Source organism: Podarcis filfolensis (assembly GCF_964270895.1).
Source record: "Podarcis filfolensis genome assembly, chromosome: 17".
Taxonomy (NCBI): domain Eukaryota; kingdom Metazoa; phylum Chordata; class Lepidosauria; order Squamata; family Lacertidae; genus Podarcis; species Podarcis filfolensis.
In genome coordinates, this window is record NC_139621.1 from 37,190,770 (window position 1) to 37,255,293 (window position 64,524).

Sequence of the window (64,524 nt, forward strand, 5' to 3'; positions counted from 1 at the left end):
CACTCACTGACACATATTGAGAAATCTGTCATAGGCAATAGCTGCTCTCTGTGTCATTTGCCAAAGGACCATTTGTGAGCCATTTGGTGGAAATCTGTGCTTCTTCTTTTTAATGTTTGTGTACGCTTCTCAAATGGTTAGGATCACGAGAAAGAGAGCTGAGAGGCTTGTGTGCGGCTGGTGAGTTCCCATGCCCTAGATCTCTGAAACCCTAAATGGGAACTCTGCAAACAGTAACTGCTGAAAGAAGCTTCTCACTTCCTGTCCTTCAATCTGGTTTCCAAGCAACCAGGTGGGTTAGCTCTATTGCCAGGCAAAAGATGAGGCTGAAATTCCCAGCTCCTCACTTCTTCTTCCAGTGAGAGTTCAAAAGCAAGTTGAACGAGCAGCTTCAATAAGAAGCTGGAGTGAACACGCAACCCAAAATAAATTAGAAGAGACATATAGAGAATGGAGTATTACTGATGGAACAAAAAAGGGCTTTTAGAAATTAATAAAATAAATCTACAGACTGAGCAATGTCCTCAAATTTATTATTGCTAACAAACTGGGGAGGTCAAAACTACAGGGAAGGGATGAAGTTTGGTAGGCCATTCTGTTGATTGAATTAAGTGAAATCAGACTGACAGATGGGAGAAAGCAGGAAATGGAATTTATGATGGATTGGCAACCTTTTATGGAACTTTGGGAGACTAGATATTAACATTATAGCTACATTATTGCTTTGCCAGAATGTAATGTTAATTGCTTGTCACCATAAGCTAAAATATTGAAGATTTGATTAAATGGATTAGATATTTATATTATCCATATGATTTAATCTAATCGTTTTCTCATGTGATTGCCATTAACAGTACATTGTGTTTTTGATATGTCTGTGTTGGTATTTTTTTTTCTTTTAAAAAACAAATAAACCAAGATTAAGCAATGCCTGTGTCACCTTCTTTCCAAGAACACCGTTGGGAAAATACAATGTGAGTTTTGTGTTTTAAGAGCTTGAACACGAGCCCATATTCTTGCAAAATCCTGTGCACAACTTCTGAGCGATGATTCTTGGCTCTGGCTTCTCTCTTGAAAAACCACGAGCTCAGTGGTCCAGGGTCCCCTGCCTACATCCAAAGTAGGTGGCGTCTCAGCACAGACCGGGCCTCTTGGCATCTACAAAGGCCTGCCTAGGAATGCTGCAACTGTGAAGTGTGTGGTCATGCCGTTGCCTTTTCAAGTAGGAAAGTATGAACTCTTGTCTCACAAAATGCAGAGGTTAATGTGTTTCTCAGCAGGCTGTCTCTCCCCAGCCCCCTGCACAAATTGATACTGTTATTTCAGGTGGTACAACATCTTACAGAAGTATACTTTGTAAAAAGTTATTAGGTATTACGTTTCTATGCCACTCTTCCTCCCAAAGGACATTACGTTATTCTGCCCCATTCATTTCAGTGCAAGGAAACTTGATACAAAAGCCACCTCTGCAACATGTCTCTGTTGCAATAATAGTACATTAGTGGTGGATTTATACTGAACAGTCCACAAATTGTCCCACTTTATTAGTTGTTATGCAATGCTCCTCCATTAGAATTAGTCTCACTGTTGCCATTTGGAGGGGCATTCTTACACTGTAGTGCAGCCATACAGGGCAATTGGGAATGAGCAAAGGTGCCAGGTTGTCCTCAAGATTGTGATGGCCCAGCGAAAGTGTGTGTGTGACGTCACTCAAGCATTGCATGTCACGGTGTGTGACATCATGTGACGTTGCGTCACCTGGAGAAGGCTCTGTGGGAGCCAGCACTGAAGCTGCGATGCACCAGGCCGCCCCAACACTGAGGGGGCCTGGCCTGTTTCCAACAAAGATTGAGGGGGCTGGAGACACATCAGCCCCCTATAGTTGGTGCACCTGGGAATGAGGCGTTATGTCTGCCCCAAAACTTTTGCTGTTTCAAACTGTATTGAAAATAGGATTGCATCAAGAGCACAAGTTGTTGCCTCTCTGAATACATCCACACTTCCTCTTGTTCTTGTTCCCCTGGGGGAAAACTGCTCTTTTGTGCTCCATGAGAGCAAATGGCAATTCAGGTTTTCTCCACTTTGATGTTTTCTTCAATTTAGCAAACTAAAGAGCAGGCTTTTCCTGCGAAAGGAGTGGGGCAAACAGAAAACCACTCAGAGCCATGTTTAACGAGCGCAGGTCAAGCGGAGAACCACTCAGACCAGTGCTTCCTAGGCACGGAATATGCAGAAGTGTGGACAAGGCCCTATAATGTATCAACAATGAAAAGGATGTCTGGAGGGGCCTTTACTGAGAACAGCAGGCCAGGAACTGTTGCAGCTTCTAATGGACCCTGTCCGTGCCACCAACATAAGAGAAAACGATAACCATGTGATGTTGGATAGCAGCAGGTGTTTTACACAGCAGATTCTGAACAGGAGCAAAATTCCTAGAGAAGTTAACGCACCGAATTTCAGGAACAGAACTCTGAAAGGCCCATGAGGTTCCTCAGCTTGCTACAGTGCCAGTTCTCAGGGACAGGCCCAGAACTGGTATCCTGTCCCAGGCATATAAATGAGCAGTTGCCACAGAAAGCAACTAAAGCACTGGATCTGCTCCCCATGGACCTTCTTTGTGATGTTGCTGCTGCTCAAATATTGGGTCAGTCAAGGGCAATCAGAAAGCCCTGTTGTCCTTTTGTTTGCCAAGAAAACTGATTCCACCAGGGCAGGACTTTCTCATGGAGCACCGAGCTGGCAATTTCTGCCTACTGGAAGCTGCTTCCTGGTCCCTGACTGTGTGACTGGGGCAGAATAATTCATCAATCACAGACCCACACCCATAGATTGTGGCCAGCAAAACCAGGCCCAGAGTGATTTAGGGGCCCAACAAGCCAACAGCATATTCACCATCCCCTGCAAGAACCAGCCTCTACAGAAGAGGACATGGTGATATGGCTGTAAGCAGCGGCCTTTTCTGCCAGTTTCAACCTTGGCTTGCATTGATGCCTCTTGTTGCAGTATATGCTCCAGACTTATCATCGTGCATCAACAGCTGTCATGGTCTGGTTGGACGCAGAGGAATGGTGGGAGGATCCAGCTGGGAAACCCCTAGTGGACAAAGGCTCAGTGCCCAAGGACAGGTGGTGGGACAATGATGAGTGGTCAGAGGGAAAAGACTGGGAAGAGGCAACAGGGCTTAGTGAGCTGTGAGAGTTGGTGGCAGAGACAAGGCCAGAATCAGAGGCAGAAGCTGAAGCAGGAGATGAGGGAGGCCAAGAGGCAGAGATGAATCAGCACTGCTGTGACAAGCTCCCCTCCCACTTGGTATCCCAGAACCAGGAGGAGCATGAAACACGAGCAGCAAAGTCAGGCATGCAGGCACAGTCTCCGATTGCCTGGGAAGGAAGAGACATAGATGGTTGTGGGACCTTTTAGTCATGGCAACTGATCCATGGGGGCAAGACATATCGGGGATGAGTTGCTCTGCTCATTAGACCTGCCACTCACGAGACCTGCCACTCCACCAAGTCGGTGCAGATCCTGTTCTTTCTAATAAAGAGTTAACTCTGACATGAACAGTGTGATTTACTGCTGGCTTGCTCCTTTCAATAGCCAAGTAGTACAGTTAGGTAATTTTTGGGAGCGTCCGACAGGGAAGAGTAGCAGTGCTTATCAGCTTCCTAGCACTGGTTTCACTGTGGCTTACCAGGAAGAAGAGGAGGAAGGAGAAGGCAGGAGTTTGTCATAGTGCAGGTGTCCAGGCAGAGACAATTCAGCACTTCCGTCAACGCATTCACACCGTGTCAACCTCCCCACCGCCTTGCACACCCCCATCTCCCTCCCTATAAGTCAGAGTGACGCGGGTGCCAGGAGACCTAGTAAATGTCATTCTCCATTCTTGACCCACACCTTTAAAAGAAGCTTTGCAGCAGTTTCAGATTTCCTCATCTTCACAGTGCTTTAGAAAAAGGCACTTCTCAGCAAGTTGACAACTCATGGATGTTGCGGGGCAAGTTCCCACCCCCCTCCCCCAGTGGAAATTATGACACATGACACAATTATTAAGGTTAATGGGCTAAAAAAGGCCACAACTTTATTGGTTACAGGTGATGAGCAGTATTGGCTTAGGCATTGGTCCTAACCAACTATATCTGATTTCAGCCCGTCCGCTTGAAGTCCAGGAAGGGTTAACCACCAGTAGGGGGAGTCCTGCTGATGCACATCAACTAGGAACTCCCCCGGGGTCACCGATTAGGGGCGTGCCTTAGGCCCTCACCTCCCCAGGCTTCGGACACGGACACGCCCCCCGGAATCCTTTATCGGACTACCCTTCAATATGCAGGGCAGGTGATGGCACTTCCTCCCCTCTTCCATCTACAGAACAATACCAATGCCTAAATGCCAATACCAAGAAAGTTGAAAACCAAGTGTCTGGTGCCAATTTGCCAAGTGGAAAAATTCCTACCAGGCCCCTCAATGGAGACCAACCAAGGTCCATAGCAAGGTCAAGGAACGAAAACCTTATAGGGCGGGAGGGTGGGAAAAACCAGAACAGCTGGCAGGCAGCAAAGAGGGAGATCCCCGGCCACGCCCTGCCTTAAATAGGGCAGGCCACGCCCCCAAAGCCAGCCGATTTGGCCAGGGGGTGACACGACCAGGGAATCCCCCCAATCACCAGGGGGGTGACACGACCAGGAATCCCCCCAATTGTGCGGGGGCTGGGCTCCATGGTGGGGCCATGAAGCCCGAAGTTACACACAGATCATCAAGACAAGTCCCCTTCTCCACACTGTTTGCTAGCTTCCAGTCAATTTCCGGCAGTACATTTAGACAAGTGCCCCATCTCCTCTCCTCCAAGGGGCAGTGCCAGGCTCCTTGCCCATCCCACCCAGCTTGACCTACTTGTTGCGTGCTGCTTACACCTGCCTGCTAAACAAACTTGTTCATCAGAGGTTCAGGCAGAACAGAGGTATTTGCAAAAGTGCTCCTGCAAATATTTGCAGAACTTAGAAAAGGAGTAGATGGGAACAGTAGCCCTTGGAGCTTAAGGTCATTTCCTGGAGCAAGGGCCACAGATCTTGGCCCAGATGGTGCCACCTGTTCCATTCGAAGTCTCATCTGGACGGAGGGGGGGATATTTCTGGGGACAGGTAGCTGTTTGCCAAAGTCAAGGCAACCCAGCGAATTCCATGTTGAAACAATAATCAGAATCAGAATCATATTACTAATACCCCACACATATGGCTGGGTTTCCCAGACTGAATGTTTCAGGAGTAGTTTCATCAGTGTGGCCACTTAGGCAATGCCAAGGAAGAGGAAATGCATCACATCCCCTCCCCAAAAAAGAGGGCACCAATCTGCATGAAAAATGTGTGTCCACTTTATCAAAACGCTGTCTATTCAAGCTTCAAACAGTGACCATACAGCCTTTAAGTCTGCAGTCCGCTTAAGCCATGGGTAGGCAAACTAAGGCCTGATGGCCAGATCCGGCCCAATCACCTTCTAAATCTGGCCCATGGATGGTCCGGGAAACAGTGTGTTTTTACATGAGTAGAATGTGTCCTTTTATTTAAAATGCATCTCTGGGTTATTTGTGGGGCATAGGAATTCGTTCATTTTTTTCTCTCCAAAATATAGTCCGGCCCCCCACAAGGTCTGAGGGACAGTGGACCGGCCCCCTGCTGAAAAAGTTTGCTGACCCCTGGGCACGTAAGTAGAGGTACCACTGTAGTTCAGTTCAACAATTACTTTGAAAAAATACATATTTTGTTACGTGCAAATGGGTTTAGATACCTATTAGGTCCATAAATTACCATATAGCATATACAGTGGTACCTCTGGTTGCGAACAGGATCCGTTCCAGAGCCCCGTTCGCAACCTGAAAGGAACGCAACCCACGTCTGCGTATCTGCACACACGTGGGTCATGATTAGTCACTTCTGCGCATGCGCGTGATGTCATTTTGCATGCCTGCGCATGTGTGAGTGGCAAAACCCGGAAGTAACCCTTTCTGGTACTTCCGGGTCGCCACAGGACGGAACCTGAAAAAATGTACCATGAAGCAAATGTAACAAGAGGTATGACTGTACTCAACATAAAAACAGCGACAATTTGTTGTTGACAAAGGACAGCTGGACATATAAAGGACCCCATTACCTTCAGTAGCTTAGGGCCTCATCAAACCTAAATCCGGCCCTGACAGCCTAAACGGCCTCAGCCCAGTATACCTGAAGGAGTGTCTCCACCCCCATCGTTCTGCCCGGATGCTGAGGTCCAGCGCCGAGGGCCTTCTGGCGGTTCCCTCATTGCGAGAAGCAAAGCTCAGGGAACCAGGCAGAGGGCCTTCTCGGTAGTGGCGCCCGTCCTGTGGAACGCCCTCCCATCAGATCTCAAAGCGATAAACAACTACTTGACATTCAGAAGACATCTTAAGGCAGCCCTGTTCAGGGAAGTTTTTAATGTGTGACATTTTAGTGTATTTTTGGTCTCTGTGGAAGCCGCCCAGAGTGGCTGGGGAAACCCAGCCAGATGGGTGGGGTACAAATAATTTTTTATTATTATTATTATTATTATTATTATTATTATTATTATTATTTAGGTAGTATATACATTAGCAGCTTAAAACAAAGTGAATTCTCCAGCCCCCCTGCCCACACACCCCTGCATTTCCAAAAGCATTTGCATTCTGCTGTACACTCCAGAGACCAGGTGGGGATGTTTTCACCGAATGTGCATTCCTTGCTTGCTTTCCCCATGCCTGCACAGAAGCACACCCAGACTCCTATTCACGAAGCTGTCAGCAGCGCATTCGCAGTGGCTGTCTCGAATTTACACGCACCTTGGCTTAACCGCAAAGTGAATGTGGCTGGTTTGAAGGGAAACCCATCAAACTGCAGCATTTCTCAAGAGAGTACAGGATAGATACGGGATGTGGTGCAATGCCATGTGCACATGGCATCAAAAACCAATGGTGAGAGCACACTGGAACTGGAGCAAATTGCAATGCGTACAGTTATCAGTTAAGATCATAAGGCCTGCTAAGCTAGATCAGCCTAATTGTCCACTTCAAACAAAAGACTGTCCACTGTAAACTACAGCAACAGATTGTTATGAATTTGCACTGTATAGTGGTACCTCGGGTTAAGAACTTACCGTATTTTTGGCTCTATAAGACTCACTTATTCCCTCCTAAAAAGTAAGGGGAAATGTGTGTGCGTCTTATGGAGCGAATGCAGGCTGCGCAGCTATCCCAGAAGCCAGAACAGCAAGAGGGATTGCTGCTTTCACTGTGCAGCGATCCCTCTTGCTGTTCTGGCTTCTGAGATTCAGAATATTTTTTTTTCTTGTTTTCCTCCTCCAAAAACTAGGTGCGTCTTGTGGCCTGGTGCATCTTATAGAGTGAAAAATACGGTAATTCATTCTGGAGGTCCGTTCTTAACCTGAAACTGTTCTTAACCTGAGGTACGACTTTAGCTAATGAGGTCTCCCGCCGCTGCCACGCGATTTCTGTTCTCATCCTGGAGCAAAGTTCTTAACCCAAGGTACTATTTCTGGGTTAGCAGAGTCTGTAACCTGAAGTGTCTGTAACCCAAGGCACCACTGTAGTTGAACAAATTATTATTCACATATTTTCCTATCTGTATCTCACTTTTTTTTTATGTATTCACCTTGGGAGCAATTCAACGTGCTAAGGGGATTCTTCCCCTTGCCTGGCAGCCTGGCAAAATGGTTTTCTCTCTCCTCCCCCTGCACATTTTTGTTCCTGAAGTCTCCAGTACCAATTTTAGGGGGGCAGGCAGGCACATGGGGGGGGAGAAGGGGGGAAAGCCCCAATGCACAAGCAAATGCCTTTCTGCAGGGCAGGGCCGTCTTTACCCAGGGGTGCAAGGGGTGCTGAATTCTGGGGGACACCAAATGCATTCCAGTCCCTCTCAATTGGCAGCAGTGAAAAGCAATGGAGTGAAAGTCCCCCACCCACCCCCCGTCGCTCTGTTACTCCGTAGTGTCAAACAAAAGCATTTTTTTCCACTGTGTCGCTGTTATGGGTGAGCGATTTCCCTCCCCTCCAAAAAGGTCAACAACTTTGAATTCGCTCCCCTAAAAAAAGGGGTGCTGGGCAGATCTTTGCACCCCAGTGGTGCATATGCTAAAGACGGTCATGAGGAGAATCCTGCCCTGTGTCCTTATTCCTTTTACCAATCATCATCATCTAATAAAACAACAACAACAACAATAATAATAAGAATTTGTTTATATGCCGCCCTTCTGACTGAGTTTCCCCAGCCACTCTGGGGGGGCTTCCAGAATATTAACACATCAAACATCTGATTTACAAGGTGCAAAACAGTTTACATTTCGGAATAAACTACAATGCATGCAAAGCAAGAGAACCGATGAAACCGAAAGCCATTCAGGAAGCAACAAATCCACAGCTGAGGGATCACTCCTCAATATTTATCAGTAAACAAGAGGCCTTGCAGAACAAAAAATGTTTTTAGCTACCTGTGGCAGGAGGGAAGTGTCAAGGCCAACCATCAAAGTATGTATGTGACAACTCCCTGCAATGGGGAAAGGCATTGCGCAGTACGGAGGCAGCAACAGCATTTTCAGCCTGGAGTTCACACACATCTAGGCTAATTTTCAAGTGAAAACTTGTGTTTTCTCCCTATTTGGTTCCATGAACAGTGCCGTGGGATGTGTCCATATACTGTACATGTAAAATCCATGGGTTCTGTCTCATAATTCATAGGTACAACCAGGGCTATTTTTCTTGGGAAAAAGAGGTGGTGGAACTCACCACAAACACCTCCCTCGTTCTCTTAGATTGGCTCTGGTGCCCACCTGAGAGGTGCCGGAACTGAGTTCTGGTGAGTTCCAGCTGAAAAGGCCCCAGGTGAGGATAAAATTGATACTATCACACTGGCTGTAGCAAAATTCCTCCCGTAAGCAGTAGAAATCAGGATGTACAGGCTAAAGCTCCTTTATTGGCTAGCATGGGCAATCTTACACCTTAATCACTGTTAATATATAGAAGGTGTGACCAGAAAGTTCAGTGAATAGTCACAGAAACTGGACAGCGAGAAATATTCGAACATACAATCGGCATTGGAAACCCACAAAATGCTCACAATTGTGCACAGAGATGAAGCTGTAACTTGAAAGACAGTGTGTGAGTGGTTTAAGCGTTTCCATGAAGGGTGGAAAACCATCGAATATGACCCTTGGTCTGACAGCCCATCGACGAGCAGAACGGCGGCAATTGTCGACAGAGTTTGCGAGTTATTGATGCGGGATTGGCATTTGTCCGTCCAAATGATGGCGGAAGTACTGCATATTTCATGTGAAATTGTTACTGAGGTCACTGAGTTGTCCCATCCTCCATATTCTCCCGATTTGCCCCACCGGAGTTTCTTTGTCCAAAACTGAAATCTGCACTGAAAGGGCACAGATTTTCCAACATTTCACACATCCAAGCTGCTGTGACAAGGGAACTGAAAGCGGTATGAAAAGAGGACTCTCCAGAAATTTCCAACAGTTCTATGAACGTTGTCAGTGGTGCATTGTATCAGAGAGGGCCTACTCTGAAGGCCTGTAAGGTACATATGTTCAAATATTTCTCGCTGTCCGATTTCTGTGACCATTCACCAAACTTTCCAGTCACACCTTGTACTATGTTGTATTGTGTATTTGGGGTCGTAGTGATGTATGGAAGTGAGAGCTGGACCATAAAGAAGGCTGAATTATGGTGCTGGAGGAGACTCTTGAGAGTCCCATGGACTGCAAGAAGATCAAACCTATCCATTCTGAAGGAAATCAACCCTGAGTGCTCACTGGAAGGACAGATCCTGAAGCTGAGGCTCCAATACTTTAGCCACCTCATGAGAAGAGAAGACTCCCTGGAAAAGACCCTGATGTTGGGAAAGATGGAGGGCACAAGGAGAAGGGGACGACATAGGACGAGATGGCTGGACAGTGTTCTCAAAGCTACCAGCATGAGTTTGACCAAACTGTGGGAGGCAGTTGAGGACAGGAGTGCCTGGCGTGCTCTGGTCCATGGGGTCATGAAGAGTTGGACACGACTACACGACTAAACAACAACAACATCTCCTATTTTATTTATACCATCGGCAGCTCAGATGCCTGGCAAATGGGCAAACCCTCTTTGGCAGTGCCAGTAACCCTGTCATAGCCCTGAGGTGTGTGAATACCATGAGAAACAAAAAGTGGAACAGACAAGGTACAGCTAGCCAAAGGCAAATGTACTGTGAAGCCATGACAATCCACGCCATCCCAGAAGGACAAGATGTAAGCTGGCACATGGGCATTGCTAATGGATACTGATTTATTTTAAACTGTTTTTACTATTCTACTTTTTATTTGCTGTGGCCTGCCCTGGAAGCTTATGGTGAAGGCCGAGCAATAAATCAAATGCATTAACAATAGATCTTGAGCCTGGAAAATGGGAACCACTAATCCTGGACGCTTCCTGGTGATCATCATCTGAAGTCTCTGAGAAGCTGCTGCCAACTCATTTTTTTTTCCTTCCTTGCTACCTTAGCTAATTGTTTACCTGCTGATCCCGCCACCATTCCAGGAACACAATGTTCTTTAAGCAGTGTGCAGTTATAGCCTGGAGCAGAAAGTGTAATTCCTCCCCCTCACCTGTTTCAGGTGACAGGGAGATCGTAATCACATCAAGTAAGACACGAGGCGGAATGCTAGGTCCGCCAAGATATTTTTTTTACTGGCCTGAGGAAATTGAGCGTGTGAAGCTTTTGATAGAATGGAACTAAGTGGCGGGGAAAGCCTACAGTCCGCTGTGATTCTATGTGTGTCAGCAGCTGTTTAAAAAGCGCAGGAGCAGAGACACCCAAGAAAGGTGGCAACTCTGCCGTTGTCACCAGCAACCCCCCTCATCCTGGTTGTCTCCACCCTGTCCAGTATGATTGATGGCTCATCTAATAAGGGACTCCTCAGCAGAAAGCAAAGTCTGATGTTCTGTAGGCCACCCACGTTCCACAGAGTCATGTGCTTTACTCGCTGGAGTGCCCTTTTATGAGCCACAAGGAGCTATGGAGTCAGTTTCATTTTCATTTAAATGCATGTTTTCTAAAGGTCCGCTTTTTGAACTGAACGGTAGCGGCAGGGGCGCCAACTCCTACAACAGGGGTCAGCAACCTAAGACCCATGGGCCACAAGCGGCCCACAGGGGTTGTTTAACCGGCCTACGAGCCGCCCCCAAACTGAGCCACCTGCTCGGCGAGTCCCCACCCGCTGTGCTAAACCTGCACAACTTGTGTGGAGACTCGCTTCCGTAGCACCGAAAACTGTGTCTGCACAGACGCTGGAAATCACAGGCAGGCAGGGTGCGCACACACTCGTGCACGATCAGGCCCACAGAGGGATCTCTGCTGGAGTGAACCAGCCCAGGCAAGGTAAACGTTGCCGACCCCTGTCCTAGGGACTGAGGCGACTTCAGGGCCGCCCCCCCCCCAAAATGTAGTTGATGGAGCTGAGTCCCCACCCCCAAAGCTGAGCGCTGCCACTGTCGTGAAGTGTGCCAAGCCACTAGCACGAGACCTCCAGGCCACTGGCATGAGGTGTGCCACACTACTGCCACCAGTGTGAGGCCTCCAGGCCACTGGCATGAGGTGTGCCACACTACTGCCACCAGTGTGAGGCCTCCAGGCCACTGGCATGAGGTGTGCCACACTACTGCCACCAATGTGAGGCCTCCAGGCCACTGGCATGAGGTGTGCCACACTACTGCCACCAGTGTGAGGCCTCCAGGCCACTGGCATGAGGTGTGCCACACTACTGCCACCAGTGTGAGGCCTCCAGGCCACTGGCATGAGGTGTGCCACACTACTGCCACCAGTGTGAGGCCTCCAGGCCACTGGCATGAGGTGTGCCACACTACTGCCACCAGTGTGAGGCCTCCAGGCCACTGGCATGAGGTGTGCCACACTACTGCCACCAGTGTGAGGCCTCCAGGCCACTGGCATGAGGTGTGCCACACTACTGCCACCAGTGTGAGGCCTCCAGGCCACTGGCATGAGGTGTGCCACACTACTGCCACCAGTATGAGGCTTCCAGGGCACTGGCATGAGGCTTGCCAGGCTGCCACCATTGTAGGGATTGCTAGGCTGCCGGAAGGCTGCCTAGGCCACCAATGGCTATGTACCTCCGGAAGCTGGCGCCAGTAGTGTGCTTCTGGAAGTACATTGGCGGCTTCTGGAAGTGCGGCTGCAGCGGCTCACAGTGGCTACTCCACCTGCTGCCACAGCCCCTGACCCATGGCAGCTACAGGAGGAGGAGGAGCTGCCTCCGTGGCCACTGGCCATGGAAACCAAGCTGCCACAAGATGCCTGAGGGGCATTCCAGCCCCATCTCCTACCTAAGTCAGCGTACTGTGCCTGGGTAGCGGAAGAGCCAGTCAATAATGGCTATGCCCACAGGCTCACTGAGATGCAGAGAGAAATTTGAAAGGGCCTGATGGAAAGTTGCTGGGAGCGGGGTCAGTTTGAGCCCCTGGGCCAGAAGTTGCCTAATGTATGGTTTTCCTGGGTATTGTGTGGGTTAACTGTTCCACTTCGCCAGACTTCAGTTTATATGACGTTCTCAAGACAACTGCTTTGGATCAGATTGTTCCACCTAACATCGTTAGGAGCAAAATCCCTGGGCTTGGAACGTTCCTTCGAGCAGTTCCCAGAACGGAATCGGCTTACGGCTTAGGAGACAGAATTCGGGTCACGACCGGTTCTGTGCCTCATCTTAGTGTCATGAGCTGGCAGGACACCGATGGGGAGGAGGGGTGTGGCCACGATTGGTTCATACCAGGGCAAGATGAAGATGGCAAAGGGGAGGTTGGGAACTTAGGACATACTCATGGGACATCAGGGGATGTCGAGGAGGTAGCGAACAGTTCGCAGAAGCCAGAGGAAAGAGACCCATCACCAGAACCAGAGGTACCCTGATCTCCGCAGACACATTCGGCTCTGAGGCATTGAGAACAGCAGGAAGTGCACTCCAGGGGACTGAGGCAGGCAAGGGCACACATCCCAGTACACTAGTGGACCAGGTGGAGATCATGGGGTTCCTTCCTTAGGTCTGGGAGGTGGTTTCTGGTTGCTGAGCTGGATTAGGCTCAGAGCAGGTGAGGATCACATGTTTCGTCAAGTGGAGGAGGGCAGCTGCTCAGCTGGAGCAAACTCAGGTGCATCAATCTGTGGCAGTCAGGTACAACATTTCCTGTTTGCCCAGAGTGGACACACAGAGGGATGTTACTCCAGCCAGGAGGACTTCCTGTCACACCTGTTTGGAGCATCCTCCCCCTGCATGTGACCAGGTAGATGGGCATGACCCTGGAAGACCCCATGAAGGAGCTAATCACACAGCCATCTTCCCTTCCCCTTCTTGATTCTCCACCTTCCTGATGTTATTTTGCTGTGTGCTAGTGCTGTGGGTTAAACCACAGAGCCTAGGACTCGCTGATCAGAAGGTCAGTGGTTCAAATCCCCGTGACAGGGTGAGCTCCCATTGTTCGGTCCCTGCTCCTGCCAACCTAGCAGTTCGAAAGCACAAAGTGCAAGTAGATAAATAGGTATCACTCTGGCGGGAAGGTAAACGACGTTTCCGTGTGCAGCTCTGGTTCGCCAGAAGCGGCTTAGTCATGCTGGCCACATGACCCGGAAGCTGTCTGCGGACAAATGCCGGCTCCCTCGGCCAATAAACTGAGATGAGCGCTGCAACCCCAGAGTCGGTCATGACTGAACCTAATGGTCAGGGGTCCCTTTACCTTTAGCTCTCAGCCAGCAGCACATGGGCTCAATCCCCAAATGGGAAGAATCCACACCTTTCTCTGTAACTGTAACTACAAGCTAAAGCCTGCCTTCAGGCTCATACTGTGAACTGAATGTAAGTAAACTTCTTATTACCTTTAAAAGAAGACTGTTGTGTCATTATTGTTTTTAAGAGGGAATTAAAGGGGAATTTACCAGGAACAAATCCAATCTGGACAAGCCGGACTGGACTGCTTAACTCAAGAGATTCTAACGAATCTACCAACTAGCTTCCTGCAATGTACAGAGAATGTGCTCTGCTGCTAACTCACTAGTGTGAGTGAGGAAGGATAATATTTAATCAATATATGCCCTCCTACTATCCACAACATTCTGACACAATCAAGATTGGGAAGGATAAAAGGGAAACAAGGCTGAGATTCTGCGTCTGCTCAAGTTTCTCCATTGACAGAATATGACTTGGCTGGTTCAGGAATACCACTAGACTGTGACTTCTGGACTGATCCCAACCCTGGCTCTTTGGCAGAGGTGGGAACCTGACCTCACAGATTGACCTCGGACCTTGCTCATTGTATTGGACCTGGACCAATATTTGACTATTTGGACTGACTTGCCGCCATGCGGGTGGTGCTGTGGGTTAAACCACAGAGCCTAGGACTTGCCGATCAGAAGGTTGGCGGTTCGAATCCCCGCGACAGGGTGAGCTCCCGTTGTTCGGCCCCAGCTCCTGCCAACCTAGCAGTTCGAAAGCACATCAAAAGTGCAAGTAGCTAAATAGGTACCGCTCTGATGGGAAGGTAAACAGTGTTTCCGTGTGCTGCTCTGGTTCGCCAGAAGCAGCTTAGTCCTGCTGGCCACATGACCCGGAAGCTGTACACCGGCTCCCTCGGCCAATAAAGCAAGATGAGCGCCGCAACCCCAGAGTCGGCCACGACTGGATCTAATGGTCAGGGGTCCCTTTACCTTTACTTTTTACCGCCAGGTACACTGGGGGTCGGGACATCTAGGTGGCCCTTTCCTGTGGGACTCTGCATCCCTACCTCCAATCCATACAGATCCCAAACACAAGTCTAGGACCTCCTTGGGCTGAACCTGGTTTGAAAACAGGAGCTATGGTTAAGCTGAGGTGTGTACATTTGAGAATGCTGTTGTGCTTGCACAGATGACAACTTTATTGAATTGTTCTTTGAGGCAGGGGGGTTGTAGGAGCAGTGAAACTAACCAGGCAATGCTTATCTAGTGAACACATCCCCTCCCCCTCTCTGGTGTGTCCAGCAACAGAAACTTGAAACACGGTCTGTGGGACCAGCAATGACCTCACTGCATTTTAAGCTGCTAATTATTTGTGGCTAATGCACACATGGTCATCACCTCTATAGCCCTGGGGGATATTGCTTCCTTGTAAGGCAAGCTCTTCCTGCTTCTTCTCTAGTTTCCCTAAAAACTGTGGTACAAACAGGAAACATGAGGGGATCTGAGATTGCAGCCTGCAGGGGGACAAGATATTACCTGGCGGCCATTTTAAATTTGAGAAAGATATTGGCAGGCAGTAACTGTTATGTACTGAGTTGAATAGGATCCAAAAGGCAGCAGTCTGATTGGTCCTAGAACAATAGGATTCAGAATGCAGCAGTCTGATTGGTCCACAGGAGCCACCCAATCCAGCTCCAGGTGGAAGTGAATCCACAACCTGATTGGCCTACAGGAGAATCCCGGAATTAGCCAATCACGTGGGGCCCATTGTGTAAATAATGTATGTAAAGCAGACATTCTTGGGGAACTTCCATTCCTCCTCACCACTATGAGCTGAATAAAGAGCATGAAATCCACTCTCCACTCCAAGTATATTTCACTAACAAAGCTTAGTGAATTGGGTGCGGGGGTGGATTTTGGGCTGCCAAAATTATAAGGACTGGATGAAGTGAATTGTAAAGCACTACATTTCTGAAGGTGGGCCAATCAGAGGCCGCACTTTGGTTTCTGAACGTTTTGTAAGTCAAACGGACTTCCAGAGCGGATTCCGTTCGACTTCCAAGGTACGACTGTACTAAAGACCTTCTTCCATGAATGGTACACTCCCTGAAACCCACTCCCCAGCAATATTCTGTGGCACCCAGTTAATAAATCAGATTGGGGGACATTTACTGTGCAACAAATTTGTGTGTGAATTTGAGTATACTATTGTGACCGTTAAACATGAGCAGGGTCCTTGTATACCATCCCCAACAACTTATTTCTTCCCCCTTTTCCCCATAGTTTTGCATGCTTGTGATGAACATTACACAACAGCCAACTTTTAATAGACTTCTTCAAAAAGCTGATTCTGGAGGGATAACAGAGACACTTCCAGGCTGTTGCCATTTTCAGGTGGGATTCAACCACATACAGGCAAAATTCAAGTTGTGCAGCAAATCCGCTTCTCCAAAAGACTGGGCTTTTTGCCATAAGGAAAGTGATGGGGAAATGAACTGGTGGAAAGCACAGGGTAAGACTTGCTTTGACGCAAAAGTTTTCTTCAGGGTTGCTGGGATCATAACTCTATGAATGGTAACCTACAGTGCCCAGAATTCTTTGAGGGGTAAATGTGCTTCGAATGTGCTTTGAAGGTATAGTGTGTATGCATCTCATCCAACCTCCCCGCAAATAAAATGAATGCTCATGAAACAACCAATGCTGTCTAACCTCCCTGCAAACAAATCGGGATGAATGAACAATAAACCAGTCATCTGGAAGTGCGCCAAATCTCTTCCACTCACCTCAAAGGCCAGTTACACCAGGGGTCAGCAACCTTTTTCAGCCCTGGGCTGGTCCACCGTCCCTCAGACCATGTGGTGGGCCAGACTATATTTTTTGGGGAGGGGGCAATGAACGAATTCCTATGCCCCACAAATAACCCAGAGATGCATTTTAAATAAAAGGACACGTTCTACTCATGTAAAAACACGCTGATTCCCAGACCATCTGTGGGCCGGATTTAGAAGGAGATTGGACCAGATCCGGCTCCTGGGCCTTAGGTTGCCTACCCCTGAGTTACACAGTCACAAGCTGGTACAGCCCAAACACAGGGAAAACTGAGGTATGTTAGACCAGGGAGACCATGAGATGGAAGAAGTGATGCGACAAACGGGCTGCACACGGAGAAATCAAATTATAAAGCTAGCCGCTGTAATTCAGTATAACATAGAATAAATAGCATCCCTCTCTGAATGTAAAGTAAGATGTCCTGCAGTGGAGACATAGCCTCATCTTTTCCTTCTACTGCTATCACCTCCTCCTTTCCATCTTTCTCAACCTCTCTGCTATTATGCAGTAAATTGAGACTCCTGCTGCTGCTGCTGCTGCTGCTGCCTCCGCTGTCTAAACTTTTCTTTCATCCCAGCCCCTTCACATGGGCGGGGAGAGGCAGGGAGGGCCAAAGGAGCAGGACAAGTCGCCAGATTGATCTGGAAAGGAACCAGTTTAATCCCAACCATCAGGAACAAGGAGCTGCCAGCAAAGCAGGGGCCAGCCTCCTGAGATCAGGCAAGAAGAGAGATCTCTCTCTCTCTCTCTCTCCCTCTTCTGCAGCAGAGACAGCAGCTGCTGGGTGGAGCACCTCTCCAGGGAAAATGCAGCAGGACAGAAGCATCATCACCAAAGGCAACATGCAAGAGGCTGGTTTCCCTGGCACCTCTGATTCTGATTCTAATCAACAGGTAAAGCCTGGGGACTGCGCAGTTGTGGGCGGAGGAGACAAGAGATACAAGTAGATAAGAAGCGGGGAAAGGACAAAGTCAGCTGTCTCCCACGGGAATTAACCAATTCTACCGTTATTCCAAATCTGTAATGTTGTAAGAAAAAACTGCTCCTTTTCCCTTCTGGGGTACCCAAGAGCCCATATAGAGTCCTTTACTTTAGCAACAGTCAGAGTTGCATACGTTTAGCAGGTGGAGTTTAATTTTTCCCATCACTTCTATCCCCACGTGGGTAAAAAACCTTGAGTTTTGGCATGTCAGGCAGCTCTTTAAAGGCACAGCAGGGCCCACAGCTGGGGGGGAGAGATAACTGTACATGGATCTCTTTGGGGGGACAGCAGGACAGCCCTGTACTTTTAACACAGGGTGAGAAAACAGGCACCTCCACAAGCCACTTTATGGCTCTGTGTTGTTCACTCAGGGAAGCTTTTCACAGCACCCACATAATATCGCCCACATTAAATTGCCGTCCCATATCTAACCCCACCCTCAGTTTAATCCAGATTTGCCATTTCCATGGTCTGGGGGTTTCTGTTTGTTTACTGACGGGTCTTCTGTCTAAATGATGAATCGAAATGAAATGGAGAAATAATATGGGATGGCATTTTGATGGGGGAGGCATTGTGTGGGCATAGCATAAAAATTGAATGCGTGAGGAGCATCGAGGCCACAATAACCTGCTTGGAGGAGGAGTTCTCCCGAGCCCACTTCGGAGTTTGGTTTCCTTCGTCTTGTTTCCACTGCGATGCTGAAGCAGCAGACTGACAGCCGCCAAAGACTCTCCTTCCCTTGTCTTGCCTCTCTGCCATGAAATGATGGAATGTAGCACACTAAAGTATATAATGTTTCTCTCAATCTCTCACACACAACTCAGGTCACCTTTGTTTGCCCAGGCACTCCTGTTGGTCTTTACTCTTTGCCTTGGGTCTTCTCAGATTTTTTACCTCTAACATGAGTTGCCGGAATAATGATGGTGGTGGTGGTGTTTTGCAGTGCTCACCTCTCTGTGGTGAGGGTGCCATTTGTTGCAGCCATTTTGCATGAGTGGCCTCGATTTGTTTTTTGGAGTCTGACTGCACGGTTACGTGCTTATTAAAACTCTAGCAGCAGGTTCTTCAAGAGAAAAGCAGAATTGGGAGAGGGAGATTTGCAGCAGAGACGCTGTCAGAGAATTCTCCTCACCTCCAAGCCCTTGCGCACCTGCAGGTAATGGTCTCTTTGCAAAGACCCAACAAAATGTAATGGTGCAGCCCCAGCATTACACAGCCACAGCTCTGGCTTGTTCATTTCCGTATTTTTCGCTCTATTAGACGCACCGGACGATTGGACGCACCTAGTCTTTAAGGGAGGCTCCCCTGCGGAGACTTCATCCCGTGGCTAAGCCAGAAGCTAGAACAGCCAGAGGGATCCCGCTCACTGTTCTGGCTTCTTTAGCCGTGCACAGCCTCTCCGGGTCAGGAGAGGCTGCGCGCAGCTATGGCTCAAGCCAAGACAGCCAGGGGGATGGATCCTGCTCGCTGTCCTGGCTGCTTTAGCCACGTGCAGCCTCTCCTGGGCAAGGGGAGCCTTCATCCCCTGCCCGGGAGAGGCTGCGCGTGGCTATGGCTCCCGCAAGAGCCGTGCTCCCTTTCAAGAGCGTGCAGAGTGTGTGTGCGGCTCTTGGGGGCCCCCAAGAGCCGCACACACGCTCCATACGGCTCTTTAAAGGGAGCGCTGACAGAGCCTCCCGCCTGCATTCGCTGCATAAGACACACACACATTTCCCCTTACTTTTTAGGAGGGGAAAAGTGTGTCTTATAGAGCGAAAAATATGGTACCTACCCCTCCCCACACATCATTGTTACAAGCAGTCTTCTCCTAGACATTCTCTTTTGAACCAAAAAGGTCCGAGTGGCTGAGGGGAGCTGAGCCCTCCCCCCATCTCTCTGCACTCCATCGTTGCAGACATTTTTATTACAGTCCATCTCATTTAATACCAAATGGGGTGAGCGGCCATTGTTGCAGCCTGTCTCTTTTACAGGAAGTGAGCTCCGCTGGCAGGAAGGGTGTGTGAAATGCAGAGCACTGCAAGGTAAGGAAGAACTGGGAGGTCAGGACCCTCCAGGTGTCCCTATTTTCCAGGGACAGTCCAGGATTTACAGAAGCCATCCTGGTTTCTGATTTGATCCTGGAAAGCCCCACTTTTCCTTATGACGTCCCCATTTTCATGGGAGAAATGTTGGAGGGTATGGAGTTATGTGACCCCCACCAAGCCAAGGAGATAAGTAACTATACAACCTTTAGAAGACATCTGAAGGCACCCCTGTAAGGGATTTATTTATTTTTTAGCGTTTAATGTTTTGTTATGTTTTTATATATGTTGGAAGCTGCCCAGAGTGGCTGGGGAAACCCAGTCAGATAGGCGGGGTATAAATAATTAGTAGTTGTAGTAGTATTGAATAGGGACTCAACTACATTAGTCAAGAAGCAGAGTTTTGAATGTGCTATAAACATGCAACACCAGAAGGCGCCAGAGAGCACAGAAAAAATTCTAAGCGATTCTCCATAGCGGTTTTTTTCTTTTGTTATAATGATTTAATTTCTGGCGTATTTATAGCAGGGGGGGTGTTCCTGTGTGTAGATCCACCCAAGAATATCCCTATTTTCATCGGCTCTATGTTACTTAGCCCTTTAGAGATGCCTTTGACAACCTGCTGCTCTGAAGATGTCCTGGACTAAAACCCCTATCAGAGTCAGCCAGCCAGAAGGACACCAGTTTAGTGAAGGCTATTTTAGAGCATCATATTTTATTAGAGGGACGTGGGTGGCGCTGTGGGTTAAACCACAGAGCCTAGGACTTGCCGATCAGAAGGTCGGCGGTTCGAATCCCTGCGATGGGGTGAGCTCCCATTGCTCAGTCCCTGCTCCTGCCAACCTAGCAGTTCGAAAGCACGTCAAAGTGCAAGTAGATAAATAGGTATCACTCCGGCGGGAAGGTAAATGGCATTTCTGTGCACTGCTCTGGCTCGCCAGAAGCGGCTTAGTCATGCTGGCCACATGACCCGGAAGCTGTACGCTGGCTCCCCCAGCCAGTAAAGCGAGAGTCGGCCACGACTGGACCTAATGGTCAGGGGTCCCTTTACCTTTACCTATTTTATTAAAAGTCGCATACGCTTCAGGTTAAAGACTCTGCTAACCCAGAAATAGTGCTTCAGGTTAAGAACTTTGCTTCAGGATGAGAACAGAAATCGTGCTGCGGCGACGTGGCAGCAGCAGGAGGCCCCATTAGCTAAAGTGGTGCTTCAGGTTAAGAACAGTTTCAGGTTAAGAACGGACCTCTGGAACGAATTAAGTACTTAACGCGAGGTTCTTCAAAAATTTGCTGGCTTTTGCATCTTTATCATTCTGTAGTTTTGATGACCTTTTGATTCCCCCTCCACCCCTGTAAGGATGATGGAATTACTAACTTTAGGAGCAACCACCTTTCAAAATCACTTCCATTTTTAGTTGGGTTCCATTCCCCCGCGCCCAGAGTGTTGTCAGCTGTGCAGATGCCATGCATTTCAAGCATGTCTCCCTCTCCAAAGAATTCTGGGAACTCTAGTTTACTGCTCAAAGAACTGCAGTTGCTAGCACCCTCAACAAAAGAGTCCTTTGGGGAGGGGAATGTGCTTTAAATGTATGGTGTGCATAGACCTGTGCCTTTGAAGAGCTGCTGTGCTGGGCAGGAATCTGTGAGGAAGAAGCAGAGGGATGGTAAATACAGAAATAAAGAACTAGCTTGGGCCTTTATAGGTCCCATGGGAGTGCCGCTTAGATTTCTCCCCTTAAATTCTGGCTGGATCATGCTCTCTGTGTTCTACCTACATAAGCTACGCAACCGTTAAGAACAAATTTTGACTGTTAATTATATTTCAGAGTTCTATATTCCAGCTTTTCAGATAGAAGCAGTTTACAGGAATGCACTGGCCAAACATCAGTTTTCAAACAATTTTGCCAAGCAGAAGCTAAACCATGAGGTTAGACTAAAGAATTACAAATAAATGAAGAAATACATGTCATCAATGTGAAGAAAGCGATCAAGCCAACTCAGTTTCTGCTTCTGACCTTTATGCTTCATTAGGCAACCACAAGCACTTCCTTGAGTAATCTGAAGTGGCACTCATTTTATCATGGCACAGAAAAAGATTGTCAAATATAATATAATAGAACTTCATTTTTCACTTTGTTATGTATGGGTGCTGTGTTTTTTCTTGTGGTAGACGTTTTTTAAAAAATAAAAATAAACAAATCCTTACTGAAATATTAGCCAGTATGGACATTTCCTGTTTAGTCTGCTGTTGCAAGGATCTGTCAATGAGTCGATTGATTACTCATTACTTTATGAGGGCAGAAGAAGCCAAACTAGATGTTACTTGGCAATATGAAGTTCTCATTGTCGTCATCGCCCCCCCCCCCCGCCCTGCCATGCCAGCTACTTGTGAAATCAAAAACAGCTATGACACATGAAACTATTATTTATTGCATTTATATCCCACCTTCCCCCCCCCCCGGGAGCTCAAGGTGGCGCACATGATTTTCTCCCCCTCCTCATTTAATCCCCACAACAACCCTGTGAGGTAGGCTAGGTTGAGAGGCAGTGACTAGCCCAAGGTCACCCCCAAGGAGCTTTGTGGCTGAGCAAGGATGTGGGTGGCACTTGTGGGTTAAACCACAAAGCCTAGGACTTGCCGATCAGAAGGTCAATGGTTCGAATCCCCGCGACGGGGTGAGCTCCCATTGCTCGGTCCCTGCTCCTGGCCAACCTAGCAGTTCGAAAGCACTTCAAAGTGCAAGTAGATAAATAGGTACCACTCTGGCGGGAAAGTAAACGGCATTTCTGTGCGCTGCTCTGGTTCGCCAGAAGCGGCTTAGTCATGCTGGCCACATGACCCGGAAGGTGTATGCCGGCTCCCTCGGCCAATAAAGCGAGATGAGCGCCGCAACCCCAGAGTCGGCCACGACTGGACCTAATTGTCAGGGGTCCCTTTACCTTTACCTTTTAAGGATTCGAAGCCAGGTCTCCCAGGTCCTGGCCTGACTGTCTAACCCAGGGGTCAGCAAACTTTTTCAGCAGGGGGCCGGTCCACTGTCCCTCAGACCTTGCAGGGGGCCGGACTATATTTTTTGGGGGGAATGAACGTATTCCTATGCCCCACAAATAACCCAGAGATGCATTTTAAATAAAAGCACACATTCTACTCATGTAAAAACACGCTGATTCCCGGACCGTCCGCGGGCCGAATTCAGAAGGCGATTGGGCCAGATCCGGCCCCTGGGCCTTAGTTTGCCTACCCATGTTCTAACCACTACACAACACTGCGATAGGAGTGATGTCCAGTTCAGCTCAGACAGGAATGTACTCTAAAAAGACAGGTCTGTGTCCCTAAGCAGCTGACAGTCTAAATTTCTGCAGTGGGTGAGACAAAGGAAGGGAAGTGAGGGAATGGGAGAGGGTCAGCTAGTCAAGGGATGCATATGAGCGGATACAGCTACATTTACTTACGTTTTGTTTCAGATGGATATGAGGACCAAGGGCCTGAGTCAAAGACTTCGTGGAAAAGGTAGGCTTCTTGTCACCAAACATAAGGCACAAGGTACACTTCTGTGTGATTTTAAGAATGTAAGCAGATCCCTGTCGGATCAGACCAAAGGGCCATCTTTTTTTTTTAATCATTTTTATTGATTTTCCAATAAAAAACATCCAGTTAATATATCCAATCATAATATTCCAATTAAAATAAAGAAGTCCAAATTATAATTATTAATTTTTCAGAGCTCCCCACGGTCTGGATCTCTCAAGCATATCTCCACATCTCAGTCCTGACAGACCAAAGGGCGATCTAATCTCACAGTGACCAGTCAGATGCCTCTGGCAAGCTGGACGTGAGTGCAATAGCGGTCTCCCCAATTGTGTTTCCCAGAATCTGGCATACTACTGCTTCTAACACTGGAGATACTTGTTGGTGCAAAAGGCACATCACACCCAAACCAAACAGTTTTACATTCCTGAGACTAATCTGTAAAGAGGCTCCGGGAATTGATATACAGGGCTATGACTGAGCATAGCTGTCAACCGTCCCTTATTTGGCGGGAAACTCCCTTATCCCAGCACTGTGTCCCGCTGCTGTCCCTTATGGATGATGTCCCTTAAATTTCCCGGGTTTCATGCTCACCCAGCTCAGGAGGGAAGCAGCGGCTCGAGGTCCTCCGCCGAGAGAGAGAGAGCGCACTGGTGCTGTCGTCCTGGTGCGAGGAGTTCCATCGGCCCTTCCCCACCCGAGAGAGGGGGGAGAGAGACTCTCGTCCACACTGACCACAAGCCCGGAGGCAGCAGTGGTGGTGGCAGCTGAGGAGGCGGCCTGAGGGAGGAGGAAGAGGAGGCGATGGGGAGGGACGCAGAAGGGTGGCGCTTCAGCGGCCGTGGCCGCGCCACAACTACCTCATGCCGGATTGACAGCATCTGTCAATCCTGCCAATGTATGTAACTCTTTACAATAGCAAAATCCCTTATTTTGGCTGCTGATCCCTTATTTTCAAATCTGTAAGTTGACAGCTATGTGACTGAGACAAGGGAGATGGAAAGGAATATGCTTTGAGGACCAAGATCCTTTCTCAACCTAACAGGGAGCATTCAAGAAGTCACAACGTACATTTGAAGCACCTCCAGAGCACCTTTGGAGCCCATGACTTCAACCCCGGAATTCTGGGAACTGCAGCATTTCCCTCACATAACTACAATTCCCAGTTTCCTTAACAAGCTACAGTTCCCACGATTCTTTGCGGGAAAGCCATGTATGTTGGATGTGCTTTAAATCTGTGGTGTGGATCTGTATTAGTAAGGAGGCTAGATTACAATGCTATGAACCTGGGAATAAACCCAGTGAGCACAGACAGAAATAACGTGTGTAGGGTATCACTGACTATCACCAAAGCAAGCCTGACTGCTTGAGTAAGACCCTGAGGCAGTTTAGTGAACTAGCCGTCAACTCCAGGGCTGTACTGTATATGAATGAAATGTCATATTTCATATTTGCCAACATCAAAGCTACCAAGAGATATGGGTGCATTTCTACGTACATTTTCTTCGAAGCCTCTCCCGTTGGTTTATGTTACCTCTGGGTAAGCAAGGATTAAACCAGCTGCATGGCGGTCCAATTTCAAACATTTAAGTTAAACTTTCACATTCAACGTGTGAATTTACATTTTGATTTCGAAATTTCCCTTTGAGAAGTTGAATGGAGAAGTTGGAAGTGGTTGGTTTTATATATATACCGTATTTTTTGCTCTATAAGACTCACTTTTTCCCTCCTAAAAAGTAAAGGGAAATGTGTGTGCATCTTATGGAGCGAATGCAGGCTGCACAGCTATCCCAGAAGCTAGAACAGCAAGAGGGATTGCTGCTTTCACTGCGCAGCGATCCCTCTTGCTGTTTTGGCTTCTGAGATTCAGAATATTTTTTTCTTGTTTTCCTCCTCCAAAAACTAGGTGTGTCTTGTGGTCTGGTGCGTCTTATAGAGCGAAAAATACGGTGTGTGTGTGTGTGTGTATATATATATATATATATATATATATATATATATATATTTGTTACTGTTCTTTACAGCCCGAATTGTAACCGTGAAGGCTGAAAACCAGCCTAGACGCAAGAGGGCCGAACAGCTCAAAATGGAAACAAAGCAAGAGAAAAAGAAGGAGGAGAAAAAAGAAGAGAGTTCTGGTCTCATTGAATTCTTTAGTTCCTATCAGGAGCTTTTCCAGTTCTTTTGTAACAACACAACCATCCATGGGGCCATCCGACTGGTCTGTTCTAAGAAGAACAAGATGAAGACGGCCTTCTGGTCAGTTCTCTTCTTCCTCACCTTTGGCCTCATGTACTGGCAGTTTGGAATCATCTACAGAGAGTACTTCAGCTTTCCTGTCAACCTGAACTTGAACCTCAATTCTGATAGGCTGACCTTCCCTGCTGTCACGCTGTGTACTCTCAATCCCTACAGGTAAGCCTGATGATGTGCAATATTGCCAGTTGGGGCTGACTTGAGCCTTGCGTGGTCTACTTCCCCTGCCCAGTGTTTTAGGTTGATAAAGGGTGAGTTAGCACTCAGTATCCACAAACAGTTAAGGCACGACTAACCTGTGTAATTGGGACGTGGGTGGCGCTGTGGGTTAAACCACAGAGCCTAGGACTTGCCAATCAGAAGGTCGGCAGTTCAAATCCCCGCGACGGGGTGAGCTCCCGTTGCTCGGTCCCAACTCCTGCCAACCTAGCAGTTCGAAAGCACGTCAAAGTGCAAGTAGATAAATAGGGACCGCTCCGGCGGGAAGGTAAACGCCGTTTCCATGCGCTGCTCTGGTTCGCCAGAAGCAGCTTAGTCATGCTGGCCGCATGACCCAGAAGCTGCACGCCGGCTCCCTTGGCCAATAAAGCGAGATGAGTGCCGCAACCCTAGAGTCAGTCACAACTGGACCTAATGGTCAGGGGTCTCTTTACCTTTACCTTTAACCTGTGTAATGAGATCCTGAGTATCTGATCTTGCGTTGAAATATGTTCCATGCCCGATCAGATCAAGGGGGTGGTTCCAGGCATCCATTTGTCTCAAGAGGCAACAAAGTGCACCACCGAGAGCGAAGGCACACTGCTGGGGAATCACGGCGCCTGCTGTGGCTGCAGAAACTGGCAGTTCATAACTGCTGCCTCCTGTGCTGTTTTTGCTGCATTAGCAGCACCACAGTGACCTCCCTGGAGCACAAGCTTGGGTAGTGTGTATGGAGGTCCTGGGCTGCCCAGACAACAAGACCCTTCTCTCAGCCTTGCTGATGTGGGCCAAATGAAAGCAGAACAATATGTTTGGCACCAGCTTGGCTGCAGGAGTTGCCAGGAAGCGGCCCAGTAGGCACCATCCAACTATCTTGTGTATTGTTTACTCCTTGGCCCATTTCTCCTCCTGAAGAGGTCCTGGCAAGGCAGCAGGTATGGATTTTTCCTCAGGGTTTACTCCCAAAGCCTTTCTCACAAATAGCCACAACACAGCGGAGGTTTAGGACCATGCAGAAACCGCCTTCTTGACCACTGGACCCACTATTGACCTAGTCCACTCATTCCACCAGAGCTTGTCTTTGCACATAGAGGAAGTCTCCAACTCACCGAGGGTTTGAGACCCATTGGTTGCCCTCGCCTGGTTTAGTTGATCCGTCAAGGCCATTCCCAGGGTGTGGCCGCTGTCACATGTTGACAGCTTCTAGGAATCATAGAATCATAGAATCATAGAGTTGGAAGAGACCACAAGGGCCATCGAGTCCAACCCCCTGCCAAGCAGGAAACACCATGTGGCAGGAGCCACAGGTGAGAGCTGAGTACAGGGTGAGGCCCAAAGGTGGACGAAACAACCCCAGAAGGAGCATGGCGTGTCCCTCCCCTAACACCCCATGCACCCCTAACCGACCATCAAGTAGACTATATTACCTTCTGCCCACCTTTCACGTACTGGATCCCTTGAGGTAAGACCCCTTTAAGCCCCTTCTTCCATCTTTTAGGTACAGTGCGATTCAGGAGCAGCTGCAAGAGCTGGATCAAATCACACAGCGGACCCTGATGGAGCTCTACAAATACAACATGTCCATGGAGCAGAAGAACTGGCAGGCCCAATCGCTGAGGAAACGCAGCTCCAGGAGCCTGTACCGCCACATCCAACGCCACCCGCTCTATAGACACAAGCGTGAGACCAGCATGGAAGAGAACAATCCCCAAGTGGACAAGAGTGACTGGAAGATTGGTTTCATTCTGGTAAGGATGACTTCCTATTCCTTTGGTGGCACCTCTCTGCTTCTTCCTTTTTTTTTATAAATTTTTTATTGGTTTTTCAACACATATTAAAAGACAATACAACACAATACATAAACAAACAAACATATGAACACGTATAATTTCTTAACCTTTTTTTCCTTAAACCTTCTTTCAGCGACTTCCCCATACCTCCCCTTTCTGCATCCCTGTTTTAAATCTTTCCAGCAACCCCTAATTTCAATTTCTTATAACACTTTCTTTAAATCTTTTTTCTCATATCCCATTGTTTGTCACTGCAATTCTATTTTGCGTTACCCAAGACATTTTAGCATTCATTAATTTTACAACAGTTCTTAAGATAAACTTTAAATTTCTTCCAATCTTCTTCCACCGTCTCTTTCCCTTGGTCACGGATTCTGCCAGTCATCTCCGCCAGTCCCATATAGTCTATCACCTTGGTCTGCCATTCTTCCAGTGTGGGTAGCTCTTGTGTCTTCCAATACTTTGCTAAAAGTACTCTTGCTGCTGTTGTCGCATACATAAAAAACGTCCTATCTTTCCTTGACACCAATTGGCCTACCATGCCCAGGAGGAAGGCTTCTGGTTTCTTCACGAAAGTGCATTTAAGCACCTACCTCTCTGCTTCTTCCTGCTACCCTCCAACAGGTCTGCCCTGCGTGACACACACACACACACACACACACACCAGTATTGTTTCAAAGTCCAGTATCTCTGCTGGAATTCAAAAGCTGGAAAGGAAAGAGAACTACTTGAAAATGATTTATAGATGGTATTTAACTCTGAGTAGACTTGCTAAAATGTATAAATCCGAATCAGATAAGTGCTGGAGGTGTAATGAGATGGAGGGTACGTTTTATCATATACAGTGGTACCTCGGGTTACATACGCTTCAGGTTACAGACTCCGCTAACCCAGAAATAGTACCTCGGGTTAAGAACTTTGCTTCAGGATGAGAACAGAAATTGTGCTCCAGTGGCGCAGCGGCAGCAGGAGGCCCCATTAGCTAAAGTGGTGCTTCAGGTTAAGAACAGTTTCAGATTAAGAACGGACCTCTGGAACGAATTAAGTACTTAACCCGAGGTGCCACTGTATGGTGGACTTGTAAAAGGGTAAAAGCATATTGGGAAATAATATAGAATGAATTGAAAAAAATGTTTAAAAGTACCTTTCCAAAAAAATCCAGAGTCCTTTTCGTTGGGCATAATTCAGATGGAAATTCCCATTTGTCAAAAGAGGTTGTTTATGTATGCTACTACTGCGGCCCATGTTCTGCTAGCCCCAAAATGGAAAACGAGCGAAGTCCCAGCTAAAGAAGAATGACAACTTAAACTGATGGAATACGAGCAGCTTGGAGATTTAACATATAGAATAAGAGAACAAGAAGAGCATACATTTAAAGAAGACTGGAAAATGTTTACTGAATATATGGGTGGAAACTGTGTACATTTAATAACACTGGTAGCATTAAGGTAAATTCAACAGTGTAAATAAATTTTGATGGATGTAACAATGGAATACTGAATGGTTTAGTTTATGCAAAATAGGCAGGGATGTCTGGTATGTAAATTGAGCCACGGAAAAAGAAGGGAAGTCATTGATTTAAAGTTGTTTGGATATTTTGAAATGTAAATTAGAAAAAATAATAATTAAAAATTACACACACACAAGCTGGAAAAGACAGTGACTGAATCTAACTCAGTGTCACTCATCTTCTCAAATGGTGCAGGTTCAGATTACAGTGGTACCTCGGGTTAAGTACTTAATTTGTTCTGGAGGTCCATACTTAACCTGAAACTGTTCTTAACCTGAAGCACCATTTTAGCTAATGGGGCCTCCCGCTGCCGATTTCTGTTCTCATCCTGAAGCAAAGTTCTTAACCTGAAGCACTATTTCTGAGTTAGCGGAGTATGTAACCTGAAGCGTATGTAACCTGAAGCGTATGTAACCCGAGGTACCACTGTACCTGCAACATTTAAATCCCCAGTTCATCAAAGAAACAAACAATGCTTTTTATCAGTAAAGATAATCTCTTTTTACTTTGGACGACGGAATAAATGTTAAATTGATGTATCTGCATCATAGCTATCCTGAACAACCATATGTCTTATGACAATCTTGCTTGTGTGACAACCAAGATTTGAGCCTCTCTGGCTTCCCCAACATTTCTTCCTCGTCAGGCATTTGGAACGACCCTCTTCCTCCATGTCCATTTGATCTTCCCAGGGCCCACATTTCATCCTCTATGCCCTGGGGAAGTGGCCTAACGGGGTTGTTGACTTCCTTTTGCAGTGGAATGAAAACAAGACAGACTGCTTCCACCAAATGTACTCCTCGGGTGTGGATGCCGTGCGAGAGTGGTACAGCTTCCACTACATCAACATCCTGGCGAGCATCCCCGACGTCAAAGACCTCGACGAGTCCAATTTCACAAACTTCATCTATTCCTGCCGTTTCAACGAGGAGACCTGCAACAAAGCGTAAGTCCCCAAATAACTGCTGCTTTATAAACCCACCTTCCCCACCTCGGTACCCGTTGCTGGCTGGGGCTGATGGGAGATATAGTCCAAAGCATCTCAAGGCCAACAGGCTAGGAAAGGCTCTCAATGATTGACATGGGTCACTCACTGTTCATGGGTATCTTAATTTTGGCCTAGTTTTGGAAAATACTGTATTTTTTGCTCTATAAGACTCACTTTTTCCCTCCTAAACAGAAAGGGGAAATGTGTGTGCGTCTTATGGAGCGAATGCAGGCTGCGCAGCTATCCCAGAAGCCAGAACAGCAAGAGGGATTGCTGCTTTCACTGTGCAGCGATCCCTCTTGCTGTTCTAGCTTCTGAGATTCAGAATATTTTTTTTCTTGTTTTCCTCCTCCAAAAACCAGGTGTGTCTTATGGTCTGGTGCGTCTTATAGAGTGAAAAATACGGTACATGTTTGGTTTTTAAAATAAAAACTAAAAAGGCCACCTTCCGATCACTGATTCAAAGTGCCTCAAAAATTCAATATAAAAAAACTAAATAGCTGATGAAGTAGTGGATTTCCATGTTAAAGAAGGCAATTCACAACATGATCTGTGACCCTCCTTCCAAGAGAAGGGGAAGGAGCATGGAATTTTTACATAAATATCCCCCCCACACACACACACACCTGCTTGTTTACTTGCACCTACACTTCCATCCCCCAGGTAATCTGGATTTTTCCACCGCCAGACTCTGAAACCAGAAGCCACTCTAAGAGAAAAATTGTCTGAGGAGCATTTTTCTGAGGAGAATTGGTGGGCATTAGCAATGAGGGTAAAGGGGGGGGGGATTCAGTGCAGCTCACATTTAAAGCCAAATCTGCCTAATTCGCACTTGCCAAAGCCATACAAGAAGCAAAACACAACCACCTTTCAAAATGCACATTTATTCAAATTTTGCAATGCAGTTCTCTAGGCAAACAATATGTGCACACATTCGTGGAAATAACACATAAAAGAGCATTATTGAATTCATAAAAAATGGCTTGCAAAAATGTGTACATTAATCAGAACTGTCTACAAGAATGTGTTCTCATTAGGAGAAATACTAAAATGTTGACTATTTTTATGAGGATTTTTTTTTTTAATTGCAAATCGCTTCAGAAATGTGGAGCACTCGATTTAAGATTGGGGGGGGGGGGAATGTGAAACAGAGAGAACCAAACTGGTAGAACTTTCCATCCCCAGTGGGTGGAAAGTTTGAGGGCTTGTTCACACTTCAGTGCATGCGTTTGAGAGATTTTTCATTTACCCCGCCACTTTCCCCAGGAAACCCCGCTGTTTACCACTGAATCGTAACAAACACTGATCGGGTTTTCTGCGGATTAACGTTTCTTCCAATTAAACAGTAACTGTGTTTCCCCAGGGAAAACAGTGGGACAAAAGAAAAACTTCTTTGACTCATGTCTAGAAAGCATGGAACAAGCAGAAGTTTGGACAAACCCTTCGGACCCTATATTCCCAGTATCTCTGTGTATTTGGGAACATGTTTTTGCCATGAAACCTTCTAAAAGGTAAAGGTAAAGGGACCCCTGACCATTAGGTCCAGTCGTGGCCAACTCTGGGGTTGCAGCGCTCATCTCGCTTTATTGGCCGAGGGAGCCGGCGTACAGCTTCCGGGTCATGTGGCCAGCATGACTAAGCCGCTTCTGGCGAACCAGAGCAGTGCACGGAAACACCATTTACCTTCCTGCCAGAGTGGTACCTATTTATCTACTTGCACTTTGAGGTGCTTTCAAACTGGTAGGTTGGCAGGCGCAGGGACCGAGCAACGGGAGCTCACCCCGTCACGGGGATTCGAACCGCCGACCTTCTGATCGGCAAGTCTTAGGCTCTGTGGTTTAACCCACAGCGCCACCTGCGTCCCTCTTAGTTCCACTCAAATATGACATCTGAATGAAAAGCAGTCCCACCTTTGCAAAATCCTGCCTGGCAGCTTGGCAACCCCAGTTAAGGACCATTACAAATTATGTCCAGGGGTGCCAACTTGAATAAAATATTGGGGGGTCCAGGTAGGCCCCACCCTGCATAATCAATCACAAGATGTGGTACGCGCACACCATTTGAATGGCAGTGCCCATCAACTTTGGGGAGGCCTGTCCCCTCAGATATTTTATTGGCGGAGCCGAAGAGACCTTGGTCCCTAGTAGCTGGTTCCTATGGTTATGTCAGTGCAGCCACACCAGTAGATATCCCCACTCTCCCACCAAGAAGGAGGTTGACGTCACCCAAATGTTGTGGGGAGTCGCTTCTTTCATTGGAAGGTGTCCACATGATTCATTTGACACCCCTTTCCATGTGATGCTGAGGGAGCCTTGCTCTGCCTGTTACCCACCAAGCCAAATACAGCCCACTGGCCACGTGTATAACCTCTCTCTGCTGACAGGTTCTTGGCCACTAGCCCCCTTCCCCCTGTTTTTCCCAGTGCCCCACAAGCAGCAAAACAAGGAAGTGTATCAATTTCCCAGTGGGCTGCATTTGGCTTGGTGATAAGGGCGCACATGAATCAGGCCTTCCGTGACCACAGGGGTTAGTTACACTGGTTAGATTCCCATCTCTGGAACAAAAATACCATTTTTCCAGTGCTGCCAAGCCTCGGTTGTTTGGGTCTAGCTGGCAGGCTGACAAACCACCATTAGTTCCAGCAATTGTTTGCAGTACTTTGTCAACTCACCTTACTCTGACCTTCCTTTCACAACTTGTGCACACCGTTCCCCCCCCCTTCCAAACCCACCTGCTGCTGACACCAGGCTTCTTCACAAGTGCCCTGAATCAGCGCTGAATGCTGTTTATTCTTGTTTAAATTTGCATTACGTTTAAGCCTTGCTGATTTGCCTCTGGTGCTGAAGACACTATTTATGGTGTCGACACAGCTTGCGCCTGGGTCATGCCCACAGCTTTCACACATCCGTTGTGCCTCTGAATTAGAAAGCACTGGATCTTCTCTGAGAAGGCTGCTAAGTGCATCAAAGCTGCTCAGGGAAATTTTCAAACCCTGAAATTTGGGGTCCCCTTCAAACTGGTGCCAAAGTTTTGTAGGATTTTGTAGCATGAACCATGTTTGATTTTTTTGTTGTTAAGTACGAACCCCTGTTTGATGTCTCAATTAATCAGTGGGGGGTGGTTCTACAAAACAAGGGGTTCACACTACAAAACCCTACAAAACAACCACAAAACTTTGGCACCGGTTTAGAGGGAATCCGAAACTTTAGGGGTCGTAGTTAAGGAAGCTCTGCTGCAGGGTCATAATCACAGACACAATTTGGTCACCCCGCGACGGGGTGAGCTCCGGTTTCTTGGTCCCTGCTCCTGCCAACCTAGCAGTTCGAAAGCACGTCAAAGTGCAAGTAGATAAATAGGTACCACTCCGGCGGGAAGGTAAACAGCGTTTCTGTGCGCTGCTCTGGTTCGCCAGAAGCAGCTTCGTCATGCTGGCCACATGACCCAGAAGTTGTACGTCAGCTCCCTCGGCCAGTAAAGCAAGATGAGCGCCACAACCCGAGAGTCGTCCGCAACTGGACCTAACAGGCAGGAGTCCCTTTACCTTTACTGAGGCTAAGTAAAATGTTATGAGGCAATGAGCAAATATTTGAATTCACTACAGCACCTCTGCACACCAAATCTTTGGGCAGAGGAAGAAAACATAATATTGCTGGGCTTGGTTGAAGAGCTGAAGTCAGCAGAGAATAGAATCACAGAATTGTAGAAGTTGGAAGGGACCTCAAGCGTCATCTAATCGAACCCCCTGCAATGCAGGAATTTCAAGTAGCTCAAACATGACAGGTGGCCATTTTTAATAGCCTTCAGATGGGATGGAGCAGGTGTTAAGCGCTATTTGACTCTGCTGGTGCAAAAAAGAACTTTGGATGCAGCAAGGCAAGCACTGCTTTCACCTAATTAGCCACCCCTTAAGTGATGTCAAATGTACCTCAGCAGCGCAGTGGGGAGGGGAGGGTGAAGAGAGTGATTGGCGGCAGAGCTAGGGGGGTCAGGCCAGTGGGTGATGGGGCCCTTCTGAGCTCTGGTGCCCTCAGCAGCTGCCCAATCCTGCTGACCCCTGAGGGCACCAAGACAATGCCAAGGTGCCATCTCCATGGTTGGCAGCAGCAGTGTACTGCATGTAACCAATCTGCCAACCCAACTTGTTCAGTTGTGAAATGTGTTGACTATGCCCAGGCTGCTCAAGTGGTGTGTTAAAATCGCAAGGCCCATTAGAGTTGTCGCAGATCATTCACAACTAATTATCTCTACACTGTTCCGCCTATGTGGCTTTTATACTTAACATTAGATGTATGTTAATGGCACAACACTTTGTTTTATGTTATGCTCCATGCACCGTCCCTGTGCATTTGTGTACTTGACTAATTTGTGCACTAAATACTAACGTGCCACCATACTGTTTTACTGGCAAAAGAAAGTTATCAACAAAGGCATGTTAGTTTGGCTTCATTGGCATATAGGTAACGGTAAAGGGACCCCTGACCATTAGGTCCAGTTGCGGACGACTCTGGGGTTGCGGCGCTCATCTTGCTTTACTGGCCGAGGGAGCCGGCATGCAGCTTCCGGGTCACTTCTGGCGAACCAGAATAGTGCATGGAAATGCCATTTACCTTCCCGCTGGAGCAGTACCTATTTGTCTACTTGCACTTTGACGTGCTTTCAAACTGCTAGGTTGGCAGGAGCAGGGACGGAGCAACAGGAGCTCACCCCATCGCGGGGATTTGAACCGCCAGCCTTCTGATCAGCAAGCCCTAGGCTCTGTGGTTTAACCCACAGCGCCACCCGCGTCCCTCTCATTGGCATATAGTGGCATGCTTAATACCAACCGCAAGATAATTTGTTTGTATGGCTTTCTTGGAGCGTATTTGACCCCAATATTGGACCAATAGTCTTTTTTTTTTTCCTATTGGCAGAATGTTAAATCAGCACAAAACCTTCCATCTTAGGACAGGCAAGCTGCAAGACTTGGGACTTCCACCATGACAGAAACTTCTTTTTCTCTCTTCCTCCATTCCATTTTTAAAGCAGGAGGTTGATACCTAGGCTGAGTTCTCATACACTATAGCCTGCTGGCTTCTTTTGCTATTGTGTTTACTTGGCCGCAGTACAGAAATTGTGCTACTGTTGATTTTTGTTCATTTCTAATGGGCCAACGCAGTAGCCTGCCTTTTTCACTTTTGTTCAACTGAATTGTCTTTCTGGATAATTCCATTGGTTAGAGCATAGTGCTGATAGCGCCAAGGTTGCAGGTTCCATCCCTGCATGGGACAGCTGCATATTCCTGCATTGCAGGAGGTTGGACTGCATGATCTTCAGGGTCCCTTCCAACTCTACAATTCTATGATTCTTCATTGAGTTGACCTGGACACTTTGCGTTTCTTCTTCTCAGGAACTACACTCATTTCCATCACCCTATTTATGGAAACTGCTACACGTTCAATGACAACAGCAGCACACTCTGGATGTCCTCCCTGCCTGGGATCAATAATGGTGAGCAGGGGCTTGGAAGGTGGTGATGGACGCCGGAAGAGGCTCCTTGAGCTATATCCTCATTCCCCTTTCTAATCTGGCACCACATTCATCTCTTTCCTGCAACATTGATTTTTCTTCCTAGCTGAGCTCACTCCTACAGCCACCTGCCTGTCTTCTTCTCTTTCTTTCTTTGGATTTTTGTGTGTTTCTTTTCTTTCTTTCTTTCTTTTTTGATAATAGTTTTTATTTGGTTTTACAAGTTAAAATTTACATTCAAAGTCATAAGTAATAAAAAGATTCACCCAAATATCTAGACTTCCCCCCCTTCCATGGGTTCCATCTCTAGTCCTTTTCTGCTGCATATTTTAAGTTACTCCAAGTATCCCATTTATTCCTAGTTCTTTTTACAAGTGTTATTCAAATATTGCTAAAGAGTTCAATTGTTTACACTGGTCTCCAAGGTAAATTATGAATTTCCTCTAGTCTTTGTTGAAATTCTGGTCTTCCTGGTTTCTGATTTTCCCAGTCATTTTCACCATCTCCGCATAGTCCATCAGTTTGGTCTACCATTCCTCTCTTGCGGGAACTTCATCTTCTTTCCATCTCTCTTTTGCCCTGTTTTCATCTCTGTGCATGACTGCCATTGGCCTTCCCTGCCCTCTGTCTCCACAGGTCTCTCTCTAGTTGTCCGCACAGAGCAGAACGACTTTATACCACTTCTCTCCACTGTGACGGGAGCCCGAGTGATGGTGCACGGTCAGAAGGAACCGGCCTTCATGGATGACGGGGGCTTTAACGTGCGCCCCGGTGTTGAAACATCCATCAGTATGAGAAAGGTGAGGTCAGAAGTAGGATATGAGACCTGGCTTCAGTGTGCAGAATTGTGAGAGAATGAGGGGGAAGAACATGGCTCCCGTAAGACCCATTGGATTCAGTCAGAGGTTACAAAAAGAAAATATAAAGAAATGTTGGTTAAACATAAAGGTAAAGGGACCCCTGACCATTAGGTCCAGTCGTGACCGACTCTGGGGTTGCGGTGCTCATTTCTCTTTACTGGCCAAGGGAGCCGGCGTACAGCTTCCGGGTCATGTGGCCAGCATGACTAAGCCGCTTCTGGTGAACCAGCGCAGCGCACGGAAACGCTGTTTACCTTCCCGCCGGAGCAGTACCTATTGATCTACTTGCACTTTGATGTGCTTTCGAACTGCTAGGTTGGCAGGAGCTGGGACCGAGCAACGGGAGCTCACCCCGTCACGGGGATTCGAACCGCCGACCTTCTGATCGGCAAGTCCTGGCTTCTGTGGTTTAACCCACAGCTCCACCCGTGTCCCTGAAATGTTGGTTACTTTCCCATAAAACTAGAGGTAGAGAGAGAAGCTGATTTGGTGTGAGAAACAGCTGCAAATCAAAGGGAAGGAATGCAACTGTGCTGATCTGACATATTGTGAATTGTCAGGAAACAACAAACCGTCTTGGGGGCACCTACAGCGACTGCACAGAAAACGGCAGCGATGTGCCCGTGAAGATCCTCTACCAATCCCGCTATACTGAGCAGGTATCTACATTTGACTCACCCACTAATCCTTACCCTGTAATTGGCTCCAGACCAACCCTGTTATGATTATGATCCTTATTTTTATTTGCATTACATGCCTGTCCCCGTAGGTTTCCCAGGGTATTGCTAACACTGCCCTAGGGTGACAATTCTCCTTTTACTTCACCTAGGTCTGCATTCGTTCCTGTTTTCAGAATAGCATGGTGGACCGGTGTGGCTGTGGCCATTTCTTCTACCCCTTGCCCACCGGAGCAGTTTACTGTGACTACAACAAGCATCCCGCCTGGGGTAAGTGGAGAGAAAAGGCAGCGGGGGGGGGGGGAGGAATCCACAATCTCACCTGTTTCCTATCCAAGGTGCAAGGTGCTGGGGCTCCTGTCCTATGCACGCAGCTCACACAATTACTTTATCGACTGTCCCTCTGTCTCTGGACTAGGTTATTGTTATTACAAACTCCAGGCTGAATTCAAAACAGGCACCCTGGGCTGTTTCACCAAATGCCGGAAACCTTGCAAGTAAGTCAGCTTCAAAACCTGTGCAGTTGCATTCCTGGGCCTGGTCAAATTCCACAGAGCTTGCTGGGCAGTAAAAAATATTCAGTAAAATGGAGCGGAACAGGATTTTTGTTTTTTTGTGGTTTTTTGTACCCAACTTATCATTCCATGCTGGTTTCCCAAACTCAGGCCTCTCAGCCCCAGGCTTTCTTCAGAAACCCAGTAATGAAGGGTTCTTCCGTTGCCTCTTTTCCCCAGCTGATGTCTCACCTGATGTCAGTGGTGTAGCATAGTGGGGGACACCCGGTGCAGCCTCAATACAGCTGCACACTTCCGTCGCTGGGCTCCATCGAAAACTGCTTGTCCATGCAAACCAGGAAGTGACCCAATGGAACAACTCTTCTTTTCTTATCTCTGTGGCTGCAAACTCCTGGGTGATATGGATGCCGCTAGACCATTGAACTTCCATGCATACTCTATCCGTTTCCCTCCCTCCCACGCAGCCCCAGGCACTGGCAACCCACGCTATGCCACCGCCTGATGTAGCAAGCATATCTTGTGATTGGCAGCTGCTCATATCTTAGAAGGTGATGGTGCCACAGGTGGCCTAGCTCGGTGTATGACTTAGCTGAGCCATGCAGGCTAGGCCTGGTTCAGAATGGTACCAACAGAAGAGCAGCATTGTAAGAACTTGCACTCTTACGGCATACCCCTCAAGTACCCCAATTTTTCCAAGACAGTCCCAGAATTGGAGAAGCCATCACACTTTCTGACTTTGAATCGGGGCATCCCAATTTCAAGGCTTTGTCCCACCAGCAGCAGCAGTCATCACAATGCTGCCCCAGTAGTGGATTCTGCCTCTCTGCCCCTTGCAACATGGCGGCTGCTTGATGATGGTGGCGCGGCTTGATGATGACATTTGCCAAGGAGCTGCAGAGTGCCAGAGGCAGAGAGACAGACCTGGGGTGTGTGGAGAGAAGCATGGGTTTAAAAGGACTGCAGTGCAGATTGGAGCCGGCAGTGGCAGTTGATGAGCCTTGAGTGACCAGCAGGATGAAGGCAAGGGCAAGGGGGAAAGGGGAAGAGGACTGGAGCCCAGCGCTAGGGTCCCACCCAGAAATGTGTGGAGTAATGAAGAGGTGGCACAAGCGCCTCTGAGCATGCATCGAGTATTTCCGATTCTGAGGAATGTTGGAAAGTTATGTTACAATTCTTGACACCCATGAACATCCGATGTAAATAAGGTCCCCTGGTAATGTGCCTCTAAACTTATTGTATGCTTTTCTCTTTAGGGTGACAGAATACCAGTTGTCAGCTGGATATTCACGATGGCCTTCTGCTGTCTCTGAGGTAAGGAGATGATTTCCTGCTTCCATGAATACACACATGCACACCTAAGAACTGCCACAGGGCAACTACCGTATTTTTCGCTCTATAGGAGGCACCGGACCATAGGAGGGGGAGAACAGGGAGGGGGAATTCTCCCCCTCTCTGCTCAGCGCCCCTTCAGCGAAGCGGCAGAAGAAACGGAGCCCCTTCCATTTCTCCTCCCGCTTCGCTGAAGGGGCACTGCGCAGAGAGGGAAAACTGTGCAGCGCCTCTCCAGCGAAGCAAAGCCTGGAGAGCAAGAGGGATCGGTGTGCACCGACCCCTCTCACTCTCCAGGCGGCTATCCGCAAGCCTTCAGAGCGCAGTGGGAACTCCTGCTGTGCTCCGAAGGCTTGCAGATAGCTGCCTGAAGCCCCCGGAGCGCAGCAGGAGTTCCCTGCACTCCGGGGGCTTCAGGCGGCTTCAGCAAAAGTAACGTGAAGCCTCCGGAGCACGGGGGGAGCTCTCCCTCTGCGCTTCAGAGGCTTCGCATTGCTATCACTGAAGCCAAGGAGCCTGCATTTGCTCCATAGGATGCACACACATTTTCCCTTTTTAGGAGAGAAAAAGTGAGTCTTACAGAGCGAAAAATACGGTATATGTTTTGCATAAATGCATATAGCAGAGCTGCAGAGCTTTTTTTAAAAAAAGAAAAGAAAAACCATATCAGAAGGCTTCAGCCTTTCCCTGCAGTAGGGAGTCCAAAGGTACGTTTCTATCAAACTCACTTTTTGAGCATACTGGGGTGGGGGGTTGGCAGCCACTTGGGGCAGGCAACCAGAAACAGTGGAAACAGAATGTGAGAAACCAGGAAGAGAAGAACTTTTAAGGAGGAATGGGATTACAATGTGTTTAAGAGAACACTGTAAAGAACAAAAAACTTTGACAGGATTTGAGTGACGCTTGTAATGTATTAAAAAAAACTAAGGTAAAATGGATTATTTAAGAAAAGCAGAGAAAATAAGTGAAGCAGTTGAAAAAAGTTTGATAGTGGTAACCATGGAAAGGCAGAGGGGGAATCGAAGAATTCAGGGAATGCTTAATGATGATGTTGATGTTTAATGTTTGAATTTAAACTGGCAAGTTAAAACTCAATAAAAAAGTTTTTTAGAAAAGAAAAGAAAAGCAGAGTGAAAACAGTGGGGGGAAAGACTAAGTTTCCCCCCACACACTGATTTGCTATAAATTCCCCACACACACACACACAGAGAGAGAGAGAGAGAGGTGGATTAGTTATATGCATTTGTGTGCTTCTAGGCTGCCTATAAAGCTTTTGTTTCCAATTTATTTATTTTGCAAATGTGTCGTTTCAGGCCTGGGTGTTCCACATGCTGTCACGGCAAAACAAGTACAACATCACATCCAAGAGGTAAGAGCTCCATCTACAGTCAGAATAGAAGGTCAGCATCGGAGACGCAATGAAAAAAATTGGGAGAAACAATGAGGATCACAGGGTGCTAAGCTGTGTTGGGACAGGAGAGAGTGGTGAATTCTAGGATCAAGGAAGAAATTGCTTAGGGATAGGGCTTAAGCTATATTGCATGAATTAAATGCATGCTTTCTGAAACTATGGAGATTAATTGGGCTGGGGAGTATGTGTTGAGATTCCTGAACAGCAGAGGCGAGCTCCAGGGTCCCTTCCAACTCTGCAATTATATGATTCTGGTGCAAGAAGCAGTGTAGTACAGTGGTACCTCGGGTTACATACGCTTCAGGTTACAGACTCCGCTAACCCAGAAATATTATCCCGGGTTAAGAACTTTGCTTCAGGATGAGACCAGAAATCGTGTTCCGGCGGCGCGGCAGCGGCAGGAGGCCCCATTAGCTCAAGTGGTGCTTCAGGTTAAGAACAGTTTCAGGTTAAGTACGGATCTCCGGAACAAATTAAGTACTTAACCCAAGGTACCACTTCTAATCCATTCCTCTACATAATGTTAGACACTCAATGTGGCTTACAGATACAATAAGAATAGCTGAAAACACACACACACTTTAAAAAATATATACTCCAACAAGTCCTGTTTATCAGCAACCACAAGTTCCTGACTGCCCTAGACCAGAGGTCAGCAAACTTTTTCAACAGGGGGCCGCTCCACTGTCCCTCAGACCTTGTGGGGGGCCGGACTATATTGGGGGCGGCCAGTGATGCAAGAGCACCGCAAGCCCCTGCTTACCTGTGTCTTGCGAGCAGCAGGGGTTGGCAGCGGCGGCGGAACAATGAGCGGCGCGCAAAAGGGCTCTGGAGAGGGGCTGCTTAAAATGGCGGCCGCTGAAGCGCTGCTGCTGCTGCTGGCACCAACAAAGTCCAGCCCCCTTCCTCCTCTAGGCAGGGCAGGGAGAAGCCAGGAGGAGGGAGGGAAGAGGCGGCGGCAGCGCCATGTGAGGGAGGGAGAAGGAAAGAATGTGCGTGCTTGCAATCCACACGGTGATTCCCAGACCGTCCGCGGGCCAGATCCAGAAGGCAATTGGGCCTGATCTGGCCCGTGGGCCTTAGTTTGCCTACCCATGCCCTAGACAGATCGTTTGCATGTTTCAGGAGGTGGAGTAGGAAATTATAGCTTCTGAACAGATGCTCACACTGTTTAAAAACATTTGGCATGTTATGGGGCAGCTTAATTTGAGTTTATGAGATAATAATAATAATAATAATAATAATAATAAATTTTATTTATATCCCGCCCTCCCCAGCCGAAGCTGGGCTCAGGGCGGCTAACAACAATAAAACAATACAAAAGTACAACACAAACAACACTCTAAAATCATTCATTATAAAATTAATTAAATTCAAGCCACTGGCCACTATTGGGCCAGAGCTCCGCGAAGATTGCCGAGGGAGGGAGTCAGGCTGTGCCCTGGCCAAAGGCCTGGCGGAACAGCTCTGTCTTGCAGGCCCTGCGGAAAGATGTCAAGTCCTGCAGGGCCCTAGTCTCTTGTGACAGAGTGTTCCACCAGGTCGGAGCCACAGCCGAAAAAGCCCTGGCTCTAGTTGAGGCCAGCCTAACTTCTCTGTGGCCTGGGACCTTCAAGATATTTTTATTTGAAGACCGTAAGTTTCTCTGTGGGGCATACCAGGAGAGGCGGTCCCGTAGGTACGAGGGTCCAAGGCCGTATAGGGCTTTAAAGGTTAAGACCAGCACCTTAAACCTGATCCTGTACTCCACCGGGAGCCAGTGCAGTTGATATAGCACCGGATGAATGTGATCTCGCAGCGAAGACCCCGTAAGGAGTCTCGCTGCAGCATTCTGCACCCGCTGGAGTTTCTGGGTCAGTCTTAAGGGCAGCCCCACGTAGAGCGAGTTACAATAATCCAGTCTGGAGGTGACCGTCGCGTGGATCACAGTGGCTAGGTCAGGGCGAGAGAGGTAAGGAGCCAACTGCTTAGCTTGGCGGAGATGGAAAAATGCCGCCTTTGTTATAGCTGCAATCTGCGCCTCCATGGAAAGGGAGGTGTCGAAGATTACACCCAAACTCTTAACGGACGGTGCTGGCACTAACTGCGCCCCCGCAAGAGATGGGAGTTGCCCCCCCAATCCCATATCGTCCCGTCCCAGCCACAGGACCTCTGTCTTCGAAGGATTTAGCTTCAACCGGCTCCCACGTAACCATCCAGCCACAGCTTCCAGACATCTGGTCAGTGTGTCTGGGGCCGAGTCAGGATGGCCATCCATCAACAGATAGAGTTGGGTGTCATCGGCATACTGATGGCAACCCAGCCCAAAACTCCGGACAAGCTGGGCGAGGGGGCGCATAAAGATGTTGAAAAGCATTGGGGAGAGTATCGCACCCTGACCCTAACCCTAATGTGTTTTATTTCCATGTGCTGCCACTGCTGCCGTTTAGCATTTATTTAGAGGGCTTAGAAGAGATGGATAAATAGGCCACGAACAGAGAAGTTAGTAAGAATGAGATAAAGTTCAGAGAAATGCTGTAGACCTGGGAATGGGGGTTTGTGAATTTGGAAGGGGTGGGCATTTTGGGAGAGGTGTAGGTTCTAATCCTATAGCCACTTACCTGGTAATAAGCCCCACTGCACTGAATAGGATGAATACTCATTTGTAGGACTGTGCTGTAGGATATTGATTGAGCCAGAACTTTCCCTTTTGTATTGCCAGGAATGGAATTGCCAAAGTGAATATATTTTTTGAGGAGTGGAATTATAAAAGCAACGGGGAGTCTCCTGCTTTGACAGTATGTATTCCCTTCGTCGTCACGTATTCCCAACTGCTCCCCCTACCACCATCTGTGACACCAAAAAGCCACCATCCTTTAAGGTCTGTCCAGATAGTCAGTTCCTGGAAATAAAAATCTGCCCATTGTTGCTCATTGCATGGGAATCTAGCCTCCTTCTTTCAAATAAGTGCTTTTGTTTCAGGTACATTGCACTTCCCTATTTCTCGGGGGGGTGTCATTTTTGTTGTTGGGAAAATGTGGTTCTCTGCCCCAAGCAGCAACGTAACTGCATTCTGCAAGACTTTTTGGAATGTACTCGTTAGAATGTCATGGGCATATGCCAGAATAATGCCCACCCCTTGGCATCAATCAATTATTTTATTTGTTTGCTACCTTTACTACCGTGCTCAAGGCGGCTGTGTGGGACAGGTGGTGCTGTGGGTTAAACCACAGAGCCTAGGACTTGCAGATCAGAAGGTCGGCAGTTTGAATCCCCGTGACGGGGTGAGCTCCCGTTGCTCGGTCCCAGCTCCTGCCGACCTAGCAGTTTGAAAGCACGTCAAACTGCAAGTAGATAAATAGGCACCGCTGCGGCGGGAAGGTAAACGGCGTTTCCGTGCGCTGCTCTGGTTCGCCAGAAGTGGCTTAGTCATGCTGGCCACATGACCTGGAAGCTGTACGCTGGCTCCCTCGGCCAATAAAGCAAGATGAGCGCCGCAACCCCAGAGTTGGTCACGACTGGACCTAATGGTCAGGGGTCCCTTTACCTTTACTTTTACAAGGCAGCTTACAGCATGTGAAAAATTGTGTAACTACAAACATACCAAAAGTAATCATAAACAATAAATAAAACCTCGAAAAGAGCACAAGCAAACTCAACAACTTCCACATAAATTGTAAGATCCAATATAAAGAGACAAACATTTACTGCAACAACCTGCCCTAAACAATACCCCAGTCCAAGATTCTGTTCAGCAGGCTCAGTTTTTTGTAGTTGGAGTCAGTCTGAGCCCCGCCCTCTCAGGCCAGGTGGGAGAAGGCCTGCAAGGCAGGGAGCAGGTCTTCCAGGACTCACAGCCAATATGCTGAGCGCCAATTCCCCTGCCCCCATGCCCGCTAACAAGAGCCCCTGCAAAGAGCTCTTCCTCAAGAAGCTTAAACTAGCTTGTCTCAAGACAAGTATCCTATTCCCCACATCTCTCTACCCAGCAAGAAGTCTTGAGATTGGTCACTTTCAGCATCTGAGAGAGTTCATTTTTAGTAGGCTAAGCACTGTGCACAGGAGCTAAAGTAAAAATGCATATACAATCCCCAATCTTTTGTGAACGTTTCGATAGTGAGCGTTCTCTAGGTTTGCAAAACTTCAGCAAGTAGTTGACAGTCACTGCCGGATTTTGCTGTAGCAGTCAATATTTGACAGCATGTGGTGCCGTGTCAAAATTTCACACCAACATGACCTGCATCATAATTTAGAATTTAGTATATGGACCTCAATTCAATACATCGAAATAGGTGACTGTAAAAGTTTAACAGCAATTTCGATTTTTGAAGCGCAAGTGTCAACATTTGGATCATATGTAGACATTAAAATATAAATGTTCTGGAGTACATCTCCAGCCCCCAGGAGGCAGGAGCAACATAGCTACTCCTCATTGCAGTTAGACTGGATATTGTGATTTCTTCTGAAATGGAGTTCACAGAACAGGTGATCTAGGTGAGTCCCAAGGGAAAAGATGGCAGCCTTTCCAATCTCTATCAGTGGCTAAGACGTTTGGGGAGCCAAATTTCTTTCTTGAGCATTGTTTTTATAAAAATAAAAATAAAATATTCCCCTCTTTTGATCTTCATTCTGCAGGTGGTGACGCTGCTTTCACAGCTGGGAAGCCAGTGGAGCCTCTGGTTTGGTTCGTCGGTCCTCTCCGTAGTAGAGCTGGCTGAGTTGATTCTGGATTTTGTCGCCATCACCTGCATCCTGACTTTCCGCCGGCTGTACTTGCACAAATCTTCTGACCTCCATACACCCAACAGCCATGACACCAGCTCCCATGCTGCATCTGCTGCCCCACAGCATGCCTCTGAAGTTGCTGCGCTACCATCCTACAACAGCTTGGAGTCGCTATCCCTGCACAGAGTTTCCTTCAGGAGAACAGAGTGAGGGGCCCGGGCCAGAATGGCTTGCAGAAGCCCTTCTTGAAGCATGGAGATGGACATTACTGCCAGCAGTTCACTGTACTTCTCATACTTCCATGAGGCAGATTGGACCAAAAGGTCTCCTGGGAAGCTATTGGCAGAATGAAGTCATAGTACATATACACAGGGCCCAAGTGGCTTGGAATGCCCTCTCTGCCTGCTTTGCAACTTGTGGTGTAGTGGTTAGGAGCAGTAGTCTCGTAATCTGGGGAACCGGGTTCGCGTCTCGGCTCCTCCACACGCAGCTGCTGGGTGACCTTGGGCCAGTCACACTTCTCTGAAGTCTCTCAGCCCCACTCACCTCACAGAGTGTTTGTTATGGGGGAGGGAGGGAGGGAAAGGAGAATGTTAGCCGCTTTGAGACTCCTTAGGGTAGTGATAAAGCGGGATATCAAATCCAAACTCTTCTTCTTCTGTTTCAAATTGGGATCCCCAATGTGGCACCCTCAGACACACACACACACACAGAGTTGCCATCTGCCCATGCCTCCCAGTTGTTTAATTGTTTTGTTTTGACCATGAGTGACATTGGGCCGGGTAGAAAACAAAGCTCATCATCCACCCACCCCTCTCTTCCCCCAGAATGTCTCTGGGCCCATGCATAAATGTTTTGTTTGGGGCCCCCCCCTTCCCTTTGGTGTATATTTTGTTTTTGGTTTTTTACTTTGCTTGGTTTTGGGGTGTTTGAATTGGCTCTTGTTGCTGTTTGGTTGTGGAGAATGTTCTGGCTACTGGGGGGAAATTTTTGGTCTGTGTTGTGTTTGTTGGGGGGGGGCTGTTGATGGAGAGCAGAAGAGTTCTGAGCATCACCGTTTTTCCCTTCTGTGAAATGGGTTGTTCCCAGGCCCCGAAAGGTGGGAGACCCCTGATCTAAAAGAACAAACCAGAAACAGGCTGTGTATCTGCGAGGTCTTTGCATGCGTGATAAGAAAGAGTCTAGCAGGAAAGTCTAGCATTTTGCCTTCATTGCTGCCATTTCCAACAGATTCCTTTGCACCTGGAGAGATGCAGGAGTCAGTTTAGCTGGAGTCTTGCCGCCTTGTGCAATGTATGCATTTTTTCTGCCTAAAGACAGGAAATGGGTCTCGCTTCTGCAAGCTTGCTAGACAAAGGCTTCCTTGGCAGCAGCATCCTCCATCCCACTAGGAGCCTGGGGATTCCTTTTATCGTGCAACACAGTGTTGGGATGTGTAATATGAACTGAGAACAGAAATGCGGTAAACCCGAGAGCTCCCGGTATTAGAACTGTGGCAATACTGCGAGGCCCAGTGTGGGGGTTGAAGAAGGGACTAAAATTAGAGCCTGTAAAAAACAAGTTCTCCATGTTGGAGGCATCCATGTCCCTCAAGGCTGGGACGCCTCATGCAACACAGACAGGGAGGGAGGGAGGCAAAGGTGACAACTGTAGCATCAGGAAAACAACTGGGAGGGAGGGAGGGAGAAGGTAAGGAAGGTAATGCTAGCCCCATTGCAGCTCAGGAGAACCCAAGAACCATCACATGACCTACCTTCCCAGCCCTGATTAGGCACGCAAGGAGCTGGTAAAAAAAAGGTGTGAATTAAATATTTGAGTGTGAACAATGAAGTGTGCCTCCTCATTAATGGGAAACAACCTACCTCGTGGGATCAAACATTTAGGGGGGACTAGCTTCTTTCAGTTTCTCTCATCTCATGTTGTTCTGGTCCATTCAAAGGTAAATCTTCTAGAACAGGTTTCCTCAACCTCAGCCCTCCAGATGTTTTTGGCCTACAACTCCCATGATGCCTAGCTAGCAGGACCAGTGGTCAGGGATGATAGGGACTGCAGTCTCAAAACATCTGGAGGGCCGAGGCTGAGGAAGTCTGTTCTAGAACATCAGTGGTTGGTACCCATCAGCCTTGAGAGATCATGGAGTGCGTCTCCAGGGGTGTAGTCCAACCGCTGTGTTAGCAGCACCGAAGTGACCTCTGTGGGGCGCAAGCCTGGGAAGTGTGTGTGGAGGTCCTGGGCTACCCAGACCTCCCTCTTCACCTCATTGGTGGGGTCCAAAGGAAAGCACAGCACTGTGTTTGGCACCAGGTTGGTTAGAGGGCTTGCCAGAAGGCAGCATACAAGGTGGCATCCAACTGACTTAGGGACTGCTCTCTGGATTTGTGTCGGGTTTACTCCTCAGCCTTTTCTTCTCCCAGAGATATCCCACAAGGCAGCAGAGGATTAGGGTCGGTGCTGTGGGTTAAACCCCAGAGCCTAGGACTTGTCGATCAGAAGGTTGGCGGTTCGAATCCACACGACAGGGTGAGCTCCCGTTCCTCGGTCCCTGCTCCTGCCAACCTAGCAGTTTGAAAGCACGTCAAAGTGCAAGTAGATTAATAGGTACTGCTCCGGCGTTTCCATGCGCTGCTCTGGTTCGCCAGAAGTGGCTTAGTCCTGCTGGCCACGTGACCTGGAAGCTGTACACCGGCTCCCTCGGCCAATAAAGCGAGATGAGCCCGCAACCCGAGTCGGCCACGACTGGACCTAATGGTCAGGGGTCCCTTTACCTTTACCTTTCTTTCTCCTAGATGGGCTACCTTCCCAGGTTGATGAGCCACAGTCCCTTTCTAAGAATATGAGTCTGGGTTGCTTCAAACTGTGCTGCTTTTACCAACCTTTGCCCATTAATTTGTTAAGTCTCAATCCATTAAGCACATCCAAGGGTACCTTATGATGGGTGGCTAACCTGCAGCCCTCTGACTGTTGTTGGGACTCCATCAGTCCCATCCAGCATGGCCAATGGTCAGGGATGTTGGGAGTTGTAGCCTAGCACCATCTAGGAGGCCAAAGGTTAGCTCCAAAGCTACTAGAGCTCAGGCCAGCTGTGTTATCCCTTTCAGGGGCCTGTTTACATTCAGCCTCTTTGCAGACTGCCTCTGGGGATCTGGAGTTCAGCAAGAATCTGGGTCCTGCTTGGATCGTGGCCTCATCACTCTTCTAACGGGTGGGAGGTGCTTTTGCTCACAACATGCTTGCTGTTTTATGTATTTTCCCAAACATGGGTCTCCAGCTGTTTTGGGACTACTAGCTCGCAAGTCAGGGATGATGGGAGTTGTGGTCCAAAATCAGCTGAAGACCCAAGTTTGGGAAACACTGATGTAAGTGCATGATGTAACTCCTAGAAGCCAGGAAGATGAGCTTCAGCACCCTTTCCCCATTTCTAATACAGTGGTACCTCTGGTTAGGAACTTAATTAAGTACAAATAGATTTTTAATGTATTAAAGGGGAAAAATAAGGTTAGAATAAGTTAAGATAAATTACAGGACAGAAAACTGAGGAAGATGGAAAGGAATTGCTGAAACAGTTAATTGAAGTGGAATACAAAAAGGGAGGTGTGAGGAGGTCGTGGAAACAAGTGAATGAAAGATTAGATACTGAAATTATTGGATGTGTTTTAAATTGCCGCCGGAGCACAATTTCTGTTCTTATCCTGAAGCAAAGTTCTTAATCTGAAGCACTATTTCTGGGTTAGCGGAGTGTGTAACCTGAAGCGTCTGTAACCCGAGGTACCACTGTAGTGTGATGCAAACAAAGAACAGAATGGGTGCAGAGGCATTAGGAAAACAGGTCTGCATTAAAGAGGTTATGTGCATGTGTGTATACACACACACACACACATTAAATGTACATAACAGTACAAGTCGGAGGTAAAGAACCTGCAGCCCACCCGCTGTTTGGTGGACCGTGCAGGGAGTTGTTTTATGCACTCAGACCACTGGATCTGTCTATTGACTGTGACACTTCCCAGCCCTAGCAGGAAACACTTGGAATTGAAACTGAAACAGCCTGCATTTCAGGCAGAAGCTCTACAGTTGCATTGCAGCCCCTCCCACTTACAGCCCTCATCAGTCCCAGCCAGCAATGTCTGTAGCCAGGGATGGCTGCAACCCAAGAGCATCTGCAAGGCTCACATGTTCCCCACAGTTGCACTAAAGGGAAGGTGAGCTTACATCCCCTCTGCTTGCGCTCTCACCAGTCCTGGCCTTGCACCTGCATTTGTCCTGCAGAGCCAAGGAAGGCATGGATCTTCTCAGACAGCCCCTCTGATTTTAAAAGTCACTGCACTGTCCAAGCAATGCAAGCTGCAGGAAGACGTAAGTTTCAGTGTTCTGCGTTATTTCTTTCCCGTATCGGCAAGCAGGTGTCCTGCTCTTCCGCCAGGGCTCCCTCTGGCGTTGCAAAGTATTTACTGCCTCAAGGTATTTGCTGCTTGCTTGCTGCTGTACTGACACAGCACCACAACAGATTGCAGGTAGACAACTTGGGACCCTGGCACACATACATTTGTTGCAAACTACCCACCCACCCCTGGTAGTTGAAAAGGATGTTTTAGAGATCCCTTTGGTGATCCTATAGCTACTTCAGCTGCTCTTGAACAACTGCAGGAGACAACACAGCACAAGGAACCCACTGAGCAGATTCCACTTTTCCTGTACTTTTTTTTATTATTAAAAAAAACACCTGGTTTTTGTCAAGCAATCTTCTTGGTGATGTATTCAGCATTTGAGCAGGAGACTGCGCAGTTACAATGATCACAGGATTCCATGCACATAATCCAATTATGAGATAGCGATGGTGACTTACCAGAAAAAAAATTCAACTATTTGGGTATGCTAGCATACTGCAAGTTGTCGTTTTCCCAGCCCTATCCTCCATCACTCCAGTATTTAAATAATTGCCCAAGGTCAAATGCTGCTTGGATTTGCTAAACATGCCCACACTAAGATGGAACCTGCCATTTCATACACTGCAACTAGGGATCGGGATATCGAGCTGTTTAATATATTGTAGGACAGTTCTGCTTTTCCAGCGTCATCTGTAGCAAAACAAACACACTCCTTGCATTTAAATCAGGACAGATTGTAGAGAAAATGAATACATCCTACAGCAGAGACAGAAGATCCTTCAGCAACGTGTGATAATGAGGGGAGGGGATTTAGGCAGCAATCCTTTGAGTATGACCATGAACAATGAAGAAGAGGAGGAGTTTGGATTTGATATCCCGCTTTATCACTACCCGAAGGAGTCTCAATGCGGCTAACATTCTCCTTTCCCTTCCTCCCCCACAACAAACACTCTGTGAGGTGAGTGGGGCTGAGAGACTTCAGAGAAGTGTGACTGGCCCAAGGTCACCCAGCAGCTGCATGTGGAGGAGCAGAGACGCAAACCCGGTTCACCAGATTACGAGACTACCGCTCTTAACCACTACACCACACTGGCTCTCAATGCAAGTACACAGGAAACTGTCCTCTTTTCATAGGCCACAATATCTATGTGACGGGGACAGTTGTACCTTGGAAGCCGAACGGAAGCCATTCTGGAAGTCTGCTCCACTTCCAAAACGTTTGGAAACCAAGGCGTGGCTTCCGATTGGCTGCAGGAAGCTCCTGCAGCCAATCGGAAGCCGCACCGGATGTTCGGGTTCCAAAGAACGTTCGCAAACCGGAACACTCACTTCCGGGGTTGCGGCATTCGGGATCCAAAACGTTTGACTCGCAAGGCATTAGTCAACCATGGTACGACTGCACTGCCCAGATTTTTGTACCCTCAAATGTTTACATTTGTGTTACATGTCTGCTGCGTAGGACCTTCATGTGCGACTTCCATGTCATCAGCAGCACCAGCGCCAGGGAAGCCTCCAAGTGTTATTTGACAACTCCTTTCAACCCCTAGGCAGTAAGGCCCAATGGTCAAGGATGGTGGAAGCTAGATGTCTGCCAGGCGTGGTCAACATTCTACAAATAGGTAGCCATGTTGGTCTGCCATAGTCAAAACAAAAAAAAAAAATTTCCTTCCAGTAGCACCTTAAAGACCAACTAAGTTAGTTCTTGGTATGAGCTTTCTTCAGGTATCTGAAGAAGTGTGCATGCACACGAAAGCTCATACCAAGAACTAACTTAGTTGGTCTTTAAGGTGCTACTGGAAGGAAATTTTTTTTTTTGTTTTAACATTCTACAAGGATAGCAATGGCATGAGTTGTGGCATATAGCATAACATCCCTGAAGTGCTTTTCTCATTTCCTTCTGCAACAGCCCGGTCACACATTTTCTTCTTTGAACAGACATGGTACAAAAATTAAGTTACCAATTATGTAGTGCAAATGAAGCTTCTCCCACTACTTCGAGTTACACTTATACCCAAGACTCTGCCCCGACCGCATAAACGTGTTTAGGTCTCCTCTCATCTCATGCAGGAGATGTGATTTGGCCTCCTACATGTCACTTCAGGGGAAAGAGCCTCATTTTTCAAAGAGTGAGGGACCACCGCTGATTCTCACCCCCCCCCCAAATGCAGCATCCAGATAGTCTAGTCTGGGCTTTCCTGCTCAGACCTCTCAACTGCAGCATCCCAGGTGGTCGTTCTACAAGACTTGACTTCCACAGTGCCAGAAAGAGATCCCAATTAGGAAAATTACATGGCCAGGTGTTTGGTTTATCTTGACACACTTTATTCTGCTCATATTGATGGTTTCAGTGAATTTAGCTCGTTTATGCAAAGGAAACAGAAGGTGCATTATGCCAGTTAAGATAAGGGAAGGACAAGGAGGAACAAAGCACGGTATGGCTATCTGAGGTCCCAGTCAGGAGCTGCCCTAGCTTAGGCCATCTCTCACTATAGCAAGCCTTCCGGCCTCTGCTGGCTGCTCATAAGCCCTTCATGATGGAAGAGTCGACACCAGCTGTGGCCAACCTCCTGACAAACGTACTCCACCCACAAGTGCAAAGCATGAGATAGAACCACCAGCTAGGCTGCATACGCAGGTTCCTTCTACCAGGGTGCAGGTTTGACTGCAGTCTACTGAGCAAAGGATTTGCATGAGCACAGCATGGCTGCTGCAGGCAGGCAGGGACGTGGACCCGGCTGTGCTGTAAACTAGGCCTGCAAGATCTCCTGCTCCTGTCTAGGTGCTACATTCTTCACCTACTATCTACAGTGTTAAAGATAGGGTACCTTTCCAGGGGGTGCTATGGCCTACGTTTTAAGTGCAGTGGTACCTTGGTTCTTGAACTTAATCCGTTCTGGGAGTCCGTTTGACTCTGAAAACCAAGGAGCGGCTTCCTGCACACAAGAGAAAGCCGCGTCGGATGTTCGGCTTCCAGAAAACATTCACAAACCGGAACACTTACTTCCGGGTTTGCGGCGTTTGGGAGCCAAGCTGTTCGAGAACCAAGGTACCACTGTACCTGGGTTCTTCTCCCTTCCCACTTTAAAAGCAGCAACCCCCTTCTCACTAACACTCAAGACAGAGGACGCAGACTCGTTTTGGGTGGCAGAGGAGTGTTTGTTGGCGGAGATTAAAGAGTAACATGAGCTGGTAAATCGACACATGCCAGAGGGAAAAAATATTACGGCTGTGTTCCTTACAAAGACAGAAACCACACGTGCGTGATAAAGCGGCTGAAGTCCTCTGCATAGAGAAAGAAAGTCCCTTGCTTTAGGCACAGAGGGCCTAGGGGAGGGGGGTAAACTTTTTTGCCCATGCATAAAGAGATGGAGCAAGTGGAGAGGTAACAAGGGGGCGGGGGGCGGGGAGAGAGAGAGGCAAAACATACAACATCCATGAGAACAGACAAGGAAAGCAAAAGAAAGCAGCCGGGAGGGCTTTCCTCTCAATACAGACGGCAGCAGATCAAAACCAAGATCTTGTCCGGAAGAGATCAAGAGGCCTCTTTAAACACCTTACTGTGTTTCCTCCCCAAAGCGACAGCAGCGTCACAAAACACGGTCCCCGGATCCTCTTCAGGTGTGTTGCGCTTCCGCCAGCACAGCTCCGCCGAGGCAGGAGAGGTTTATCCAAACCAGCAGAGAGCTTCGGCGTTCCTGTTCTCCTCTAAGCATCCCCCGAGGCGGGGGGAGGTGGGGGGAGATCAAGGAGATGGGCTCTGCAAATGAAATGCTGGTGCGTGGCAGTGGGCATGCAAAAAGAGTCAGCACCTTCACAGCATGCTATGGGGAGAGTATTCCTGGGTTAAAACATTGAAGGGCCCAGATCATATTGCTTTGTCCGAGGCCGCAATGCAGCCCCCAGCCCTAGAGCACTGCAGTCTCTATATCTCCCTCCGTCCTTCAACACTGTTCTCTTTCTGGCCAAACTCTGATGGGAACCATATTGGGACACCCAAACACCTCTCTCTTCCTCTCCCCCCCCCCACCCCCCATGATTGTGCTTCATAGCTATGCCGCTTCCTGTGTCTTCGACTGGCAGGCATGGCACAGCCCACTCTAAAGCAGATTTAAAACTTACACCCATTTGCACTGGGCTTCTCTTCCAATCAGGATCAATACAGCACCTCCATAGCATGTCAGGTGGCAAAATAAGCATGAATTCATACACACATGCTCACCACTGGGAGCATCATTAAGTGATGGCCAAAAATAGGAGTGATGAAAGGCATGTATGTGACTCTGCATTGAAGCGGTCCCTGAAAACACTGGCATTCTGCGTGACCAGCTCTGACCCAAGAAGCCTGAAAACTAGGTAAGAATTCAGGCCTGTCATTGCACAGCAGGCCTGCTTTTTAGAAGGAAACCCTTCTACGACTCCCTAAGAGGCAAAGAGGGACGTGCTGCTACTGTTTTGCAGCAGGACTTGGGATCCAGCTAAGCAGCAAGTAGTCTGGGACTTGCTGTTTGAATAGCAAGCTCCATCTAAGTGCCGGAGTGTTCCAGCAAACCACAAGGCCACAGAACTAAAAGATGCGCATATCTGACCCTACTTCTGACTATCCTGGGAATGCAAGCCTCTACGAACGGTGCGCTTGCTCCCCGGAGCAGAGGAGACTGGATCAAACCAACATCTTCCCTGCTAGGGTTCAGGAGGCCAAGTGTTGCCCGAGGATTGCAAAGAGATGTCCCGTCTTCATAGGACCAGAATTTCTGCAGACAGAGCAAACACCATGAGCTTATGCCTCACATTAAGGGAACACTATCCTGGGGTCACAATGTCCAAATCTTCTCCCTGGTGCTGGGGGGGCTCGCCCCTCCTCTCTCCTCCCGCCACCTGTAGAGATGTAAGTAATGCTGCCCCAAAGCAAACACATGGCAAGAGAGGTGCAGGAGAAGCAGACACCTAGAGTAGGCCTCAGACCCACGAGCGTCACTCAACCACCCCACACATTTCCTCCTCTCGTCCCGCTGCCACCCTCCAAGGCGAGGTGGCCTGCTCAGAGGCTGATGCAGCAGCAGCAGCTGTGAAGGGGGAATCAACTCAAATCTGGAAACAGTGCGTTAAAGTCTCGTATGGAAGGCAAACAGAACCAAAAGGAAAACTGATGACTAAGCCAGAATGAAGGGAGAAAGGAAAGGAAAGGAGGAGGAGGAGGGAGGAGGAACACCTGGGACTGGAAAGGGAGATGGGGAAAGGAGGCTGCAGACTGGGGAAGGAGGGGGGAAGGGACCACATTCTCAGGTAAAAAAGTAGACTGGGGGACAGGAAGCAACAGAAGGAAGAGAGGGGAGAGAACAAGAGGGCATGTTACACCAAGCCTCCCACACTGAACACAGGCTGAACATCCAAGGAAAGGAAGCCTCGCCCTTAATGTCATGCCTCTGCCCTCATCCAGCAGGCAAAACAACCCCGTTGTCCTAGAAGGCACCAGGGTCACAGATCTGCTGGTCTTCAGCATCACTCAGAGGAGAGAGGTAGCAGGTAGAGTTTTTCACACCCACAGGCCGGTGCTGTTTATCCGGTGGTCAGGGAGGGGTCACAAGCCCAGTCCCCCCTGCCTCCCCCTTGGTACTTACGTGCAATTGCGATGACCACAATGGCACAGATCACTCCCAGCATGATCATCATCTGGGGAGAAGAGGCACCGTGAGCTCACACATTCAACACAGCACCCCGCGCAGACAGACATCTCACTAAGGGGAGCATTTTAAAAGATGCCTCGTACCAAGTGAGACCGCACATCCGCAAAATCCAGTGCCTCTTACCACAGCCCCCACCAACCTGGTCCCCCCCCCCAGGCACTGCAAGTACCCATCATCCCCAAGCCCTGGATCTGCTGGCTGGGGCTGAAGGGAGCTAGGAGCCCAGAACATCAGGGAGAACATCAGGTTGATTAAGGCTGGTCTATTATAGCTGCCAAGGACGCAGGTGGCGCTGTGGGTTAAACCACAGAGCCTAGGACTTGCTGATCAGAAGGTCGGCGGTTCGAATCCCCGTGATGGGGTGAGCTCCCATTGCTCGGTCCCAGCTCCTGCCAACCTAGCAGTTCGAAAGCACGTCAAAGTGCAAGTAGATAAATAAGTACCGCTCAGGCGGGAAGGTAAACGGCATTTCCGTGCGCTACTCTGGTTCTCCAGAAGCGGCTTAGTCATGCTGGCCACATGACCCGGAAGCTGTACGCCAGCTCCCTTGGCCAATAAAGCGAGATGAGTGCTGCAACCCCAGAGTCGGCCACGACTGGACCTAATGGTCAGGGGTCCCTTATTACAACTACCAGCAACTCTCTAGTCTCAGGCACAGACTTTTTTATTCCCCAGCCCTGCTACCCATACGTATATTTTCTCTGGAAATTCTAGGGATTGAACCTGGAATCTCAGAGCATTCATTCTACTTCCAATAGATGGGCCCTCCCCCTCCAGTTCAGGGAACAGCAGCACAATGGGACTGTGACCGTTGTCTCAATCTACCAGTGTAAAATTGCTGTGCGCTGCCCCTCCCTCCAAAGCTCACCTTACAGTTCTTCCACCAATACTTTCTCTTGAGCGCTGCTGCACTGCTTTCAAATACTTGAGCACCAGCTTGGAGCGCATCTGCTCTTTCATCTAATTCCGATAGCTTCTGGTCTCGCTCCAAGACTTTGTCCACATTCACACGCATAATATCCACCACCTGAATGAGAGGGATGGAGGTGGGGGGGGGGGAGAGAGAGAAAGAGAGAGAAAAGAAAAGGGACAGCTGAATTCACCTGGAAACGAAGAAGGCATGAAGACCCAATGAGAACAGCTCAGGAGGTTAAGCAACTTACTTCTTCCACCTGCGCTTGGGTCTGTTGCAGGCGGCGATTGCTGGTCAAATTTGGGGGAGCTCCAGGGGGGCCTCCAGCATTTTCTTCCCCTTCTTGCCCCGTCCCTGGTTGCTGAGCTGGATCAGACCTGTGGAGGCAAATTAGGTGCAAGAAGTGGTCACACTAATATTAAAGATATGCAACCACTTGAAAGAAACAATTAGGCCTAGGATTAAAATGGAATTAAATTTATAAATAAGAAAATGTACGATAACGAAAGCTATGTAATATGATTAGGACTGTGATATGGTCTTTTGAAACCCTGGTATTGGAAACTGCTACATATAATTACTAAGAAATTCGGATGGAAGAGATTCGAGGAAGTCAAATACTATGTTTATGAAGATGGATGGTACTTAATTTTAATTAAGTGGTAATATGCTGTATGTATCTTTTTTCTTTTTTCTCTTTTTCTTTTATTTATTGTTTGTCCTCATGTTAATCTTTTTTTCTATACTATGTTTATCTACTGAAAATAATAAATATTATTGGGGGGGGGAGAAGTGGTCACACGTGTCCAGTGCTCACTCCGAAGAGATGTCCCCAACCTTTGGGGGAATAGGGGCACTTCTGGGGAGCTAAATGACTGCTATGGGCACCGCAAAAGAAAAACTGCTGGTGCTCAGAACATTCCCATCGGCCTCCAAGCAAAAGATTAACACATCCCTCCCAACAGATAAGACGCAGACAGAAGAAAGCAGGAAACACCCCACAAAAACAGGAAAGTCCCCAAAACAATACCCCCACCCAGGAAAAAAAACATTAAAAATTTGGAAACTTGGAGAGGCAATGTGCCTTGGTGCGCGCCAAGGGCGTGGCTGAGGACATCCAGATACCCACAGTGCCACATTGGGGCCACCAGCCACAGAGATCAGCAACTAAACAGCAACTAGAAACGACAGCCCCAAATGTTGTCTTCCTAGCAGAACAGAAGGCAGCCAAGGGCATTCCAAAGCTGGGAAAGACACAGAAGAGGATAACCAAAAATGATCAAAGAGTTGGGCTACTTTCCCCATGAAGGAAAGTGAAGAGCACCCAACTGCTTTTCCTTAAGCCAAAAGAAAGACTCAAAACATGAGATGATTGCGCACAGAAGAAAGAAGCTTTTCTCTTCGTCCAGCCATGGAACTCAAGGTCACCCAAGAAGAACTTCAAGCAAAGGGTTGTACAAGACGCAGTGAAGACCACTAGCTTAGGTGGCTTGGAGCACAGATGGGGAACCTGTAGTGCTCCAACAGTTGTAAGACTACAACTCCCATGATGCCTAACTACTGGCTATGCTGACTGAGATGGATCTACACGATTCGCTAATCTACATCTGGAAGACCACAGGTTCCCCATTTCTGGCTTAGAAGACAGATCTCCACATCCACATGCCATGACAGCCAAAGTAGACCTCTATGTTCATAGGAAACATCTCTCTCAAGACCAGCTTGCTAGGGGACAAACAGAGGCAGGAACCTTTGCCTCTATAAGCTTCTTACAACTTCCCAGATGCATGTGGCTGGGTTACCGCTGGCCTGATCTAGTGGGGCTCATCTAACGCTCTTAAGCTAGGAAATGCCACAGAGATTGCAACTGAAGCTAAACACGCCAATTGAGATAGAAATCCAGAATACCAACAGCTAATAAGCAACAATGCTGTGAGATCTTACTGCTCCTCAACTGGTTTTTGACCTGCCAGGGACACCTGTCCATGAGGGATAAAATCAGGGTGACACAGCTGGTATCATGGGCAAATATGAGCTATGAGCCCAGGATGTCACCTCAGCAACAGTCTAGGCAGTTGTAGGCAAGCCACTATCCGCCTAAGCATCCCCAACCTGCAATATGGGAGGACTGGCCTCCCTTACAAGGCTGTTGTAAGGCTTCCTAGGATGTGTATGTGTGCAGTGCTCTGTAATACTGTGGCTGCGATTACACCGCCAGAGCAAACGTCGCAGCAAACAAGGTCAAACGGCTTCTTCAGCATCCAGGGAAACCTAGCAAGCTCCCAGGTCTGTCAAGGTGTGGGCAAACACGAAATAACTGCTGTGTCACAAGGCTGGACCGTTGTTTTTTGCCACAGGAGAAATTTGCTACCGATATCCTTGGGTTTTTGCTGCCGTAATAATTCCTTCCTGCAGCGAGAGAGGAGAGGTCAGGGGGACTAGCAGTTTAGCCCTAGTTCTGAGAGAAAGGCTGGGTTTCTTGCATGGCAACTGTGGGCATGGAACGAAGGCACCAGGATATACTGGACCAATGACTAGTCTAGCACAATCTGCCATAAGGTGTTTGTGGCAGCACTACTGGGCAGCCATTGGTTGGCCCATAGATAAAAGGACATGGATGGAGGCATGCTTTCACGGAAGACGGCAAAGACTTCATAGTTGCAGAAGTCCAAAGGAAAGCAGAGACAAAACTGCGTGTTTCTACTCTAAGTCACCCTTCTGTCTCAAAACCACAGGTCTCTCTTTTCTCCCATCCCTCAATATCTGCTACAGAGATCTCTAGGGTCAGCTTAATATAATTTTGCTGAGCTCTGACGGATTCCTCCACACACAAGCTCATGCAAAGGAGGTTTCCGCACTCCCTTCCCCCGCCCCTAGTGGCACATGCCATGCAGAGCCGCCTCGGTCACCCATGACACCCAACCCAAAGGTTTTGGCGACTTTCTGCTTTACCCCAACCGCAAAACCCGCATTGGCTTGACCACCTTCCTTTCGACCGTTCCCGCATATTTACATTCACACGTGCAGGCGCCGTCACGTGCGAAAAAGCCCCCCCTAGCCATCCCCGCGAATCTTTTCCCTTTCTCCTAGCGCGCGCACACAACGGAGCCGCCCTGCGCTTCGCTACGAGCAGCCAATGTTTCTAATGCGAAGCGATGCTGCGGGACACAAGAGACAGAGGGGAGAGCGAGCCGGACAACTGCGGCAGGCAAAATGGAAAAGGAGGAAAGCGCTGCTGGCCGGAGAGCCGCGGTCACCTGGGGCGGGATGCTGCGCCATCGGCGCCCCATCTGACTTCAGCCCCGGGCACGGGGGAACGGACGGCGGGAAGGAGATCGAGGGCGGGGGCGGGAGCGGGTGCTGCAATGCGCAACTCGGCAGGTGCCGCAGCCGCGCAGGGGAAGGCGGCAGCGCAGCGCAGGACGGACCGCAGCAGGGCAGGGCGGGCTCCGCCACCCGCCACCCAGCCCGGCTGCTACTCACATGGCCGGCTTCGGCTCGGGGAGACCCCTTTCCTCCGGAGCGCTGGACGGAGCGGGAGGAGCGAGGATCGACGGCCCAGCCGGCGGAGCGTCCGCGTCAATGAGCCTCTCCTGCCGGCGCTCGGAGAACTACTGCTGCAGCAGGAGCCGCGCTGCTGCCCCGCGCGCTTTATAGGCGGCCGGAGGGGGCGGTCCCTCGGGCCCTGGCCACGCCCTCCATTGTTGCCGGCCCGGCTCGGCGAGCCAATAGGCGCTCACGCCGGAGCTTCTCTTGGCCGCCGAAAGAGACACTCCCCCGTCCGGCAGCCAATCAGCGCCCCACTCAATCTGCATACTTCGACGGTACTCTCCCAGTCCTGCCTTAATCACTAGACGGGAGCGTGAAATCTCAGCTTCCGTTTCTCTGATGCTTTTGGGGTTTTGTTTCGGCCCCCAGGGCGGAAGCAGGAGAGTTGCACGTCGAGGGGGGTGGAGAGAGCCAGGATTTGACCAGGGGCGAAAGGAAGGAGTGAGGTATGGAGGTGAGAGCTGGACCATCAAGAAGGCTGGTCGCCCAAGAATGGATGCTTTTGAATTCTGGTGCTGGAGGAGACTCTTGAGAGTCCCATGGACCGCAAGAAGATCAAACCTCTCCATTCTGAAGGAAATCAGCCCTGAGTGCTCACTGGAAGGACAGATCCTGAAGCTGAGGCTCCAATACTTTGGCCACCTCATGAGAAGAGAAGACTCCCTGGAAAAGACCCTGATGTTGGGAAAGATGGAGGGCACAAGGAGAAGGGGACAATAGAGGACGAGATGGTGGGACAGTGTTCTCGAAGCTACCGGCATGAGTTTGACCAAACTGCGGGAGGCAGTGGAAGACAGGAGTGCCTGGCGTGCTCTGGTCCAGGGGGTCACGAAGAGTCGGACACGACTAAATGACTAAACAACAACAGGAAGGAGAACATTGCTCCATCTGGTCAGCAGTGAGTCTTCCGGGTTTCAGGCGGGAGTTTGTTACTGCATTCAGTTGAGCACTGGATTTGGGCTGGAAAGGGGTAGACTAGATAAACGCGTCTTTTGCTGCAACCTGAAGAATCGTAGAGTTGGAAGGGCCCACGAGGGTCATCTAGTCCAGCCCCCCTGCTGTGCAGGAGCCTTATTTGCCCAACCCACATTCTGCTGTCATGCTGAGCGCTTGAATGGTTGGCAAAGCAGCATATTCAGCAAGTCTTCTGCCTGTTTCTGCTTTTTAGCTTCTCAGACAGATCTGGCAAGCCAATCTGATGTGATCCAACAGAACCAGTCATCTGGCAGAGTTGGGAGTTCAAAGGGCAAGAACTCTCTGCCAGTTCCAATTAGGTGGCTCATATGCGTGAATGAATGTGCCCAGTCTTGAAGAAGCCATTTAAGGTCAATTTCCACCCGTTAGGATGGCAGTAGTATTAGCACTGACAGACAAGTAATTTTTAACACACCGATAAAAGATTATTCAACCTACCAGACTTCCAACAGATTTATAGTCCTCAAAAAACCGAGGTATGGAACCAAATATCATGAGATGTGTTAATACACTTTAGAATGTATATACTTTATTATATTTATGATCTATGGTATTGAAGAACCTGATTTATTTTGACATATTATTTGATATTACCAGCTGAAGAAGGTGTTTACTCCGAAACATGGCCCTGTCCTGGTCACCACTACTGAGTCATACATCTGATTCACACTCCGGATACTCCTTTTCGGCCCTATTTGATTCTTTAGTCCTTATTTTGATTCTATATAATACGGACTCCTTTTGACTGCCATTGAGACTTGTACAAAATAATTGTTGTGTACTGGTATTTCATGTACCTCTATACTATATCACTGCATATTTGAAACTACATTATTCCTGTACTTAAACGTTTTACCTTAAAACTATCGTACTTACACGTTGTGTTTAAATCTACTATCAGCTTCAAACTGTTATTCTTAGCAGAATATATACGTTTTTCTGTTCAACTCTCGAGTAGGAATTATTCCTTATATTGAAACTTGTGGCCTGAGCTCTTGGTATATCCTTTTTAGTGTAGTTCCAATTAGGTGGCTCATATGCGTGAATGAATGTGCCCAGTCTTGAAGAAGCCATTTAAGGTCAATTCCCACCCGTTAGGATGGCAGTAGTATTAGCACTGACGGACAAGTAATCAGTGGCGTAGCGTGGGTTGTCAGCACCCGGGGCAAGGCAAGTAATTTGCACCCCCTAACCCGTGGATTTGCGCCCCCTAACCCGTGGATTTGCGCCTCCTAACCCTAAGCCCCAGATGTTGCGCCCGGTGCTGCCGGCCCCCCCTGCACCCCCCACGCTACGCCACTGCAAGTAATTTTTAACACACCGATAAAAGATTATTCAACCTACCACAGAAGCAAATACAACTACAGCACTACATTAGTGAATTGTGTGTGTGTAACTGTAACATACAATATAAAATACTATAATATAGAAATAATAAAATGTTTATATATACATTACTGCAAATACTTGGCAATCGTTTTTAATTATTTTTATGCAATTCTAAAAGAATAATAAGACAATTTTTAAATGACTGGAAATTCCACAAAAATTCAAAAAAGTCAGTATTTTTGATGTAGTTATTTACCAAGCAAAACTGAATTATATTAATTTAACCCAAATCTCTTTCGAATTCCCAAGTCACATTGCAACTTTTTAGCATCCCTTATTTTGGGAATTTGAAAGGTAAAAAAAATTCAACACGTCCTAGCAGGGTGTAGTCAAACTATGGGATTCTCTCCCCGAGGTACATAAAAAGGTAAAGGACCCCTGGACGGTTAAGTCCAGTTCAATTTGACTTTGAGGTTGCGGCACTCATCTTGCTTTCAGGCTGAAGGAGCCGGCATTTGTCCACAGACAGCTTTCCGGGTCATGTGGCCAGCAGGACTAAACCGCTTCTGGCGCAATGGAAGGGCAAGCCCAAGAGGCTCAGTGGCTTAGACCACAGAGCCACCCACATCACTCCTCCCCAAGGAGGCAGTGATGGCCACCAACTTGGATGGCTTTCAAAGACAATTAGACAAATTCATGGAGAAGGCTATCAATGGCTACTAGCCATGATGACTATGCTCTGCCTCTACAGCAATACTTCTGAATACCAGCGGCTGCAAACCATGGGAGAGGAGAGTGCTCTTGCGCTCTCATGCTCTGCTCACTAGTTTCCCGCAAGCATCTGGAAGCCGCCATGAGAACAGGATGGTGGTAGGTCTGGGCAACGTATCAAGACATCGTCCAAAATCGGTTTGAAGTCTACATCCCTCCCCCTTTCCTTTTTCCTTCTGTGTTGGAACTCCTAATTGGGGACTTCCCTGGTTTTTTTCTAGCCCACATAGGACCAGTCTGGATAGTTGGCTTTGGTGAAGATTTGATGTTTTCATCCCCAAAAAGTTTTTTGATTTGAGTTCTACTGAAATGAGGCTGCATTTTAATGTTGTATTTTAATCTTGTTTTTAACTTGTATTTTAATCAATTGTTTCATACTTGGTGTTAGTCGCCCTGAGGCCGGTCTCGGCTGGGGAGTGCAGGGTATAAATAGAATTTATTATTATTATTATTATTATTATTATTATTATTATTATCATCATCATCATCATCATCATCATCGTGATAACGGTTTCATAATATTTGACATGGCGATAATATCACGAATCACAATATGTGTGTGTGCTATGTAAAAAACTGTGCTATGGGAAAAACCGTGATGCCAGCCATCATTTATCTCAGGATTCCTGCTGCCCTGTTGCTCTGTACTATGAAATAGCAGTTGGAACAATACATTCAAGGTAAGTAAAAATACATCAGTTTTGGACCCCTAAGTAGTAGCAGTTGCCAGGACATTACCTCATTCGCCTCTACATAGTTACATGCTTATTTCAGACATCATGATATATTGGTCTATCACAATGTTTAGGTAAAGGTAAAGGGACCCCTGATCATTAGGTCCAGTCGCGGACGACTGTGGGGTTGCGGCGCTCATCTCACTTTACTGGCCGAGGGAGCCGGCGTACAGCTACCGGGTCATGTGGCCAGCATGACTAAGCCACTTCTGGCGAACATACCGTTTACCTTCCCGCCGGAGTGGTACCTATTTATCTACTTGCACTTTGACATGCTTTCGAACTGCTAGGTTGGCAGGAGCAGGGACCGAGAAACAGGAGCTCACCCCGTTGCAGGGATTCGAACCGCCAACCTTCTGATCAGAAAGTCCTAGACTCTGTGGTTTAACCCACAGCACCACCTGCGTCCCTTCACAATGTTTAGCTGGTGATATATAACGATGTTATGATACGATATGATAATCTTTATTGTCATTGTCCCATACAGAACAACGAAATTGAAAAAATCTACATCAGACATTCAAAAACCCACAAGCCTGCTATCCCAGCTATCCCAGCCTGGTTAGCCCCTAAAAACTCTGATACCCCATAATTGAATACAATATACTTACATAAAGACTACCTTACACTGTGTTTAAAACCAAAATCGCATTTGGATAGAAACTGTTTCTCAGGCGGCTTGTCCTAGTCTTTATAACCCTGTACCTTCTTCCAGAAGGCCGAGGCTGAAAGAGATAATTTCCGGGGTGTGCACTATCCTGCACTATCTCTGCAGCTTTCTTATGGCACCTGGAAGTATAGATCTGATCCAAGGTGGGAAGAGTGCACCCAATTATTCTCTCCGCAGTCTTTACAACCCTGGAAAGCTGTGTGGAATGCTCTCCCCACAGGGAAGCTTGCGTGATGGTGGATGCATGACGGGGACGAGGGTGGTACTGTGGTCTAAACCACTGAGCCTCCTGGGCTTGCCGATCAGCAGGTCAGCGGTTTGAATCCCCATGACAGAGTGAGCTCCCGTTGCTCCGTCCCAGCTCCTACTAACCTAGCAGTTCGAAAGCACACCAGTGCAAGTAGATAAATAGGTACCGCTGCGGTGGGAAGGTAAATGGTGTTTCTGTGCGCTCTGGTTTCTGTCACGGTGTTCCGTTGTGCCAGAAGCAGTTTAGTCATGCTGGCCACATGACCCAAAATGCTGTCTGTGAACAAACACCGGTTCCCTCAGCCTGAAAGCGAGATGAGCGCCGCAACCCCGGTCGCCTTTGTCTGGGCTTAACCTTCCAGGGCTCCTTTACCTTTACCTTTTACCTTGGATGTTATTTC

At 48.1% G+C, this 64,524-nt stretch overlaps 2 protein-coding genes across 3 annotated transcripts; one reads left to right on the forward strand and one right to left on the reverse strand.

Annotated features, from left to right (window-relative positions):
- Positions 1–17,227: 17,227 nt before the first annotated feature.
- SCNN1A (sodium channel epithelial 1 subunit alpha) lies at positions 17,228–46,694 on the forward strand. Of its 2 annotated transcripts, XM_083593425.1 has the most exons (14): positions 17,228–17,482; positions 23,058–23,103; positions 25,146–25,536; positions 27,074–27,323; positions 29,634–29,821; positions 35,250–35,350; positions 36,005–36,168; positions 36,789–36,887; positions 37,058–37,175; positions 37,324–37,402; positions 38,674–38,731; positions 40,063–40,118; positions 42,862–42,937; positions 44,775–46,694. In XM_083593425.1, the coding sequence occupies exons 1-14, from the start codon at positions 17,396–17,398 to the stop codon at positions 45,072–45,074; spliced, it is 2,013 nt and encodes a 670-aa protein (XP_083449551.1). In that variant the 5' UTR covers positions 17,228–17,395; the 3' UTR covers positions 45,075–46,694. The 2 variants fall into 2 exon arrangements, with proteins under 2 accessions (XP_083449551.1, XP_083449550.1); XM_083593424.1 differs by lacking the exons at positions 17,228–17,482; positions 23,058–23,103 and adding an exon at positions 23,321–23,425.
- Positions 46,695–51,549: 4,855 nt separating this feature from the next.
- VAMP1 (vesicle associated membrane protein 1) lies at positions 51,550–59,506 on the reverse strand. Its single transcript, XM_083592561.1, has 5 exons — positions 59,330–59,506; positions 56,097–56,223; positions 55,802–55,960; positions 54,868–54,919; positions 51,550–54,545 (listed from the first exon to the last, which is right to left on the reverse strand). Coding segments are annotated over exons 1-5 (357 nt in total). The 5' UTR covers positions 59,332–59,506; the 3' UTR covers positions 51,550–54,528.
- Positions 59,507–64,524: the final 5,018 nt, after the last annotated feature.

Coding starts and splice junctions, on each gene's coding strand:
- SCNN1A (XM_083593425.1), top strand. CDS start 17,396: ATGCAGCAGGACAGAAGCATCATCACCAAAGGCAACATGCAAGAGGCT. Junction 17,483..23,057: donor ATTCTGATTCTAATCAACAG/GTAAAGCCTGGG, acceptor GTTTTGTTTCAG/ATGGATATGAGGACCAAGGG. Junction 36,888..37,057: donor AATCCCGCTATACTGAGCAG/GTATCTACATTT, acceptor TACTTCACCTAG/GTCTGCATTCGTTCCTGTTT.
- VAMP1 (XM_083592561.1), bottom strand. Junction 55,961..56,096: donor CCCAAGCGCAGGTGGAAGAA/GTAAGTTGCTTA, acceptor CCTCTCATTCAG/GTGGTGGATATTATGCGTGT. Junction 54,920..55,801: donor ATTGGTGGAAGAACTGTAAG/GTGAGCTTTGGA, acceptor TCTTCTCCCCAG/ATGATGATCATGCTGGGAGT.